Genomic DNA, 72089 nt, shown 5'->3' on the forward strand with positions numbered 1-72089 from the left:
TTAGTTTCTGATGTCTTAACAGATGCCATCATTTTGTACCTTCTTTTGGTCAATGTTTTCCATAAATTTCTTTCCGCACCGATTCTGCAGAGAACGTCTTCATTTTATCAGTACACTAATTTTCAGCATCCTTCCATAGCGCCACATCTCAAACGCTTCGATTCTTTTCCGTCCCAGTTTCCAACAGCCCATGATCCACTACCATATAATGATGCGCTCCAAACATGCATTCCCATAATTCTAAAATTATGACCAATGTTTGATGCTAGTAGACTTGTTTTGACTTGAAACACCCACTTTGACTCTGCTGGTCTGCTTTTCATGTCCTCTTTGCTTTGTCCGTCATATGATATTTTCTCATTTCTGATGCTCGCATTATTTTCGCCTTTCTTCGTCTTACTCTGAATCCATATTTTGTGCTCAGTATCTCCAGTAATTCTTCGTCGCTTTCACCAACGATAGAAATGTCGTCAGCGAATCTTATCATTGATATTCTTTCATCTTAAAATTTAATTCAACTCCTGAATCTATCTTTTATTTCCGACTTTGCTTCTTCGATGTAAAGATTGAACAGTAGTGGTCTTACACCCTTTCTAATCCGACCACTTCGTTCTCGGTCTACCGTTCTGAATGTTCCTTCTTTGTTCTTGTACTTATTGTATAACTCCCAACTTTCCTTATAGAAACTTGTAAGCGTGAGCTGTTCAGTTGATTGTGCCACAGTACTCGCCATCATCGGGATCCTGTGGATGATATCTTTCCGAAAGTTAGATGGTTTTCCTCATTTCCATATATGATTAAAAAAACACCTTAATAGTCATTTGGTTACCATTCCCCTCAATGATTTTCGAAATGCCCGAAGGTATGTTATCTCTGCTTTCGGCCTCATTTGATCTCACGTCTTTCAAAGCTCTGTACAACACTATTACTGAATCGCCTGTGTCTTCATTATCGACTTCTGTTTCTTCCCCAGTCATTTCAGCAGAAAGCTCCTCCTCCACGTACAGGCCTTCATTGTACTGTTCCTACCTGTCTGCTCACTCCTTTGCGTTTAACGGTGGAAATTCTCTTGTGATCTTAGTAAAGACGCCTTTATTTTTAATTTCAGTGAAGGTTGCTTTGAGCTTTCTATATGCTGAATCTGTTCTTCCTACGATAATTTCTTTTTCGATCTACACATATTTCTTGCAGCCTCTTTGCCTTCGATTCCCTGCACTTGCTTTTTACCTCCTTCTTGCATCGATCAACCGAAGTACCATAAACCGGGTATACTTCGACCGATTTTCTGATTCATTTGTGATCATCATCACTGTCTTTTTAACTTCTGTGTTACTTATAGTAGTGAACATAGGTGTTTTTATGAAGGAGTACCTACTAATTAGTACAATACATTTTATAAAACGTAGAGAAAGTAATGAGAAAAGTAGCATGGATTATAAATACACAGACTGATATACACTTCCTTCACAACTGTCCACTACCATTCTATTTGTGGTCAGTATTAAAAAAAAAAACAATGAATATTTGGCCACCCAGAAATAAATACACTGATCTAAATTCTTCTCAAGTGCTTTATTTAGCCTAATAAAAGGAAAAAAACTCAGTCCAGTACATAACAGTGTGATCCATGATCAAAATTGTAAATGTAATGGAAGGCACTAGGATGGAGTGCCACACACATTGCTCCATATTTAGTTGAGCATAATTCCTTCACTTTCATCTATCTTAAGCCTATATCTTCGTTTCAAAACATCCAGCGCAGTTAGGTTATCTGTTCTTCATTTATCGAGTCAGTATCTGACACTTGTGGCGAAACAGATTTCATCCTTTGTTTCCAGGTATATGCGACGTTATGTATTGCACCTGAATCACTGCCTGAACCATAACAGCTCGCAATTTCAGCAATATATGACTGACATTTGTTTTTCTTAGCCGTAGGTACATTAACTTTTACAAATGAGCCTTTGTCCATAAACCGTTAGTTAATGCTTGTATTCCTTAGTTCCACAATGTCATTGGCATCAATACCGTTTAATAAAATGTGTATCTCTAATCCTGAGGTAACAATGATTGCTGGCCAAAGTAACCCCGCAACAGAGAAATCATGACCTCAAAAATCGTAATTTACTGGCACATATATACATGTGCAGAAAAAGTAATTAGTGATCTGTTTTGAGAATTAATCGAGTAACATATATGTATAGTTGGAAACACGAATGGATGTCCAGGTAAATGATGTCGATGGATTTTCCATAACCAGATTTCAACATAATTTTTTAATATACAACTGTAAGTCGAAACAACTTCGCAAACTGTTGCGTAATTATATCGCATTATGGGGCGCGATGTAGCGTATATTGATATTACTTTACCATCAAACACTACCTACTGTACATCCAACCGAGACCCAGCAGAGAGCTTTAAGACTTTTGATGTTCGAGTAGTCAAAGTAACCGCGGAGGTTAAAGTATATTGTATTTAAGGTACTTATTCTGCTAACCAAGGCCATTTTTTTCCTTACAGTTACATAAAAAAGTGTTACTTTCAATGACACAAAGCAAATGATAGGAGAGCAACTGAATTTCAACAACACTGTTCCCTTATATTATGCTAGAAGCCAAAATGATGTCTCCTACCGAAAGATTGTAGAAAGTTCTGCTTAATACTTCAACCATTCTGACTGAGCGGAAATCATTTCCGGGGATTCACAAGGCTACAACCGCAGGATCACTGTTGTTACTGATATGTAGAGTATAAAAGACCTTCCATCTAATATATAAGGTGCAGAATAATTTGTCGCTCTAAAAAAATTCATAAAAGTAATATGTGTTGCTCACCAACGATAATCTTGAAGACATTCGTTTAAAGAGCTGGGAATTCTGACTACTGTTTCACGCTATTTTTATTCCCTCATAAATAATCCACTGCAGCTCAAAAGGAACGATGATCTAAACATTAATAATTACAGTATTAGGAGAATACCGATGTATATTTCATTCACTGCTCCATCTTAAGGTTGACTTCTGCCCTAAACGGGATGGGCAATGCTGGCAATAAGTTTTTTTTATCGCCAATGCAAATATAAAATGTGTGACAGACAGCAACGTTAAATTTGAAAATAAACTGAAAAATGTTCATCCTTAACAGCTCCTTCTTTTCCGTAGGAGAATTTATGATTACATAACATGTAAAAGATTGTTGGTAACAGTTGGTAATTTACAGCTGTGCAAAAAAAAAAAAAGCTTGTAAGTGGCTAGCAAGCAGCCACATTTTCATAGAACTGTAAAGTTACTCGTTCCACGTCATTAGAATGAATTGTACAAATGGTTCAGGGAACATATAACTAACAAAGTAAACACTAATAACTCGGGGAAGCCTAAACCATCTCACGTGATACTTGAATATGTTGTTCGCAATGCAGTGCTGCACAAAAGCGCTGTTAGTAAGCCAAATGCACCAAAATTTGATTGCGTCATATCTATAACGACACATCCGTCAGTCTTTGGAAGGCTATTCTGTTGTACTCTGATGTGTATGCTATATTTCTAAAATTCCACAGAGTGATCAGTTCCAAGGCACTGTTCGGTAAGAGCAGATTTGCTCGACTGTTGTAAGCGTATGTGACGTTTACGCTCACGTACATTGGTGCCTCACTGTTGTGATGGTCGGACCAATATATAACATGCCGTAACTCAAAGGAATACGATAGGCATCTGCGTTACGCAAACCAAGATCACCCTTCACGAAGGACCCTAGTCTTAGACAGTGCTCGAAAAACACATTTCGCGTCATGTATCCGCAGAATATGACCAGTTCCGTCGAAAATGTATCCTGAGTATAGAAAAATGGCTGTTTACTTTGGTGCCACCTCGTTATTAATATCAACACCCGATTAACAGTTGGCTGACAGCGCAACGGGAGTCGTATATGTCTTCCACTGTAACCATTTTGACGAAATTTGGCTTCGAGGTGGACTAACGCAGCTGACAAACTTTCAGGGTCTGAGATGAAGTGGGACCTGTGAACCAAGATACGAAGTACCACTCACGCTGAGTCGGACGGTGACAATTATCAGCTTCTGGATACAAATCAGTGTACGTTGTTTTTCTACAAACGGCATGTCCCAACCTACCATTAACCTCCCTCCTAACCAACACATCAAGGAAGGGAAGACAGCCATTCAATTCTACCTCCATTGCAAAGCGAGTATTAGGCCTAACTGAAATCAGATGTTTGAAAAGCTGTTTAAATTCTCAATTCCATGAGGCCATACAACAAAAGTATCGACTACCTATCTGAAAAAACACGGGGTTTCAAAACCGCCAGATCCGAGGTACGTTCCCCGAAAAAACTGCCAACAACAAGTTGGCAATAATGGGTGACAATGCCTATTGAAAATAAACTGAAAGTAGGATAAATTAGATTGTCAGTAGTGTTGGTTGCAGGATTCTAGTGCGAGTCGTTCACCAGATATCGTGTTTTGAAACTTTTCCACATAGACAATTGTTTCTCTCGTTCAACCTACGTAGTTGCTCGGTACAATTTTGTCATATTTTTTTATAGTGTGCTTGTCAGTCACTGTATAACAGTCCACGCAGTAGTTTTCAAGTGGGCGATGGGCTTCACCAATGCCGAAAAAGCCGACATGCTCAAGGTATATGGAAAATGTAGGAAGAATGCAGTTCGTTCTTGTACGGTGTATGCAGCAAGATATCACTATAGACGTCAGCAATCTCTATAATTATTTACCATCCTCTTCAACCACTTACATGAAAGTGGTAGTGTAACAACCAGAAAACGTCACAGAAGGAAACAAGTGCCGACAGAAGAGAGGGATATTAATGTCCTTGCTGCTGTTGCAGTGGATCCGCATGTTAGCGTCCTCGAAATCGCACGAGGAAGTAGCATAAGTCAGGCAAGTGTCCTATGCATTTGCCATAGGTTCCGTCCCTATCACAAATCGCTCCATCAAGAATTGCGTGGAGACGACTGTGTGAGTCGTATTAACTTCTGTACATTGGCGTTAAGACAGGATACTCCAGGTGTATGTGTTTAGTGATCAAGCCAAATTTACCGACCATAGCCAGGTAAACCACCGAAATATGCTCTGGTCTGTTGACAATCTCTGTTGGCTTCGTCAGTGGAGTCCAAACGTGTTGTGTGGGATAGTGAACCACCAGTTCATAAGCCCGTTTTTCATAGACGAAACACTGAACGCTGACAAGTATCGCAGCCTGCTAACAAAATATCTTCCACGGGTGATAGAAGATATTCCCCTGCAAACTAGGAGGAATCCGTGGTAGCAACATGATGGCTGTTTAGCCCATAGTGCACGAAGTTCTGCAGTATGTCTTCAGGAATCATTCCCAAATCGCAGCATTGGTTGCAGAGGACCTTATCTTGGCCAGACCGTTCCAAGATTTTAAGCGGTAGACTTTTTCTGTGGGAAAAGCTGAAAGAAGCTGCCTGCTTGGACATACCAACTACACCCAATGATATGCAACGACGTATTCATATTCAAATGGCTCTAAGCACTATAGAACTAAACATCTGAGGTCATTAGTCCCATAGACTTAGAATTACTTAAACCTAACTAACCTAAGGACATCACAAACATCCATGCCCGAGGCAGGATTCGAACCTGCGACTGTAGCAGCAGCGCGGTTCCGGACTGAAACGCCTAGAACCGCTTGGCTACAGCGGCCGGCAACGACGTACACTCCTGGAAATTGAAAGAAGCACACCGTGCATTCATTGTCCCAGGAAGGGGAAACTTTATTGACACATTCCTTGGGTCAGATACATCACATGATCACACTGACAGAACCACAGGCACATAAACACAGGCAACAGAGCATGCACAATGTCGGCACTAGTACAGTGTATATCCACCTTTCGCAGCAATGCAGGCTGCTATTCTCCCATGGAGACGATCGTAGAGATGCTGGATGTAGTCCTGTGGAACGGCTTGCCATGCCATTTCCACCTGGCGCCTCAGTTGGACCAGCGTTCGTGCTGGACGTGCAGACCGCGTGAGACGACGCTTCATCCAGTCCCAAACATGCTCAATGGGGGACAGATCCGGAGATCTTGCTGGCCAGGGTAGTTGACTTACACCTTCTAGAGCACGTTGGGTGGCACGGGATACATGCGGACGTGCATTGTCCTGTTGGAACAGCAAGTTCCCTTGCCGGTCTAGGAATGGTAGAACGATGGGTTCGATGACGGTTTGGATGTACCGTGCACTATTCAGTGTCCCCTCGACGATCACCAGTGGTGTACGGCCAGTGTAGGAGATCGCTCCCCACACCATGATGCCGGGTGTTGGCCCTGTGTGCCTCGGTCGTATGCAGTCCTGATTGTGGCGCTCACCTGCACGGCGCCAAACACGCATACGACCATCATTGGCACCAAGGCAGAAGCGACTCTCATCGCTGAAGACGACACGTCTCCATTCGTCCCTCCATTCACGCCTGTCGCGACACCACTGGAGGCGGGCTGCACGATGTTGGGGCGTGAGCGGAAGACGGCCTAACGGTGTGCGGGACCGTAGCCCAGCTTCATGGATACGGTTGCGAATGGTCCTTGCCGATACCCCAGGAGCAACAGTGTCCCTAATTTGCTGGGAAGTGGCGGTGCGGTCCTCTACGGCACTGCGTAGGATCCTACGGTCTTGGCGTGCATCCGTGCGTCGCTGCGGTCCGGTCCCAGGTCGACGGGCACGTGCACCTTCCGCCGACCACTGGCGACAACATCGATGTACTGTGGAGACCTCACGCCCCACGTGTTGAGCAATTCGGCGGTACGTCCACCCGGCCTCCCGCATGCCCACTATACGCCCTCGCTCAAAGTCCGTCAGCTGCACATACGGTTCACGTCCACGCTGTCGCGGCATGCTACCAGTGTTAAAGACTGCGATGGAGCTCCGTATGCCACGGCAAACTGGCTGACACTGACGGCGGCGGTGCACAAATGCTGCGCAGCTAGCGCCATTCGACGGCCAACACCGCGGTTCCTGGTGTGTCCGCTGTGCCGTGCGTGTGATCATTGCTTGTACAGCCCTCTCGCAGTGTCCGGAGCAAGTATGGTGGGTCTGACACACCGGTGTCAATGTGTTCTTTTTTCCATTTCCAGGAGTGTATTACTGCAGCCTACAGGGACAAATGGCTCTGAGCACTGTGGGACTTAACATCTTAGGTCATCAGTCCCCTAGAACTTAGAACTACTTAAACCTAACTAACCTAAGGACATCACACAACACCCAGCCATCACGAGGCAGAGAAAATCCCTGACCCCGCCGGGAATCGAACCCGGGAACCCGGGCGTGGGAAGCGAGAACGCTACCTACAGGGACATCTCCACTGAAATGTTAGCACGTGTGCAGCAGTCGTTCCTGACTGGATGCGCGTTTTGCCGCTGCTGGTGGCTATTTTGAACACAACCCGAGATGGTCAATTGCCTCGCAACTGACAAAACCCACATAACTAGTACATGCGCTTGTGTTGCTCTTTAGTGTGTGCAAAACCACACATCAATAGGACTTTCCATTTCCGAAATATATGCGGCACAATTTTTAGGTGATTCACCCTGTATAATGGAGTGATACACCTGACTTTTCAGGCTGCCTTGACGTATGCTCGATATTCGCAATTATTCTGGTATGGCGAGTGTGTCACACGTCGGAGTTTTATTTCAGTTGTAGCCTTGCAGTTTTGCTACTTCTCTCAGAAGTTACATTCCTCATGTGAAGGCGCTGTCTGTCTGTCTAATAGCAGTTGTAACGTTCTTGTCTTCAGGTTTGCTTTAAACATTACTCAATAATGAAGTTAAAATCTTCTACATCTACATCTACATCTATACTCCGCGAGCCACCTTACGGTGTGTGGCGGAGGGTACTTATTGTACCACTATCTGATCCCCCCTTCCCTGTTCCATTCACGAATTGTGCGTGGGAAGAACGACTGCTTGTAAGTCTCCGTATTTGCTCTAATTTCTCGGATCTTTTCGTTGTGATCATTACGCGAGATATATGTGGGCGGTAGTAATATGTTGCCCATCTCTTCCCGGAATGTGCCCTCTCGTAATTTCGATAATAAACCTCTCCGTATTGCGTAACGCCTTTCTTGAAGTGTCCGCCACTGGAGCTTGTTCAGCATCTCCGTAACGCTCTCGCGCTGACTAAATGTCCCCATGACGAATCGCGCTGCTTTTCGCTGGATCATGTCCTATAGAAGCATCCGACTATCATATCTGACCCACCTTTGATACTTAGCTTAACCCAGATTATTTCACATTCGCATTCGCTAATAACTTCACTGGATGTTATTGAATTCTTTACTGCTATAAATACTCCTCCACCATTGGCGTTTATCCTATCCTTGCGGTATATATTCCATTCTGTGTCTAGGATTTCGTTACTGTTCACTTCCGGTTTTAACCAACTTTCCGTTCCTAATACTATATGCGCACTATTTCCTTCAATAAGAGATACTAATTCAGGAACCTTGCCCTGGATACTCCTGCAGTTTACCAATATTACGTTAACTTTTCCTGTTTTTGGTCTCTGAGGACGGACGTTCTTTATCAACGATGATAATGTCCTCTCTGGTAAGCCGTCAGGTATTTTATCGTTTCGCCCAAGGGGGGGTCCCTCTAACCTAAAAAACCCCCGTGTGCACGCCACACGTACTCTGCTACCCTAGTAGCTGCTTCCGGTGTGTAGTGCACGCCTGACCTGTCTAGGGGGGCCCTACAGTTCTCCACCCAATAACGGAGGTCGATGAATTTGCAACCATTATAGTCGCAGAGTCGTCTGAGCCTCTGGTTTAGACCCTCCACACGGCTCCAAACCAGAGGACCGCGATCGACTCTGGGCACTATGCTGCAGATATTAAGCTCAGCTTGCACTCCGCGTGCGATGCTGGTTGTCTTCACCAAATCAGCCAGCCGCCGGAAGGAACCAAGGATGGCCTCAGAACCCAAGCGGCAGGCGTCATTCGTTCCGACATGTGCTACTATCTGCAGCCGGTCACACCCAGTGCGTTCAATAGCTGCCGGAAGGGCCTCCTCCACATTACGGACGAGACCCCCCGGCAAGCACACCGAGTGCACACTAGCATTCTTCCCCGACCTACCCGCTATTTTCCTGAGGGGCTCCATAACCCGCCTAACGTTGGAGCTCCCTATAACTAATAGGCCCGCCCTCTGTGACTGTCGGGACCTTGCCGGAGAATCGGCCACTGGCCCAACAGGCGAGGCATCCTGTGGTGGCTCGGAAACGATGTCATCACCACTAGGAAGCACCCCGTACCTGTTGGAAAGGGGTAAGGCAGCTGCCACGCGGCCAGATCCCACCTTCGCCTTTCGGCCAGGCACGCGCGAGCCCACCACTGTCCGCCATTCACCCTGGAGTGATGGCTGACCGGTAAGATGCTCACTGCCGGAAGACGCAGCGACATCAGGGGTTCCATGCGATTCCAAGGCCACCGAAGTAGGCATAGGTCTCACCACAGTTGCCCCAACGCCACTACGAGCCGACGCCTGCGCCTCGAGCTCGATGAGCCTAACAGACAAAGCCTCCACCTGCCCCCGAAGAGTGGCCAATTCTCCTTGCGTCCGCTCACAACAACCACAGTCCCTACACATGACTATGTTTACCCTACCCTATACGGTGACAAATTCCCAAGATAATCTTCTGATGAGCTACTCTGATAATCAAGAAACACTCACTGAAATACGAGACGCGAAAGTTATTAGGCCGCGTCATGTTTCTTCTAAAATGATCAACGTTTCGACCCCTCTGCTGGGATCTTCCTCAGGATCTTTTGGTGTCCACTACTGATACTCACAGTGTTCTACCAGAAGATTTTAACTTCAGTGACAACGGCTACGAAAGCCTGCAGACTTACATATTACTCAATAATGTTTCATTATTTTCAACGCTATATATATTTGTACAACATAGATTTAAAAAACGTCTGTAGCTAGCACCAAAAGACACAACTTGATACCAGTGAGAGCTACGAGGTGGATTCAAGTTCTAAGGCCTCCGATTTTTTTTCTCCGGACTGGAAAGAGATAGGAACATGAGCATTGTTTTAAAATGAGGCCGCGTTCATTCTCAATACGTCCCAGAGATGGCAGCACCGTACGGCACATGGAATTTTACCGCCAGCGACGAGAATGAGAACTGTTTTAAATACTTCAAATGGCGACGTTTTCCTTACTTGAACAGCGCGCAATCATTCGTTTTCTGAATTTGCGTGATGTGAAATCAACTGAAATTCATCGACAGTTGAAGGAGACATGTGCTGATGGAGTTATGTATGTGTCGAAAGTGCGTTCATGGGTGCGACAGTTTAACGAAGGCAGAACATCGTGTGACAACAAACCGAAACAACCTGGGCTCGCACAAGCCGGTCTGAAGACATGATCGAGAAAGTGGAGAGAATTGTTTTGGGGGATCACCGAATGACTGTTGAACAGATCGCTTCCAGAGTTAGCATTTCTGTGGGTTCTGTGCACACAATTCTGCATGACGACCTGAAAATGCGAATAGTGTCATCCAGGTGGGTGCCACGAATGCTGACAGACGACCACATGGCTGCCCGTGTGGCATGTTGCCAAGCAATGTTGACACGCAACGACTGCATGAATGAGACATTCTTTTCGACGGTTTTGACAATGGATGAGACGTGGATGCCATTTTTCAATCCAGAAACAAAGCGCCAGTCAGCTCAATGGAAGCACACAGATTCACCGCCACCAAAAAAATTTCGGGTAACCGCCAGTGCTGAAAAAATGATGGTGTCCATGTTCTGGGACAGCGAGGGCGTAATCCTTACCCATTGAATTCCAAAGGGCACTACGGTAACAGGTGCATCCTACGAAAATGTTTTGAAGAACAAATTCCTTCCTGCACTGCAACAAAAACGTCCGGGAAGGGCTGCGCGTGTGCTGTTTCACCAAGACAACGCACCCGCACATCGAGCTAACGTTACGCAACAGTTTCTTCGTGATAACAACTTTGAAGTGATTCCTCATGCTCCCTACTCGCCTGACCTAGCTCCTAGTGACTTTTGGCTTTTTCCAACAATGAAAGACACTCTCCGTGGCCGCACATTCACCAGCCGTGCTGCTATTGCCTCAGCGATTTTCCAGTGGTCAAAACAGACTCCTAAAGAAGCCTTCGCCGCTGCCATGGAATCATGGCGTCAGCGTTATGAAAAATGTGTACGTCTGCAGGGCGATTACGTCGAGAAACGCCAGTTTCATCGATTTTGGGTGAGTAGTTAATTAGAAAAAAATCGGAGGCCTTATAACTTGAATGCACCTCGTATATCATTAAGTATCTAGTAAATACCACTGTCAGAAAAATAATGCCAAAGGTTATTGAAATTGTAAACATAATTTTATTTTTTTACTTGTTTTTGTACTCGTAAACTCGGTACACATACCACGTGATGTCTGGAGGGGACGACAGTGTTGGTGGTTCTGTTGGTAAGAACCACCTACTGCTCAAAGGGATTGAAGTGGAGGTGGAAAAGAAGCCCACGACGAGCATATAGCCAGGATAAGCTCATCCAGTATTTTAGAATGAGTCAACCTTACATATAATTTCAAACCTTTACAAAAGCTTTCTCGCTGACACGCCACCCTTCCCTCCCACACAAAATGGTGAAGGCTAAAAGGTTTATAGCTTTCTAAATTATCGCTTTTCTTGCAGTAACAACGCCGCATCAGCCTCGATCTTTTAATTTATTACTTCTTAAAGAAACTTCATTCCAACATGTTTCGCAGACATTGTGCACATCACATATACCATTTGATGTAACTGAAAAATAGTATCATTATACGACATATAGTTCAGGAGAAATGACGTCATGAACATTGAGCTGCGTGAAAACGAATCTGCAGGGCGAAATTCGCTACAGATACAGGTAAAATATGTGAACAAATATTTGTGAAACGTGTTAGAGGTATGTGACATGTGCGCACGCGGGCGAAGCCACGGCAGAAATCTCGTTCTAAGCCTGGAATCAATCAGACTTGGTACACATGTTACTTACTGTCTGGAAAGAAATCAGCAATGTCCTAATGGTGTGGTGGTGATAACGTGGACAGTGAAGAGGGGAAGAGAATATGGGCAGAGAGATGAGAGGAAGATGGAAAGAGAGAACGGAAGGAGGAGATGTCAGAGAAAGAGGAGGTGATACGGAGATGGGCAGAGAAGAGGGAAGAGGAAATGGATAGCGAGAAAAGGGAGGAGAAGATGGACAGAGGAAGGAGGAAAAGGAAATAGAGAGATGGGACAGAAAGAGATGGACAGAGAGAAAGAGGAGGAGAGGATGGACATAGGGGAGGAGATGCAGAGGTAGGGGGAAAGAGGAGATGAGCAAATACCCATGCAACGCAAGTTGCTCAGTTTTATAACGTTTCGACAGAACCATAACCTATTCAACTGTATAGTGCGAAAGATAACTAACCATATCGTGCTGCTGTTTTACATTAAACATTTAAGCAAACAGTTTTTCTATAATTCCTTTTATGTCATGTAATACAGGTCAACTTGAGTAAATGAACTATTACCTAGTAAATATAGATAATGATGAAATACATATTAGGCATATATGATATACTTGTTTTCGGAATGCTTAACTGTATTCGCGCTAATAGTGATTCCCTCCTCACGTTTCAATGGATAACCAGCTCCTAAAACGATAACCAGATAATACTAAATGTACGTAGAGGCAGAATTTGCTAAATGTACTAGTTCTTACTTAAGCTTGGTGCACCGTTTTATATTTATTATTTTGATATCTACATAATGATGTATTTCTCCACAGATTCTGTTATTTCCTGTCAGATTTATGCAAAAGAAATGAGTGAAAATCAGATGTGTGACTGGATCTCTACTCTCACAGACAACGAGTTTGTTCATGACGTTTCTGTTGAATGTTTCCAGCAGGTTAAGGATTGCTTCCACAAATTTATCAGTCTCTTATTGACGTTGTGAGTTAGTAGTAGTTCAGACTTTTTACAGATCACCCAGAAGACTGAGTGACGGTGGTTTATGGTCTTAAGTGTGAGGCCTACTTGATGTACTTAACTCACGAAAGCGGAGTCATGACATCCAAGCTGTGTTCGTGGAATCCTTCATGCATGTTTCCGGTGCGGCTAAAAAATTGCTGGAGCACATCTTCCTCCAACCGAACCACTGTTGTGCACCTTCCGCACGAGCAACAAGCGTGAAAGAGGCGTAGAGATGGAACTCCTCTGTTTTCTAAAAGGAAAATTGATAGATTTACAAATGAAACAGTCCAAAAGGGTTACTGTTTTATATTTTAGGGGCATTCACTTTGATGAAAATTTCGTTGGCACTGAAAGACTACTACGGGTGTCCTGTCAGGACGGATGCTTGGGTTCTAGGGCAGCACATACACAATGAAAGTACCGCAGAATAGTTAATAGTAAAATACATTACTCAGCCCTGGAAACGGTTGTTACAGCTTCAGCAGCTGCGACATAGTGGCGAATATAAAGAGCGATCCAGGTACTGTCAAATGTTTTTTTATTCCGGTATTTGATCACAATATAAATTCCTTCGACGATGATCGGTTTCAGTCAGTAATGACCATATTCAGATCTACAATATAAAAAATATACACCTAGTGGCGAGTCTATCTTTCAAAACAATGCAGCATTTCATATCACGATATACTCTCATACAAATTTGCCTATACGCTTTATAGATGTGTTCTTCATTTACGAAAAAAATAAAAGAACATTAGACGAAATACATGTAGCATTTTTTTTCTTTCTTTATTGTGATTTTAATACCCGTATAAAAACAGGTAGGCTGGCAGCAGCACAATACGCCGTTCTTCAGCCCAAGATAATACAATGGTAAAACAGAGAAGACACATGAGTTGGAACAAAACGGCGGGGAAATAACAATAGACACATGAACAGAAAAAACATGAAGCCATTCAAATTCGATGACAATCCACACTACAAACTGTTGACACGACACACAAACACTGAAGATGTCGATGGTACTGGTGAACGATGGAGTGTGATGGTGAACACTGAACACTTAACACGACGACACACACGAGACACTAATGACGATGATCTCTGGTGCGCGAATGTCCACGTAGCGTGTGCGAGTCCGGGGACCTGCCAAGAGGGGAAGAAGGGTGAGGGACGTAGATAGGAGAACAAAGATGCCAATGGCTGAGGAGATGGGAGGAGGAGTAGAGGGACAGGGAAGGGGAATCCAGGGGGAGGAGTGGGGAGAAATGGAGGAGGGAGGGAAGGGGGAGAGAAGGGAGGGAAGGTGCCCAAAGGAGGAAACACAGGAAGAGGGAGAGAGGATCAAAGTTGGTAGGAGGGGTAGATGGAGAAGAGGAGGGTATCATCAGGGAGGAGGAGCTGGCGGAAGCCACCTAGGGAGAGGGTAAGGTTGTTGGAGAGACGGAGACCGGGTGGGACGTGGGAATACAGGCGTGGCAGCGGGCGGGGGTGGGAGAGGGTGGGGGAGAGAAGCGAATATGAGGAGGATCGAGTTTTCGGGAGGTGTACAGGATCCGTATCCGTTCAAGGGAAAGGAGGAGGTGGGGGAATGGAATGAGGTCGTAAAGGATCCGTGTGGGGGAGAGGAGACGGATGCGATAGGCGAGGTGGAGAGCATGGTGTTCAAGGATCTGAAGGGATTGGTAAAAGGTAGGGGAGGCGGAGATCCAGGGAGGATGGGCATAACAGAGGATAGGGCGGATGAGGGATTTATAGGTGTGGAGGATGGAGGAGGGGTCCAGACCCCACTTACGGCTGGAAAGGAGCTTGAGGAGACAGAGTTTGGAGTGTGCCTTGGCTTGGATTGTCCGGAGATGGGGGGTCCAGGAGAGGCGATGGTCGAGGGTGACGCCAAGGTACTTAAGGGTGGGGGTGAGTGCGATAGGACGGCCATAGATGGTGAGATAGAAATCAAGGAGGCGGAAGGAAGGGGTGTTTTGCCTACAGTGATTGCCTGGGTTTTGGAGGGATTGACCTTGAGCAACCACTGGTTGCACCAAGCAGTGAACCGGTCAAGATGGGAGTGGAGAAGGTGTTGGGAACGCTGCAGGGTGGGGGCGAGGGCAAGGAAGGCGGTGTCATCAGCAAACTGGAGAAGGTGGTCGGGGGTGACGGCGGCGACATGTCCGCCGTATACAAAAGGTACAGAAGGGGGGAGAGGACTGAACCTTGGGGCACACCGGCAGAGGGAAAAAAGGTGTAGGAATCCGTGTTATGGATGGTGACATAGGAAGGACGGTGGGAGAGAAAGGAGCCGATCAGACGGACATAGTTAATGGCAAGGGCGAAGGTTTGGAGCTTGAAGAGGAGACCGGAATGCCATACGTGGTCATAGGCACGACTGAAGTCCAGGGAGAGGTTCTGGCGGAGATGCCGGTGGATGCGTCAGGTGAGGATGGATTCCAGGATATTGCTGAAGACCGAGGTAAGGCTGATGTGACGGTAGGAGGAGATGCTGGACGGCGGTTTACTGGGTTTAAGGAACATCAGGATATGGGAGGTTTTCCACATGTTGGGGTAGTAGCCGGTGGACAGGACTACATTGTAGAGCCTGGCCAGGGTGGAGAGGAAAGAGACAGGAGCTTCACGAAGGTGGCAGTAGGTGACATGATCGTGGCCAGGAGCGGTGTTGTGTTTTGTGCGGAGTGTAGCAATGAGATCCTGTGTAGTGATAGGGGCATTGAGTTCCGTGTGTGCAATGTTGTGCAAGTACTGGAAACCAGGTGCGAGGGGAGGGATAGAGGTGTCAGTTCGATCACGGACATCCGGGAAGAGGGAGTAATCGAACTGGGGATCGTCGGGGATGGAAAAGACATTGGAAAGGTAGGAGGCAAAGAGATTGGCCTTACTAAGGGTGTCAGGGAAGGGGTGATCATCATGGAGAAGAGGCTAGTAGGGGGAGGGTTTAGTCCCAGTAAGGCGATGGAAGGATGACTAGAACTTGGACGAGTTTATAGGTAGGGTAGCATTTAAATGGTTGCATGTCTGTCGCCAGTCCTAGCGTTTCTTAGCCGCGAGCAAGTTTCGGATGTTGCACTTGAGTTGCGGGTGGCGTCGTAGTGTGTCCGGGTCACGCGTGTGGAGGAAGGCACGGTAGAGACGGCGGGATTCATGGAGGAGGAGGATGGCCTGTGGGGTAAGACAGGACGGTGGGGGTGGATGGCGACAGTAGGGACGTGGGCCTCTATGGCCTCAGACAAGGTCTGCTGGAGAAAGGAGGTAGCACGGGTAACATCGTCAGGGTGGTGGTAGGTGAAGGGGTGGCCTTCGACCTGGGTGGAGAGGGTATCCCGGTAGGCATTCCAGTCAGCACGGGAATAATCATGGATGTACTTTGTGGGAGGGTCATTACGAGGGTCAGGGCGGGGGCGACGACCGTCTGAAAGGGTGAGGAGGACACGGAGATGGTCGCTACCAGTAGGCTCCAGGAGATCCACCGTTATGTGGCCAAAGAGGTTAGGGGAGGAAAGGATAACATCGGGAGTGGAGTTGGATTCGGGACAGGTGGTGTGCTGGGGAATGGGGATGAGGTCGCCTTGAAGGGAGGAGAGGAAACGATGCCACCGCCATAACTGTGTGGCGGAACGACTATGGATGTTGAGGCCGTCGGCAATCACGTAGGAAGAGAAGGTACGATCAATGTGGGAGAGTAGCAACCTTTTAAATTTTAACGACTATTATAGAAACCAATTGTGATAAAAGAAAAGGTGAATAACCATATAAAGTTATTAAAAGGAAATATATAAAGATAATAGGTCTGGTACTTTCACGGTGAATTTACGGTCAAAATTGAAATAAACGTATTACACTGCCTATAGCAACCTATAAATTATCTATGCAAGATAAAATGTCTACTTGAAAAAAGAAAAGACAGATCAATGATCAGCGCCCTCTATTGGCTCGACCACCAGGATGTTACTTTGCTCGAAGCGATTGTAAGAACTTAACCACTAGAGGGCTTTTCATATATCGTGATGTGTCTCGCACAGAAAACGTTTATGCAACATACTGACAGTCAATAAATAAAATTATTTAGTCGGGCCATAGAATCTATGAATAGGTAGGATATATTCAGTTACAGGATTAGAGCAACGAATATATGGAAGCAAGGCAAATGCATACTGTTCTCGACATAAATCAGCACACAGGCTAGACATAAATAAACGAGGCATGAAGTGATTGTCCATCATCTCTGGCGGTAATCCCGAAGGATACCGCCCTTCGATTGTGCCTTTCCAGCTCTAATCGAAGCAATAGGTCTATTGTAGGTGCCAGCCACCCTGCAGCAGTCCAGCCAGCACTGGTTCCAGCCAGCAGCCAGCAACCAGCAGCGGTTCCAGCCAGCAGCCAGCAGCAGTTCCAGCCAGCAACCAGCAGCGGTTCCAGCCAGCAGCCAACAGCGGCCCTAGCCAGCAGCCAGCAGCAGTTCCAGCCAGCAGCCAGCAGCGGTTCCAGCCAGCAGCCAGCAGGGGTTCCAGCCAGTGGCCAGCAGCGGTCCCAGCCAGCAGCCAGCAGCAGTTCCAGCCAGCAGTGGTCCCAGCCAGCAGTGGTCCCAGCCAGCCAGCCACCACCAGCAGCAGCGGAAGAAGAAGAAGCAGCAGCAGCAGCAGCAGCAGAAGTGGTGTCCTCAACAGCCAGCCAGCCAGGTCGCCCTGCCCCGCCAGCAGCAGCAGAGTGGAGTTTCAGCCCCAGTCTCCTTCATCGTTCTCCATCCCTTTTACTCTGTGTTTCTTATCACCTTGCCCATCCCTTGTTTGCTTCTTTGTCCTGTCCTGTGTTTTTCCCCTTATCACCATGTCAACCCCCACCCCCACTACTACAGCCACCACCACTGCCATCATATACACATCTCCCTCCGCTGCTGCCACCACTATCACATGGTGTGCCCAATCCCCCCTCAGTCCATCCCCCCCACTCCTCACTCTCCTGTCTCCCTCACTTTTTGTTGTCCCATCCCTGGCTCCTCTGTGCCTCACCTCCTCTGATCCCTTCCCTCCCTCCCTCTGCTCCTTCCGCTTCTGCGGCCCCCGCAAGGGTGGTGGCCCCAATGGCCACTGCCCATGCTCAACTTTCCCCTTCACCCTCTTCATCGTCTTCATCATCGCCGTCGCCATCGCCTTCGCCCTCACCATCTCTGGCGCTGACTCCAGCACCGGGACCTGCCTCTCCACGCCACCTTCCAGTTGCTCCCGTCCCCCACACCTCCTCCACCGCCGTCAAACGACCCAGTGCCACCCCTGCCTCCTCTGCATCTAAAAAGGCTCCACCTCGTCCCCCTTCCCCTCTCCTGGATGCCATTGATGTCCCGCCGCCTGTCCCTGCCCCCTCCTCCTCCTCCTCCCCCTCCTCCTACCGCTACCTCCTCTCCCATCCTGATCCCTCCCTTCTTGAGGCCCGGAACCTCACCCTCTTCCTTTGCCAGCATTTTCCCGGTGCACCCATCTCTCTCCTCACTCCTCGCTGTGATTCAGTCCTCATCTCCTCCACCAGCCCTACCCTTCACACAGATCTCCTTTCCCGCATCCCTGTCACCCACTTTGGCCCCTATGCGTCCCTCACTCCTGCCCCTTCCCCGCCTCCCTCCCGTAAACCCCAACCCCCGCGTCGCCCGCCGACCCTCACACCGCCATGATCACTCAGCTTAGTCCGATGATCATGGAGGAGGAGGTGTTGGCGGAGCATAAGGCGCAGCCCCATCTGGAGGTGCGTGTGGTTCGCCGCATCCACAACTCAGCCAGCCCTACCCGCCTTATGCGGGTCTTTTCCAAACACGCCTCCTCCATAGACCGTCTCCTGAAGGAGGGTGACCTTGTCTTTCACCAACGCTACCAAGTTGACCCTTCCCGTTCCCCTCCTCAATCCCTCCACTGCCAGAGGTGCTTGCAGTATAATGCACACCCGACATCTGAGTGCCGCGAGGCCCCCACCTGCCCGCACTGTAGGCAAGCCCACTTCTTACAGCAGTGCCCCAATGTCCAGTCCCCACCTTCCTGTAACACCTGTGACCTCCCTCATCCTACCTACTCCCAGAAATGTAAGGCCTGACCCCCTCCTACAACGCCTGAACTCACCGTTCCTGTTCGCCCTCTGGACACTCCCACCCCTCCCGGCAATTCCCTTTGCCCACCCCCTACCACTGAGGGGAGATTCCTCACCATTGTCCTTCAGAATATTCACCCTTTCCAGCGCCCCCGCACCCTCCAACAGATATCCCTCGCCGCCCGTTCCGTTTTCCACCTAAAAATGTATACCACCTACTCTAACAACCAGACCCATTTCATCTTCTCCCGTCTTGACACCCTTGTATAAGCCCCCATCATGGCGTGACAGCACCGTATCCTTTTCAACAACATCCGCTCCCTTCCCGCCAACAAGACCCTCTTCCTGCCCACCCTTGCCACCCACCGTGTGGATGCCTTCCTCCTCAATGAAACCTTCCTCCAACCCCACCACACCATCCACACTTCGACCTACCTCCTTCACCGCTCCGATAATCCCCTCCTGATTGCGTGTGGCGGAGTTACCATTGATCACCACCGCCAGATCCCAGTTCGGCTCCAACCTCTCCTTCCCGACCCCACCGAACACCTGATCCTTAGTCTCTTCTTCCCCAGCCTTACCATCACCTGCGCCACCATCTATGTCCGCCCTAACGCCCCTATTCCCTTCGAATTCCTCTCCCACATTGACCGTACCTTCTCCTCCTACGTGATCGCTGCTGACCTCAACATCCATAGCCGTTCCACCGCACAGTTATGGCGGTGGCATCGGTTCCTCTCCTCCCTTCAAGGCGACCTCATCCCCATTCCCCAGCACACCCGTCCTGAATCCAACTCTACTCCTGATGTTATCCTTTCCTCCCCTAACCTCCTTGGCCACATAACAGTGGATCTCCTGGAGCCTATTGGTAGCGACCATCTCCCTGTCCTTCTCACCCTTTCAGACAGTCGTTGCCCCCGCCCTGACCCTCGTAATGACCCTCCCCCAAACTACATCCATGACTATTCCCGTGCCAAATGGAATGCCTACCGGGATACCCTCTCCACCCAGGTCAAAGGCCACCCCTTCACCTACCACCACCCTGACGATGTTACCCATGCTGCCTCCTTTTTTCAGCAGACCTTGTATGAGGCCGTAGAGGCCCACGTCCCTACTGTCGCCATCCACCCCCACCGTCCTACCTTACCCTCACAGGCCATCCTCCTCCTCCATGAATCCCGCCGTCTCTACCGTGCCTTCCTCCACACGCATGACCCGGACACACTACGTCGCCACCGGCAACTCCAGTGACACATTCGAAACTTGCTCGCGGCTAAGAAATGCCGGGACTGGCGACAGACATGCACCCGTTTAAATGCTACCCTACCTATAAACTCGTCCAAGTTCTGGTCAGCCTTCCGTCGCCTTACCGGAACTAAACCCTCCCCCTACTATCCTCCTCTCCATGATGATTACCACTTCCCTGACACTCTCAGTAAGGCCAATCACTTTGCCTCCTACCTTCCCAATGTCTTTTCCATATCCGATGATCCCCAGTTCGATTACTCTATCTTCCCGGATGTCCATGATCGAACTGTACCTCTGTCCCTCCCCTCGCACCTGGTTCCCAGTACTTGGACAACATTGCACACACGGAACTCAATGCCCCTATCACTACATAGGATCTTATTGCTACAGTCCACACAAAACATAACACCGCTCCTGGTCATGATTGTGTCTCCTACCGTCACCTTCGTGAAGCTCCTGTCTCTTTCCTCTCCACCCTGGCCAGGCTCTACATTGTAGTCCTGTCCACCGGTTACTACCCCGTCCTGTGGAAAACCTCCCATATCCTGATGTTCCTTAAACCTGGTAAACTGCTGTCCTCTATCTACTCCTACCAGCCCATCAGCCTTACCTCGGTCTTCAGCAAGGTCCTGGAATCTGTCCTCCCCTGATGCATCCACCAGCAAATCCGCTAGCACTGCCTCCTTCCCATAATCCAGTGTGGCTTTTGGCCGTCCTTCTCTTCCGATGACCTTCTCCTTCACCTCACTCATCTCCTTTCTTAACAGCTGAATTCCCGTCGCTCCGCAATCTTCCTCTCCCTGGACCTCGAACGTGCTTATGAACGCGTATGGCATTCCGGTCTCCTCTTCAAGCTGCAAACCTTCGCCCTTGCCATTAACTACATCTGTCTGATTGGCTCCTTTCTCTCCCACCGTCCTTCCTATGTCACCATCCATAACACGGATTCCTACACCTTTTTTCCCTCCGCCAGTGTGCCCCAATGCTCCGTCCTCTCCCCCCTTCTGTACGTTTTGTATACAGCGGACATGCCGGCGCCGTCATCCCCCGTCTACCTCTCCAGTTAGCCGATGACACCGCCTTCCTTGCCCTTGCCCCCAACCTGCAGCGTTCCCAACACCTTCTACAATCCCATCTTGACCGGTTCACTGCTTCGTGCTACCAGTGTTTGCTCAAGGTCAATCCCTCCAAAACCCTGGCGATCATTGTAGGCAAAACCACCCCTTCCTCCCGCCACCTCGAATTCTTTCTAACCATCCATGGCCATCTTATCACCCTCACCCCCACCCTTAAGTACCTTGGCGTCAACCTGGACCGTCGCCTCTCCTGGACCCCCCATCTCCAGACAATTCAAGCCTAGGCACGCTCCCGACTCTTTCTCCTCAGGCTGCTTTCCGGCCGTACGTGGGGTCTGGACCCCTCCACCATCCTCCACACCTATAAATCCCTCATCCGTCCTATCCTTTGTTATGCCCATCCTGCCTGGATCTCCGACCCCCCTACCTTTCACCAATCCCTTCAGATCCTTGAACACCATGCTCTCCACCTCGCCTATCGCATCCGTCTCCCCTCTCCCACACGGATCCTTTACGACCTCATTCCATTCCCCCACCTCCTCCTTTTCCTTGAACGGATACGGATCCTGTACACCTCCCGAAAACTCGATCCTCCTCATATTCGCTTCTCTCCCCCACCCTCTCCCACCCCCGCCTGCTGCCACGCCTGTATTCCCACGTCCCACCTGGTCTCCGTCTCTCCAACCACCTTACCCTCTCCCTAGGTGGCTTCCGCCAGCTCCTCTTCCCTGATGATGTCCTCCTCCCCTCCGTCTACCCCTCCTATCAACTTTGATCCTCCCCTTCTACTTCCTGTGTCTTTTTCTTTGGGCACCCTCCCTCCCCTCTCTTTCTTTCCCCCACCCCCCATTGCCCCACCCCTCTTCCCCTGGGATTCGTCACCCCCTTCCTCCCTCCCCCTCTCTCCCCTGTCTGTGGCATCTCTGCTCTCCCCTCTCCCTCTCCCACCCCCCCTCCTCCTCTGTTGGCAGGTCCCCGGACTCGTACACGCTCAGTAGACATTCGCACGCCAGAGATAATCGTCATCAGTGTCTCGTGTGTGTGCCTTCGTTTTGTGTTTAGTGATCTTTCGGCGTCACGCCACCACTGTTCACTTGTGCCGTCGCAGTCGTCCGTGTTTTGTCCGCAGTGTCATCGGGTTTTAGTGTTTTTTCTCGTCCAGCGTGAACGGCTTCATGTTTAGGGTTTTTCGTGTCTTCGGTTTTTGCCCGCCATTTTTATTGTCTTATCTGTACCACCTTTATGTCATTTTTATTGTACCACTAGCGGCTGAAGAGCAGCGTACTATGCTGCTGACAGCCCACCTTTGTATAAGGTGCTTAAAATAACAATAAAGAAAAAAAGTGATTGTCATAGTACATTATTCATAAATGAAAGTAGGTGTTGGGCACCATTGTGGAGTCATACTTTTTAGCCATGTAGGTCTCTAACAAGTAGAGAGCGCGAGCCTTTTCTGCGCTGTGTAGAATACGTATACAATTGTCAATATTCCCTATAGTGTGGCCAGTTTCTTGAAAATGCATTCTCAATGCAGTTTTGTTATGTGCCTGCAAGTGATCCCTGAATCTTATTCTAAAAGAACGGCCGGTTTGACCGATATACTAGGGACTGATGACCTTAGGAGTTAAGTCCCATAAGATTTCACACACATTTGAACATTTTTTTGACCGATATACAATTTGTCACAACTGCTACAAATGGTCTTGCAATTCCCAGAAACATCAAATTTATCAGAATTATTACTCTAGCTATGTTTTACACGGAGTTGGAGAATTTTGTTAAGTTGAAAACCAAATCTAACCTTAGATTTCCAGAAACACTCATCTATATGTTGGGACATGTCTCCGTAAAATTTTATTGCAATAGTTCTCAGTTTTTCTTTAATACTTCTTTTTTCTGGGTGACTGTGGGTCTGCCTACTACTTACTTTCTGGTTTTCTATCCTACTGTACTGGGGCATAACATCATTAGCAGAAAAGCCGTTGGCTAGTGAAATTTGCTTTAATATACTAAGTTCTTGGCGTATTTCATTGTCTACCAATGGTAACCGAAAGAGTCGGTGCTGGCCGGTGTGGCCAAGCGGTTCTAGGCCCTTCAGTCTGGAACCGCGCGACCGCTACGGTCGCAGGTTCGAATCCTGCCTCGAGCATGGATGTGTGTGATGACCTTAGGTTGGTTAGGTGTAAGTAGTTCTAAGTTATAGGGGGCTGATGAACTCAGATGTTAAGTCCCATAGTGCTCAGAGCCATCTGAACCATTTCAAAGAGTCGGTGGATCGTAGCGGCCCATTTACATCGTGGCGGATGGCATGAACTGGCATCGATAACAGTATCTGTATATGTAGGCTTTCTGAAAATCTAAAATTTATGTCTGTTATCAACCTTCTTAATAGTAAGGTCTAAATAGTTAATGGAGCCCGCTTGTTCTATTTCTGTAGTAAAAGCTTTTTTTTTTTTTTTTTGTGCATGCTGTCTGTGGCTTGAGCAAATGCGGTAACCTCATTCTCGTCACCCTCTGACAGTAGCAGGGTATCATCAACATAACGTTTGTAATTCATAGTCTTGTCTATGAAGCATATAGGCAAACATATTTCTGGTAGCTACTGCACTTCAGTAGGTTTTGTACAGTAACGCCAGTTGCAAAACGACTGTGTGGACGATGTGGCCTGTTCCACACCATATTATAGTTTTACGTTACGATGACTTGTTGAGTGTATTTATATGTTTTGACGATGCCATTACGGCTTTATCATATTAGGGCGTGGTGTAGAACAGGTACGCTTTACCTTATTTCATCTGCCCATTTCCCAGTTTGTATGAGAGTATATCGCGATATGAAATGCTGTATTGTTTTGAAAGATAAATTGCCAACTAGGTGTATATTTTTTATATTGTAGGTCTGAAGATGATCATTACTGACTGAAACTGATCATCGTCGTAGGAATTTATATTGTAATCAAAGACTGGAATAAAAAAAAAAAATTGGTTGTTACAGCAATTGTAGAGTACAGGTTTAGCCCATTTGTTCTGCGCTGATTACCGTTCCATGAACACAAACTAAACAGTATTCTCCGAACTAAAGTCTGAAGAAAACTACTCTTCTGTCTTGAACTACTCGAAGAACAGTTAGAGACTAAGAGCGCTCACTTAAATGTCTAGGCGCGCAATCTCTGACCATATGTGATAATACTATGCACTGTCCTGTTTCTACTGAAGACTATAATCACTGTCGATCTATCGGCCACAGTTCCTGTCTCACTCGTCCAAGACTCTAATACCGAGGAACGTTGTGCAGGAACTGCCTAGCAAGACTTGGCCTGGCTTACAACTTGCAGCTGAACAAAGTCTGCTCGTGCACAATTGCTTAAGCGCGCGTCTTTCTTCCTGGTGGTGCTGCCGTTCTAGGGAGCGTGATTCTCGCGGGCAGCGAGACTGGTTTGCGTTCAGCGATGTTACTTGAGCGGACGAACGCCCACCATACATCAGGTCCAACTGTCGAAAATTCTTCTTGTATGGTATCTCAGTAGACAACATACTGTAATACGAGTGGCATAAGAACTATCCAAGAGCACAAAAAAGCTCTGATTAGATACATGACACTCTAAAATGTTATTTTTACTTAAAAAAATGCTATGTAAGCGAATAAAACGTCCCTTGTACATGTTCACTAAAACCGTTTTGTGAGTCGTGATTTGAATGTACTTTACTTGTTGAGTTGGTAATTAAATTTCTACTTCCGTAGTCATCTTCGGTAGTAGCCACATCAGAGGCAGACACACTCCAAAGCAAATAACCAGTCTTTACATCCACAAAAACGAAATGCTAAGCTTCATGCGTGTCAAAGTAGACCCTGCAGTCAAAATGTGAAAAAAGGCCTTTAATTTTTCTCACATTGTACGAACAAAAGAAAAAATTTCCCCATTGCACACCTTTAGTGACATCAGTAGCTCGGGACATTGTGTTTGGTATTAAAAAATCAGCTGACGCAAAACACTTGGCATGTACCTGGAGGCAAATTGAGCAAACATGCTATTTAGAATTAGAGCCAATATCTAATTGTAGTGCGGAAGCAGCTGAAATTTTTCAGTGAGTGGAAACACCCAACATCTCAGTAATAAGTGAACTGAATTACTTAACGCGTACACTTCTAGCAGCTGTTGCCACAGCAGGTGACGTCCAACACGCGCTATGCTGGTTTTCATGAGGGGAACCATTTTTAAGGCGCATTACAACACCTTTACGCTGCCGAACACTGTGGGTGGTCTAAACCTAACGGAGGCAAGGCAAAAATGGATATCAGTGCTGATCAGCTGCACGGGCAAAAGTATGAGACACATGTTGTGTATGCACGTGGGAGAGGTGGGATACAGAGAGGTGCGGCAACAGTCGTCCTAGGAAAGCCGGTCAGGAGCAGAAATGATCAGCGAACAAGTTAACACAACAAACAAAAAATTTACTTGTATTTTTCCAAGTCTAAAAAGACTCATTACGAATAACGCAGCAAGAAACGAGTCCAGCTATCACATTGTCCATAAGGAAGAGGCTTCCTGCAATACACCACGAACGACGATGTAGGAGCTGGGACTAGGTAGCGACGAGGTTCCAAGTGCAAGTCGGATGCGTCACTGCCGCCGGCTGTCCTATATCGCAGCGGCAGAAGGTGCTCATGCTACAGAAATGCTGTAGGCGTGGCTCAGTGGGTGCACAAGATAGTGTCCGCCAGTGCGACTGCTATCGGGGCGTCAGACGGAAACTTGCGATTTCATTAACAACCGTAGAACGCCAGTGGGATGGTATCGATACATGGTACCTCAAAACGGAAACCATTGTAGTATAGAGATGGGAAACAAGGATACCAAGAGTCTTAAAATATGTGCCATGTTTTTTTCGAATTCAGCTAAGTAGATGAGAACCTCAATCCTCAGCACACCTTAACAATCAGAGAGAGAGAGAGAGAGAGAGAGAGAGAGAGAGAGAGAGAGAGAAGAATCATCTAGAGGAAATACGTCCTCAAATAAAATGGAATATCATCTGGAGCAATCTACACAGTAAAGCTCTTGCATCTAATATTAAAGATATATGATACATAATTATCAGCGAAATAATAGAAACTGACGAAAAATTAAACAAAACCCATCTCAACACATTTTTCCTGCATGAATCATGTGGTCTCGTCGATACATTAATTCACAGGTCACCCTGCGGAAGGGCATCTAAGACCTGATCTTACATCTGAAGGATGTAGATAACAAAACTCGAAAGTGTATCGAGCTAATAGGAATGATGATACGCACATTTCAAAAACAACACAGCAATTAGCAATTTATCTGGCACTTGGCTACTTACATGATTCACAACTGACTGGCGCTTTTCTACGATTATTACTCATGCGTATAATTAGAACATCAAACAATAATAACTACGTAAAATTACTTGGCAACATGCTGAAAGTATTGATCACACCACGATAAATAGAAGAAGGGCAAAAATTGTGGCAGTGGAGTAACCTTTCCCAGTCCCTGCTCATTATTAATAACTTGAGCTCATTATCTTATATATCCCATTTTTACTATTAGGTAATTTATTATAAGTTTAGAAATATGGAATGCTTTACAATGAAGAAAGAGAAGGCAGCAAGAATGGTCGGTTAAGGCCGAAGTATTTCAAAGTGACGATGTATCGTTCTTATAATGGAACAAATCCCAGATACAGTACAAGGTAAAATTGATTTTTTGTTATTAATACCACATGCAAAAATTTGTAAAGTTATTAATAACAGTTTTATAAAACAATTAGCAGAAGGAAACAAACAGAGGTGTAATATACTCGTACGTCACAAAAATCGACGACTAGGTGTAAGCAGTATTTCAATTTGGACATCTTCTGTTCCATAAAGAACGTCGGAAAGAATAAATTCAACTTCGGCATAAAAAAAGGACAAGTCGTGGATACTGAAGTTCAAAGAAATTCAAGTGCGAGCTGGCCTATAACATGATCATCAATAAAACAAACAATCCGATATTACGGCGTCATCTTGAGGCAATTTTTACACGACAAATGCTGCGTTTGGTGCTTAGGAATTGCATCACCAGCACATGTTTTTATTTACTGCCCGAGCAAGAGGAATGTGTATATATTTAAGAAAATGTAACAGAAACGGAAAGAAGTCGAGTGAAAAATAAATTTTTTATTTAATAAACCCAAAAAATTATTACCGAATACCAAACCTTTATTGTCCTAATGAAATCCTACCGAGCGAGGTGGGGCAGTGGTTAGACACTGGACTCGCATTCGGAAGGGCGACGGTTCAATCCCGCGTCCGGCCATCTTGATTTAGGTTTTCCGTGATTTCCCTAAATCGCTTCAGGCAAATGCCGGGATGGCTCCTTTGAAACGGCACGGCCGATTTCATTCCCCATCCTTCCCTCACCCGAGCTTGCGCTCCGTCTCTAATGACCTCGTTGTCGACGGGACGTTAAACACTAATCTCCTCCTCCTCCCTAATGAAATCCTGGTAGTTATTCATAAAATAATAGCTATTAACCTTTGCAAGCACATTCTTAGCAATTTCAGTAACGTCTACTGAGGGGGAGGGGGGGGGGAAGGGAGATACATTGTGACTACCATGAAAAATTAAAAAAAATACAATTTACTAATGCTTCAAAATTTTAAACATGGATGGAGCAGCAACTTTTGAAAATGTTCACGGTAAATGATAACAGCCAAACAGTTGCATGATAAAGATTTATTGAAATCCTTGACCACGGTTTCGGCATATCTAAATATACCTTCATCAGAAGCAAAAATACACTAAAATCACATCCTGCAGTGGAGATACATACAACAATCGTGCCAAAGGCGTCGTAAGAAGTTGAAATATCACCTCCATTTGACGCCTTTGGCACGATTGTTGTATGTATCTCCACTGCAGGATGTGATTTTAGTGTATTTTTGCTTCTGATGAAGGTATATTTAGATACGCCGAAACCGTGGTCAAGGATTTCAATAAATTTTCATCCTGCAACAGTTTGGCCGTTACCATTAATGCTTTTTAAAGAGTTAGTGACATGTGGAAAGGGTTCTGACTCTGAAAATATTGAATATGACACGCACTTGTGAAAAGTCAGATCTACTAATGAGAGTTAAATACAAAGGTTAAGTTTAACTGACAAATTCAAAAAGTTTGTAGAATCTGGTAGAAAAGTTCGTCAGAATAAAAAAAAATATTTTTTAAAAATTTTAAAGTATAGAGCACCTGGTTAGATTACAACATTTTCAAAAGGAGGGCACAAAGCACACAGCCCCCCCCCCCCGCCCCACTCTTGGTAGTGCGAGTATTATAGCTGATAATAACTAGTTATTCATGGAAATACGATGTATTCCTCTGATTTTTTAGCTTTTGCTCCCATTTATGGATCACACAGTACATTTCAGGGCACCCGTTTCGGCATGCTGAGGAGTTGTTAATGGAATCTGTTCTGTTTTCTACAGCTAATTAAGAACTTCGAAGAGGACGTAATCGAATGTCTTGTACCACAGTTCAGTATTCAGACGAACACTCGTAGCAGTAAAATACCCTGGCGGAAGTGGAATGTGTTGTACTATGAACACTTCCAAACTGATGGCCTGTCGGATGGTTTGAATAATCCTTATACGAGCTTATTTTCACTTCAGAAAAATTCATTCCCACAGGTGAAGAATGATGTGAGTATATGATGACGTTTGGGTATGTCTAACGTAACAAGAACTTTTCGCGTGGAGATCGCAACAAAGGATTCGCAGAGGACGTACACGAGCTGCTCATCGCCAACTTTCGGGTTCTGAGAAAACTCTAATCATTGGCGTGAGGTATATAGGAGCATCATGCAAACAGATTGCACAGTACAATGACTGTGGAACAAATGGCAGAAGGAGTGGGCATGGGTCCTGCCTGAAAGACTGCACCAAGAAGAAGATCGTAGGACTGTCAGAATGGCACAGACGACATGGCGAACGACAGCAGCGGAAATCCAGGCAGAAATCGTGGGCGAAGTGTAACCACTAACCGTTGAGAACAGATTACTGGAACTAGCCTTCAGATCATAATCATTTTTTGGATGATGTGATCCACGAGTATCATTTACCGCTGCTAAAGTACCACAGATAATAGAGTATTGCCTGGAGTAGAACTGAATGACGTTCTGTGACGTTCAGTGACGTATTTCACTTCTGTCGTAGTCAGATCGACGCCAAATGTCCTTGGATGAAATAGATTAATTTAGATTTGATTCAAGTTTCGTCCCATAGACCCAAAAAAGAGATGTTGTGTAAGGTGTCAGGCAAAACCAACACCTTCCATGAAAACCCTGACATGATAAGCAAATCCAGTAGTATGTCACATAGCTCCGAATAAATCGTGACATTAAATTAACCAAAGTAATACGAGTAACGAGTGAGCAAATGGAATACCACAGACTAACACAAGAATACCTAAATGCATGTCATACCTTCCCACCGTGAAACCATGTTAAGCTGGAAGGCCTTATGATAAGGGACGGACACCCACGTTGCTAGCTAACCGCTAGGACCACCCCCCAGCCCATGTTAAAAGCTAGAGCCCTCCAGAAGAACAGTATAGATCTTTATTGTTGTTGTTGTGGTCTTCAGTCCTGAGACTGGTTTGATGCAGCTCTCCATGCTACAGTAAAGCTGCATGCCCTCGGGAAAAATTACGGCCGTAGTTTCCCCTTGCTTTCAGCCGTTCGCAGTACCAGCACAGCAAGGCCGTTTTGGTTATTGTTACAAGGCCAGATCAGTCAATCATCCAGACTGTTGCCCTTGCAACTACTGAAAAGGCTGCTGCCCCTCTTCAGGAACCACACGTTTGTCTGGCCTCTCAACAGCCCCTCCGTTAAGCTTGTACCTACGGTACAGCTCTCTGTATCGCTGAGGCATGCAAGCCTCCCCCCCAACGGCAAGGTTCATGGTTCATGGGGGGGTATAGATCTTACGATAACACAAAAAGGGCCACCCCAGCAGCAAGTTTTAGCGTGAGACTTTTTCGCGTCTTGTTACATCAGGACCACCCCCCAGCCCATGTTAAAAGATAAAGTCCTCCAGAAGAACAGTATAGATCTTACGATAACACTATAAGGACCACACCAGCTGCATGTTTTAGCGTGAGACTTTTTCGCGTCTCTGTTATGTTGCAAACTTTAAAAACATTGCCCCACCACCAAAAGTATAATGTTTCTCATTGGATAGACAGAATTTTTGTTGAGGGAGCTTAAGGTTAACATTGAGACCCTGATTGGTCAGATGAAAACACAGTCAGATAGTTTTTTTTAAACCAACTTCGGTAAATTGTAGTAAGGAGAAGTTAGGAGAGAGTTGCTTCCGAGACGGCGAGGTGAGAAGTCTCGTCTGTTACACCCCCTTTTTGCGTAATACTAGTGTCGATCGTCAATTAAAGCTCATGGTGTTCACATTTGCCACTTGAAGTAAAAATCTGAAACGCAATTATTTTTCTGTTATATAGTTATTGAGAAGCCACATCAGCCACTGTAATTTACGACAAGTTAGATAAGTAATTAAAGATAATTGAGGGTCACTGTAGACCATTTTGATAGTTTTCTCTTTTGTGAAACTTAATTTAAACCTAGATTATAGATGTGATATGGCATAGGTCATCCTTCGACCCATTTTAGAACTTGGAAACCCATTCAGGGAATATTCGTTCACATTTTTGTTGAACGCAGTTGGTTTTTATCATTCTGTATTGAAACATTTTCTTTTATCAATAGTGCAATTTATAAACAATGTTTTGTGAGTAGAATAAAATTTCCAATGGTAAACTTAACTGCTTTTTCGACGTTATTTTACCACCTAACTAAAAATTGGAAAGCCTTGAACCCCTTCCACTAAATTTAGTTACAATTAAGATTCTTTTACAGGGAGTGCAGTGGAGCTGACGCTGAAATCATTAAGTATTTGGTTATATCATCGCTAGTCTCACTGAACTCTTCTGAACTCTACATGTGATGTGTGGTCTGGCGTCTCCTTACCAGCAACAGGTCCCAGGTTCAAACTAGTCAATTTCGTAAAAAACACGCTCAGAGCGTTGTTGCGCGAAAGTGGTAGGGAGACACGATATAGAACAAACAGACACCACGCAGAATGTTAGAAAATGGCGACCCTGCCAGGATTTGTTTCTTCCTTCTTATCTTCTCGTGATAAGATCTTTACTTCTCTGTTCAAGGTGCTGCAATTGTCCTGGGTCGGTGCGTCATTCTCTTTGGCATGGACACTTAGCTGTCAATTCGAACGTTTATCGGGGTTTGGTGGTCTTACCTCCACCTCTTCGGTTGTGGTTGGTAGGAGAGCCAACACCGTGTTACTAGAGGAAACCGAAAGGCACGCGTATAAGCTCACGCAGGCTGGCGTGAGGTCTGGAACACGACAAGGAAATTAGAATTTAGAAAAAACGGACGTGGCTGGTGGAATACTTAACTTTAATCCATTAATGGTGAACGTCGCTCTTGACGGTACATGATTCACAGTATCGATTGTAACTGGTAATGGCACCTTGCTAGGTCGTAGCAAATGACGTAGCTGAAGGCTATGCTAACTATCGTCTCGGCAAATGAGAGCGTATTTTATCAGTGAACCATCGCTAGCAAAGTCGGTTGTACAACTGGGGCAGGCGCTAGGAAGTCTCTCGAGACCTGCCGTGTGGCGGTGCTCGGTCTGCAATCACTGATAGTGGCGACACGCGGGTGAGACGACGTATACTAACGGACCGCGGCCGATTAAAAGGCTACCACCTAGCAAGTGTGGTGTCTGGCGGTGACACCACATCTTCTATCTGTATTCTATTTTCTTGTTCAGCTTGTTGATAGTGGTTTCTTTGTTGATAATTTGTCGGTCTATTGGTTCTCCAGTACCTGTTCCGGTTGTCGTTATTCCCTCTGTAATAGTTGTTGCCGTTCCTGGGTGAATTATAGTTACTGCCATATTCTCTTCTAAATCCATAACCGGTTCTTTGTTGAAATCTATTGTCGTTTCTTGGTACGAAGTTGGCACATGGTTCGTAATTATTGTTTCTTCGTACTGTGTCTTGTGGATTCCACTGCTTTTTGCTTTCGTTTTCACGTGCGTTTCGTCTTTTTCTTGCGTCATCTTCCGAAAATATGAACTCTAGTTCCCTTAGAATACCTTTAAATGCTTCGACGTCATTGCCTCCGCGACCTACTAATGATTGCTGATATTTCAGTGGTAGCTTCATTGCCCATAATTTAATCAACTCTCCGTCACTGTATGGTACATCTAAGCATTGATTTTTCTTTGCCATTAATTCGAAAAATTTCACGGGACTCTTCTCTCCTGAATTTTCAAAAAATGGGTTCTGTAATAATTCGTACTTCACTCTGTTCTGTGCTTCGCTGGACCAATATCGTGAGAGAAACTTCTCTCTGAAATCTTCGTACGATCGTCATGTCGCTGCAACATTCTGCATGGTTTCTGCGACTGTTCCTGACATGTGTGCACATATAAAGTCTAACTTGTGTGCTAGCGTCCAGTGTTCTGGTAATTCTACTCGGAATTGATCAATAAAATTCGTGGATGTAATAAGTTTCCTTCTCGAAAGTGTTGAAATTTTCTGACTGTGAGGAAATGATCGTTGTCGTACTTCGTCATAATTCCATATGAAATTCGCGATTCTTCGCCACTTTTGTTTCTGATTATTTCTCCCGTCGTTCTTTCCGGTTGTGGTAGATCCATTGGATATTGTCCACTGTAACTTTCGCCTACCCTTGCTTAGTATCGTTGGAGTGGTACGCAATAATTTTCTTCCATCGATTTTGAACGTGTAGCTGAATGCATTGCACTGTACTCTTCGCGACCTGGCTTTCCATTGTCAGGTATTGGTTCGGTATCTTGTCTGGCTAACCTTGCTGCTTCATTGCACGATCCAAACTGTCTTGAAACATACATTTGTGGTTCCGCATGTGTTTGTGATGACGTTTGTTCATCAAGAATTTCGAAACATGTTTGTTGCTGTGCAGGCTGTCTGATTTCACGTATGTTACTTTCCGCCTGTGATTGGAATCGCAAATGCGTAATATCTTCGTTAATTGCTTGTTTTTCTGGTGCTGTTACAGATACGGATGTGGTTGCAGACTCTGTGCTTGTTCGATCCTGTTCACTACCTTATTCAATGGTTTGCAACAACTCTGTTCGCAATTTCTGTAATTGTCGCTTCGTTTGCGCTTCTATTTTGACTATGCGATTATCATATCTTTTCAGCGCTGCTTTTGTGATACGTTTGTGTAACACACTGTTTTCAACAACTTCACCCGCTGTACCTGCTGCTTGTCTAGTAATTTCGTTTATCTGTTTCTCTAGTTTCTTGACGTCTCCCTGGGTGTTGTTACGTAATGTTTTGATCTCGTCCTGAATGTCATTACGCAATGTTTATACGTCCACTTGTACCTTGTCAATGTCTGTTCTCAATTGATTGTGACCTGTTATTAAGTTTCCTATCACTTCTCGAGATTCTTTTGCCTCGTCTTCAATATGACTTAGGTGTAACTGAATTTTTTTTGTTTTGTTCTTTAATCGCACGCATTTGTCTCGTGGTTTCTGCATTCTGAATTTGAATTTGGTTCGCTATGTCTTTATTTTGCCTTGTCATGGTTTCCGTAATTTGTTCTAATAATTCTGCCAGATTGGTGTGTCCTATTGCGTTTTCTTCCGACGGCCTACGCTCTGTGTTTTCGCCCAAGTGTTGGTTCGCAACCGATTGCATTGAACTGTGCTGTGACACGTTTCTGCTCGCATTCCTTGTACTCTGTGGTGAGGGAGCTCTGATTACTTGTACTGTGGGTTCTACGTATTCAAGACGCAAGTTAGAATCCTCATCGACTGTCTCAAGAATCAAGTAAGAGGCAGAGAAAAAGCAGGAAGAACAGAAGTTGAAGATTCGCAAGACTGAGACCAAGAAAGAAGATGGGTGAAGAATAGACGACATACCTTCCCAAATCCCTATCCTATTGTAAACTAGTCGTCTGCGAAGTATTACAACGAAAAACGGCCGCTTTCAGCGAACATAACGATGACTTTCACGCATACAAAGTCAGTAAACCACGAGATTCTGCACTCACAGCTCCATTCCATTATGGGACCTCCAAAACAGCAACACACACTTGCAAAGCCAACAAGGAACGACAAACGAAGCTGTGCATCAAATACTTGCCCACATCCATCTCGCTCAAGTCCATCACCTTCGTGCAAAAAACATTCGCCAACCTCATGCTTAAACATTCATAGGATTGTGTAAATGTGTGAAATCAAATTATGTGATGTAGGAATTGTGCAAAAGAAACGTGTGAAAAACTAAATAAGTTAAGCACACCAGACAGCTAATAAACTACAAAATAGCAGTCAGACTTAAGTAAAAAATAGACTATCGATAAAAATAAGTAATTAGCTCTGAAATGGACAATATATAAAGAACAAAAGTAAGGCATAATAAACACTAAAACGATATGCCACTTATTGTCTCCTCATAAAAATAAAAGAATAACTATATTTTACTTATTTTCTCCTTATAAAAACAAAGAATAAAAGATTATCTTGTTAGATGTTTTCCCTTTTTTTTAAACATTTGTACCATTTGTTAGGATAATATCTCAATACTTGTGTATGTATCTTTCTTTGTCAAAACAATTCTTGGAAATAATTCTTATTTGTTAGTGTAACAATGCTGAAATGAGTGTCTAGAAACAAAAACATTTTACTTGTACATGATATTTAGAAAATGTGTTAGGAATAGATTTTACTTAATTACTACATTTATAAAAACAATATTTCTAAGAAAATCGATGTGAAAGACTCCTCACTTTCGATAACAAACTTCTTAAAAAACAAACTTCACAATTAAATAAAGAAAGAAAATAATTAAAAAATAATAATTATAATAGAATAAAAATATTCTTCCCTTGTCAATATAAACATATTTTTGATAATAAAGTGGAAGAATATAAAAATATAAATTAGTAATACAAACTAGCATAGAACCAGAATAATGTGGCTGAACAGTAGGCAACAAAATTTAGATAACAGAATAATTTTTGACTGGCTTCGACAACGATTCAATCATTGCCTAACCTCAGTGCAAAAATTAAGTTCGAAAGGTGGTGATATGTAAGGTGTCAGGCAAATCCAACACCTTCCATGAAAACCCTGACATGATAAGCAAATCCAGTGGTATGTCACATAGCTCCGAATAAATCGTGACATTAAATTAACCAAAGTAATACGAGTAACGAGTGAGCAAATGGAATACCACAGACTAACACAAGAATACCTAAATGCATGTCATACCTTCCCACCGTGAGACAGACGCAGTTCCGAGGGGAGAAACGAGAACAGAAGCCGAGAGCAAAACCATGTTAAGCTGGAAGGCCTTATGATAAGGGACGGACACCCACGTCCCTAGCTAACCGCTAGGACCACCCCCCAGCCCATGTTAAAAGCTAGAGCCCTCCAGAAGAACAGTATAGATCTTACGATAACACTATAAGGACCACACCAGCTACAAGTTTTAGTGTGAGACTTTTTCGCGTCTCTGTTATGTTGCAAACTTTAAAAACATTGCCCCACCACCAAAAGTATAACGTTTCTCATTGGATAGATAGAATTTTTGTAGGCAGAGCTTAAGGATAACATTGAGACCCTGATTGGTCAGATGAAAACACAGTCAGATAGTTTTTTTTAAACCAACTTCGGTAAATTGTAGTAAGGAGAAGTTAGGAGAGAGTTGCTTCCGAGACGGCGAGGTGAGCGGAGCTGTGCTGTCCGCCGCCCCGTGACGAACACCAACAAGGTAATGAACGCACGTGATGTCGCATAACAGCGCATAAAACTTTACTCAGAACTGCAGAAGTCTCGTCTGTTACACCCCCTTTTTGCGTAATACTAGTGTCGATCGTCAATTAAAGCTCATGGTGTTCACATTTGCCACTTGAAGTAAAAATCTGAAACGCAATGATTTTTCTGTTATATAGTTACTGAGAAGCCACATCAGCCACTGTAATTTACGACAAGTTAGATAAGTAATTAAAGATAATTGAGGGTCACTGTAGACCATTTTGATAGTTTTCTCTTTTGTGAAACTTAATTTAAGCCTAGATTATAGATGTGATATGGCATAGGTCATCCTTCGACCTATTTTAGAACTTGGAAACCCGTTCAGGGAATATTCGTTCACATTTTTGTTGAACGCAGTTGGTTTTTATCATTCTGTATTGAAAGATTTCCTTTTATCAATAGTGCAATTTATAAACAATGTTTTGTGAGTAGAATAAAATTTTCAATGGTAAACTTAACTGCTTTTTCGACGTTATTTTACCACCTAACTAAAAATCGGAAAGCCTTGAACCCCTTCCACTAAATTTAGTTACAATTAAGATTCTTTTACAGGGAGTGCAGTGGAGCTGACGCTGAAATCATTAAGTATTTGGTTATATCATCGCTAGTCTCACTGAACTCTTCTGAACTCTACATGTCATGTGTAGTCTGGCGTCTCCTTACCAGCAACAGGTCCCAGGTTCAAACTAGTCAATTTCGTAAAAAACACGCTCAGAGCGTCGTTGCGCGACAGTGGTAGGGAGACACGATATAGAACAAACAGACACCACGCAGAATGTTGGAGTGGTTGTAGGACGTAACAGACCTATTTAAAGATGATATTAATGAGCTATTCTCGAAACTCATACCTCCACTACTCCTGGATCAATGGTGTGGGGAACTATTGGGCATGGAAACAGGACTGATATGGTAAATGTTGAACAGAGGCTCAATTCCCGTCAGTGTGTAACAAGAATGGTAAACCCTGTTGTCGTACCCTTCACGATCAGGGTACCAAATGGCGTATTCGAGCAGGAAAAATCAAGATACCACAGTGCAGTCCACAACACAAATACCTGGAAGAACGCACAGGTCCGTGACTGGCTTGCCCGGACACGTGATTTGTCTTAGAGTGTGCTTGGGATGTGATGGGAAGACGTATACTTCCACGACATATACACTGTAATGGAACTGCTCAGTACACCTCTTTTTTCATAATGTATTGTAACACCCAATATGCAACTAATTGTAGACCACAATACTTATAACAGTTTTCTGAAACGCATTAATTTTAGTTTTTTGAACAACAGGGTAGCAAAGCATTATTCTGTTAACATTCAAACACGAAGATTTATACACAATGTATTAAACAAAATTATTTCTCATATCCCAATTTCATTTGAAATCTTAATTACATTACAAATTATAATCATTATTGCTATTTTTGTATTCTGAAAACGATAATAAACATAAATGATAAATGGTAGATTTAGACTCCCTGAATGTAATGTCAATTATTACTGTAAAATCGCTGTTTTGCGACTTTCATTTGTATATCTCTGTTTTAGTCCACATGATGGATGTGTAACTATTTTTGGAGGGTGTTATTTGTCCTCGGTGTTAAAATGGCGAGAGAGTAACGTTTTGTATATGTATTATAGAAACTAGCAGATATTGAATAAATTTGTTTTGAATAGAATATACAATCCTGCAACGTTCGAAACCCTGGAACCTGGAGACCTTCCTGTATCCAAGCAGCGCAGAATCATCCACTAAAACTACTGTACCATGAACAAGAATGAGCTTGATCTGCAATTACCGGTCAAGAAACAAAACATTTTTATCAAAGTTACTGACGATAATCAACTGTTTTACTCACACTCAGTTTAAAGTTTAACACAGCTGAAGATTTCCTGATTCCAATATGAACGCAGCTGGTGCTTGCTTTGGAATAATCTTCCTCATTAATAACAAGTTTTGCACATTTTTCAAAACTGTTTAATGAGGATGAGGGGTCAGAACTTTCATGACAATATTTTCGATTTTCGCCATTGTAATGGTTCAAATGGCTCTGAGCGCTATGGGACTTAATATTTGTGGTCATCAGTCCCCTAGAACTTAGAACTACTTAAATAGAACTAACCTAAGGACATCACACACATCCATGCCGAGGCAGGATTCGAACCTGCGACCGTAGCGGTCGCGCAGTTCCAGACTGAAGAGCCTAGAACCGCTCGGCCACCAGCGGCCGGAGCCATTGTAATAAATTTCCTTTAATTTCTTAAAGAGTTATTTGATGTCCTGTTCTTGATCCATCCGCAGATAGAGAGAAATAGGATTAACAGATACGATGACACTAGCTTCTCTTCAACAAAAATGTGTGTGTCTCATATCTCTTGCAGTGTTCTGGAAAATTTCGTTATGTGTAACGGTTAAGATCACTGCAGACACCAGACTGAGTAGGGAGAACTGAGTGGGTATTCGCTTGTATGTAATCTGAAACTGGAACGAGTGCTATGTTCCTCTTTAAGGGTAGCACGCCGCGGAAGAGTAGCTTTGTCGTAAAACAGTGGTGCGTGAGAGCTCGTTAAACCACTGCTGCGAGGCAGAGATCGGCTGAGGTTATTTCCCCGTGGACTTGCGAACAAGTACATTTTCGTACGCACGGCGGCGGCGGCGGCGCTGTTATGACGGGTGGGCAGGCTCGTGGAAAAGACTGACAGAGATTGCCGGAAACGGCAGCAGGAGAACAGGAGCATAGAAGAGCACAGCTCCGAGGGCCTAACGAGCCGGCCGAGATAATCAGCGCCTCGTGAGACACCGTCCTCCGAAATTAGGGGGGAACAAACTCCCGGGGCGCGAGCCGTGCCCAAACCAGATGTTCCTTGGGCAGGTCAATTAACAGCCCAGAGAGATTAGCTTCTCACGCGGGCCGGACCGAGACGAATGCTGTGCGGGCTGCGCCGCAGACGTTAACGGACGCACTCGCTGCAGTCGTTCGCTCTTCGTAATATGGACCGGAATAGCGGGTCACAGAACTCGACGCTGCAGAAATGCTCTACAAAATCCGAGGGAATCACACCCCGTAAACAATTAGGCCGCATTTCTATGATTATCACTTGCTGTTCGAATCGCGGACAGAAGCTAGATGTGCTGTCTGTGTTATGACCAGACGAAACTACAGGCGGCCGGTCATAAAATGCAGGTTATATGATTTCTCTGGGAGATGGCTCTTTGGAACTTAAAGGTATGAAATAGTAGTTCACTTTATTACAAGACTGAATAAAAAGGTTTACTAAACTTGATACAGATCTATGCTGCAGGACTGCTTGTGAAAGGCCCCCTAAACCCGCTGGGCAGAACAGGTAATTAGGATTGTGGAAAGGGGCAAATAAGTTTGGGGTTAGTTTCACCTTCTAATTGTAATTTATTGTAATTTAATAACACATTTACAACCAAAGCGGCACATAGCCGAACCTTTACCAAGAGCAACTCTTTATGGCTGAAGTCCTCCAAACAAGAAATCTTAAAATCAACAAGATAAAAATGCAGTTAAAATAGCAAATAAGATAATTAAAAAAAACCTATATCACAGCTAGGTGGAAAGCCTCAAGGCAAAGTAGATAGAACAAACATATGCAAGGTGCAATACAAATGGCTGAAGGCCACAATTAAATTTCAAAATTTTAAAATATATTACCATTATCTTTTATAGGCAGAATGCCGCAATGTTTAAGCTTGAAAGATAATACTAAGAATAAAGTTGCAAGGCTGAAAGCTCACAATAATTCTCCAAAATCCTTAAAAAAATATAACCATAAGTCTTAAATTTTAAATAGCTGAAAGCCGATAATTAAACATCGGTGGGAAAGACAATAAAGACAACGGCCCTCAGAAGCCTCCAGGAAAGTCGGTCTGCCCTCGTTCAAGTAGGTGAGGCAGGTGGTGAGCCCTACTACACTTGATCCGTCGGAATCCAACCAGGGGACAGCCACGGACCGACCTACACAACAACTTGCTTTCCGAAAATTCAAACTCAAAAGGTTACGAACGGGATAATCCACAATGATGTATGTACTAGCTGTCAAAATTACACACCATGTTGGACAGCGACAACAGGTGAGGAAAGGACGCTGCCTGAAATTACGTTAGTGGCCAGGGCAGGTAACCCGAACACTAACGGCCACAAGGCAGAAAATTCCGCTGGTGCGCTCGAATTATAGTCAACCAATAGAGTTACCTGCACCGCATGGCGTCTAAATTTCAGCAATAGAAACACTTGGTGTTGCTTACAGGAAAACCTCCCCAACAGCGAACCACCGAAATGAACCACACAACATGAATGGACGTGGCTTGGGTAGTTGAAACCACTGCTCAACTTTGACGTTCTGGGTCGGTGAACCACGAAGCTCGTAGCCATCGGACAGCTCCACACACGCTCCGACACTGCGCAGGGACCGCCAGCGGACGCAGCCGACTGAACCGAGCAGAGATACTTGCCTGGTTCCCAGCAACCGACTGACTCCGATCAGAAAGCCCACAACATCTAAAATAGTCGTCAGTGGAAATAACACCAACTGCACACACAACCTGACAAACACTTGCACGAAGACCTGAACGATACCCAACAGTAACTAAACATTCACGAAGACAAATTGGGAGTCGGCGCCCACACACGCAGCCCACTCATGAACGACCGACGATCCAAAACGCGTCGTCCGGTAGGATGACCGACCGACGATCCACCAAGGCCGTGGCCCGGCTCAAGTGATGCGTGGCGGCAATGGTCGGGCGAGCCATGTAGACGCAGACCTCACTGCTGCTCCAACCCGACTGCACTAGTGCCGCATTGAAACTCCCCGACCGGTAGGTCCGCACTGCGCTCCAGACGCGTTCCAACTCACTGGCCGCTTGAACTCGCGACCCGAACTCGCTTACGACAGACAACGACCGGGGAGAAATAGCAGTCGAGCAAAGATACTACGAGAGGGAATATGTTGATATGTGGTGCTAACGCCGCTCACAGTCAGGCAAAGCAGCAACTCAGTGACACCAGTAATTCAAATTAACGTAGTGAGGTAGAGGCCCGTAAAAAACAGGGTGTAAAATACATGATGGCGAGAACACAAGCCACGCACTGCTCAGCTTGGCAATTTAAAAACTTTCATCAACTATTAAAGCACCACGTTATGCACTATTTAACAAACGTCTTGAAGTACAATGTTGAGCACTTATAAAATTACATGTCCCTCTGAGACTTCACGGAGGCTGGTCGAACTCGATGATGTAGACTGCTTCAGCTGAGGTAGAGAGCTGGACAGAGCGTTTCCATGCTCAGCTCTATATTGACCTCCATGTCTCTCTTCTTCGTCGTTGCGGATTGCAGCGGGAAATCGCTAATGTCTGGGGTATCGATATGCGTCTGCGGACTGTGATTCTGTACCGCGTTCTTTGGAAGATACTACAGCCCGTATTCCTCTCATGTCACACAAAGTGATGCTTTAGCAAGTTTCACCGTCTGGAATCTGACATATTTGTCATGTGGTTTTCCATTGTCTCCAGTTTACATAAAAACGGCCACCCTCTGACGTGTGCCGCCTTCTAGATAGTACACGCCACCAAATGAGAAATATTCATTTAATTCAGCTGTAGGTCATCCCACAGCAGGATACAGCATGAATTTATTAATATCTTCACTCTCTTCCCCCACACTGAATACCCACCGATCTCCTACACATACCAGAAACTTGATACCAGTCACCCAGACTTACGAAATCCTCCCAAAATTATATAGTGTGGATAGGCTCAGCTTACAGCGAAAATCTGTGAATGAGAATGTTTCCTGTTGACTGTAATTAGGAAACTTGGATTCGAAAGTGATTTATCACTGATGATGCCTCATCAAAGCAATTGAACACAGACGTAGTTCAAAGGCCAAGATCCTCACCTACCATTGAAAAGGAAGATGACATCGATACCACATCCTACACAGGATACCAGTTCTTTATATGAAAACACACTCTGCAAAGTCTGCCACAGCAATCTGCGTACCGGAAACAGCTTCCGGACGTAACCTTCTGTAAGTGGAATTTACACTTACAGAAAGGTAAGTCTGGACGCTGTTTCGTCCCTGAGTTAATCCTCATTCCATACTGCATTTGTAGCAACACCCCTTCCCCCCCAAAAAAAACTTACATCTATAAACTCACCACATTCCAAAACAACCACCACATCGGCCCAGAAATTAAATTCACCTTCCAGTTTTAGCAAAATACTTCTCCTTCCTCTTCCCTCCGCTTTCCTTCCTTCATTTTCCTCCTTCCATTAATAAATACGTGGATGGGAGACCTTCTTTCCCCCTATTCCGTATCACACTTTCTATACTCTCCCTCGAACAACGCTACTCACCTATTGCTCGCTTACTGTAATTGCAGAAAAGTGAAATCCTTCAGCTTTATATAGAGTAACGTTAATTCACCATATTCAAGATAAATACGTAAATAAAAAATTTAAAATAATATATCTTGGTTTAAATCGTTAATGTAGAACTATCTGTTTAATAATTTTAAAAACGTGTAGATATTTTAGGTTTTTTGCTTTGTACATTTCCTTAATGCTCTCGGCTGAAAAGCAGCAACATGAGGCTGCAAGCCCTCTCTCGCCCTAACGGAGAGTGAAATAAAATTCAAAAGTGCAAATGTGCATCGTAGAACATTGCCACTCCGGGTGAATGTACAATGAACAAAATAGTACGAACACCAGCCCAACATGGAGTAGACCTCCTTTCTCCTCGTAACAAACTCCTGAGGATCGGTGCAATGTACTCTTGCCAGAATCGAATTGGAACACTGGCATAAAAGCATCGATGAGAATATTTTATTTAACACATTTGTTCTTGAACCTTTGATAGTCATCTGCAATTGCACTCTTATGAACTATTATTGGAAAAGACATAATTAAAAAATATTATTTACAAGAAAGCCTATTTCTCTCAAAATCAGAACACTACATTCCATTCTTGAATTCGACTTTATTATTTAAGGTGTCTTTTTTATTTAAGGTGTCTTTAAGTTCCCTAGCACTTTTTTAATTGTAATTTGTGACATTGGTTGTTTTTGAATGGAATTAGTTTCAGTATTAGTTGTTTTGCCTACTTCGACTGTTATAGATCCTGCAATAAAATCAGGTACTTTTATCACTACAATTGGTGCATCTTTTACATTTCATTGTTATTACGAACGTTGATACAACGATACTTATTACATAATAAGTGAGCTACTATATCTGCGAGCGTTCTTCATTGGAATCGTCACCGTGTGTATCAATCCATAATATAAAAAGGTGAAACAACCCCTTGGAAGTCAAATCAAATTTAACTTTCACGGTGTAACGTTATTCATTGTCACTTTCATCTGGTAAGTACTTTATGCAGTCTTCTGGACGGTTAGGCAACAGGTTCTGGTGAAATACTCTATCCTGTTGATGTATAAAAGACATTAACCACTGTATCTTCGGCCTTTCCTGCGGATAGTCGTATAGTTTTTGCGCAGCTGCATGAATGGAATCGGCCTCCATGTGGATATGACCAGGTTCAAGGGACTTATGATAACAACGTTCAGCTTAGTAATAAAGTGTTGATCCACGTGAAGTATACTCATAACCGTGACTGAGAAATTAATATTCCTGCTTTGGCATCTTCAAGAGTCACTAAACATGTTGATTTCAACGGCTTCTTGTGGTAATGATAGTATATGCTTGCGAATACAAAAAAGCTAATTTCCTCCGTGGCCAACAGTATGTTCTGTCGTTCCCATTAAAGTTGTGATTGGTTATTCTTACATACAAAATTTGCAACTTTATTAGCCGATTATGTAACGTATCTCAAATTAATGAAAAACTGTCACTGACACTGTTCTTACATTAAGTCACACTTATGTCGGTACAGACAGTTTTGCAGACGCTTTACTAAGTCATTGCATCAGTATTAAGTCTTTGGTTACCTCTCACCAATAGCGTTCGTTGGCGGTTTGCAAGCCATGTGGCTTCTTTGTTCACCATTACATTAAAGTGCTATGACTGGTCTGGTTCCGGTCATAATCTGCAGAGCTGCTGATGAAATCACCTTCGTTTGATGCAAAGTCACGTTGTTGAACAGTAATTACTACGTACAAGATGTCTTGTAAGATCAGGCCAATTTATAATCGGTGCTGAAGTAAAGTTTTCCGTGTGAGGCTAGCTGGTTTTGTGTACTAGACCCCTCCAGGCATTAGTATTTGACCACGTGTTTCCACACGGTGGAAAATCTCCGAAGAGGTTGCGAATTCGTAATTGCTTTGAAGCTGGTTACTGCAACGTTTATAACTTTATTTCATTCCGTGCTGTCTTAATTTGTGCGGCGTTAAATGCTCATGGAATGAAATAAAGTTATAAACGTTGCAGTAACCAGCTTCAAAGCAATTACGAATTCGCAACCTCTTCGGAGATTTTCCACCGTGTGGAAACACGTGATCAAATACTAATGCCTGGAGGGGTCTAGTACACATTACTTCTTGCACTCATGATTGTGGATTGCGCTCCCGACGAGGTTGTCTTGTTTGTAAGGAACGATTTTGACCGCATTATCACTGCAAGGTAGTAAACTGTGTCAGTTGTCTTTAACCGATGAAAACGTGTTGCGAGCTTGTTGCTTTATTTAAATGTGGCACACTAGTGAGCTGTCATCTTGTCTTGCTACGGAGCTCAAATATACAATTCACAGTCACTGTAATAACTCGCGTCACTGTAATAAATCGCCACTGAACTACACAACCGGCTCTGAGAATTATAAATAATAATTAGTAGAAGTTCTATGCATGCTAGATAGATTTGAGGAACTGAACAAGGTACGACAACGTGTGATGTACTACTCGATGCTGATACGCGACTTATGATTGCTCTGTAACACTGATCTGCAACGATAGTACGTCTGACAGGAAGCTAACGATTTAGTGAATGAGCTTTCCGCCAGTCAATTATTTTTCCATTTTGAATTTATACTTACACAGCCGGGAAGATTGCCTCACAGCACTGTTGGACACTATAAGCTGAAACCTAACACAAATATTCAATGATTTCAGGAGGAAATTGTGTTGCATTACTTATTGAACACCACTCTTATTACAGTAGGGGAATGCATATATGCTAATGTTTGTATAAATGTGTTCAGAAGCTGCGAATAATAATAATGAGTCTCTCAGTATTCTGGGGTAGCTAACAGTACCAGGTATCAAGATTAGCAGCAATAACGCACGGCTAAGAACTTCAGAAAAAGAAAACTGGCGTCCTACGGATCGGAGCGTGGAACGTCAGATCCCTTAACCGGGAAGGTGGATTAGAAAATTTAGAAAGGGAAATGGATAGGTTAAAGTTAGATATAGTCGGAATTAGCGAAGTTCGGTGGCAGGAGGAACAAGACTTTTGGTCAGGTGAATACAGGGTTATAAACACAAAATCAAATAGGGGTAATGCAGGAGTAGGATTAATAATGAATAAAAAAATAGGTTTGCGGGTAAACTACTACAAACAGCATAGTGAACGCATTATTGTGGCCAAGATAGACATGAAGCCCACGCCTACTACAGTAGTACAAGTTTATATGCCAACTAGCTCTGCAGATGATGAAGAAATTGAAGAAATATATGATGAGATAAAAGAAATTATTCAGGTAGTGAAGGGAGACGAAAATTTAATAGTCATGGGTGACTGGAATTCGAGAGTAGGAAAAGGGAGAGAAGGAAACATAGTGGGTGAATATGGATTGGAGGAAAGAAATGAAAGAGGAAGTCGCCTGGTAGAGTTTTGCACAGAGCATAACTTAATCATAGCTAACACTTGGTTCAAGATTCATGAAAGAAGGTTGTATACATGGAAGAATCCTGGAGATACTAGAAGATAGATTATATAATGGTAAGACAGAGATTTAGGAACCAGGTTTTAAATTGTAAGACATTTCCAGGGGCAGATGTGGACTCTGACCACATGGGCCTTCACCCACAAGTGAACGCTACAGTCAGAATTTATCTTACAACGTCTACGACAAGACAAAGACAAACTCCCGAGCGGAAAAAGGTAGGAACCCTCACTAGCAATGATAATCTCAGAAACTGGTATAGTACGGTAAGCTAAGATCTCCCTAGTTTCAAAGGATTCCAAACCTGGTCTACCTGCATTGTTACAAGCAACGAAAGTAACAGTTAGCCATCCGTTACCCAAACTAGAGGAAGAAGAAGATTTCATTAAAGAAAAATTTAACCTTGCACCACAAAATAAAGTAGGTCCATTAATGAGAACGAATTGAGAAGTTTTACCAACTCCTCTAATTTCATTCTTCTTACCCTTCGCAGAAGATGTCGAAGCACGTAGAGTGCCGTCCACATTGACAAGTGATTTGTAAATAAGCATGATGTCCTTAGGTTAGTTAGGTTTAAGTAGTTCTAAGTCTAGGGAACTGATGACCTCAGATATTAAGTCCTACAGTGCTCAGAGTCATTTGAACCATTTTTGCATTTAGTGCATTTTAGATTAAGAGAAGCGAATTTTTTAGTGTCTTGAATGTGGACTATGGCACTTGTATTTCTACAACTTCAGCGACACAGTAATGAGTGCAAAGGCTATTATTTTACACATTTATTAAACATTGTGAAAGGGAAGAACTGAATTTTTGCTTTGGGTTTCTTTGCTTCAAGTTTCAGATAACGACACTCCAGGCTAACGAAGGTCACTCGTTGCAAATCAAAGAATTTGAGCGGAACCTACCATTAGATGAACACGCAGTGCGACCCTCCGATCGCAAGAGGATCCTCTTGGGTCGTCTATGAGATCATTGAGGTTTGTTATATGACGGTTAGAAAAAAATATCTTTTCTATTAGTATTGATGATCATTTTCTGTCTTGCCTTTGAGATGGACGCTCAGCTATTGTTTCGTCTTGGTGATGCTGCAATTGAAATTGCAAGATTGGTGAAACTACAGTTGCAACTCCTTTCAGTAGAAGTTGTAAGCTTGCTGCGTGTTCGGAATGCATGGACTACTATCAGAGGTAGTGATTAATAAACATTAATACTTCATTGATATTCATAATAGAAATATGTAATCTATAGCTACATCACACTCCGCAAGGTACTTAACGATGTGTGGCGGAACATGAAGCTAGTAACGCTATCTGACTTGAATATACATGGAGCATGGATTGGACGTGGCTCGAACAACTTTAGGTCCAGGGTAACACTGGAAGATGGATCCACCAGTATCACGTTCGGGTATTGTTCAGAGGTGATATCACACGCATTATGTTCATAACAACGTCCAAAGGCGGATACACCCACTTTATGCCGGGAATACCATTTGAAGCTAACCAACAAACATACAAAATAGCGCAATTGGGCTACGTGTTGATACTGGTTACACTGTCTTTGCATACATGACGGGCATGTATCGCTTAGCGTTGTTCCACTCGATTCCAACAAAATTTTATTGCCGCACTTCATTACTAGTTTTCTGTGCAACGAAGTTTTTGTTAGTCAAGTGATGAACTTGCAAGAAGCTGTTATTCACTGGAAGAGTAGAATGCTCGTGTACCGGTGCCATACGACGTGGCGAAATTAAGGAATAATGGCACAAGTCTCTAACTTGCCACAAATTGCGTGTGGAGTCAAAAAGGAATAAATATTACATGAACTACTGATGTGACGAATGTAATTGACAAACAGTTCAGAAAAACGTTCTACTACCAGTGCACATGGCGACATATCGTCTTAGAACAATTCGTCTTTATGTGAAGTTGTACTTATTTTCAGATGCAGAAAATTAAAAAGAAAAGAAACCAAAATAAATACATCCTATCATCACAAAACTGAAAGAGAAATGTTAAACATTATTACAGTTCACACATAGAAAGTTCGAATTGCAGAATGAATACCAAAGTGGAGTGTCCCAAAGACACATTCGTCTACGCATGCTACCACTGCAAGAGAGGCGTCATCTGGGCACGGGAGAGTCGTTTTTAAGCTGTAGAGGGGATGGGATAGAGAGTAACCATAACGCTACTGACCAACCTAATGGCATGAATACGAAAACCAGCATGCTCTGTCGATGTGGACCAACCTCTCCGCTCTATTACTACACCTCCTCAAGTTGGCAGAACGACTACAGCATGCTGCAGGTTCCGACTATCTGCAAAATGTTTCAAATTCAAATCAAATCAATCACACAATCATGCATTCTCACTTTTATACACAGGGAAAAAATGAAGCTCCCAGAAGAAACTCGGGTGTGAAAGTAACTTTGCAGACATACACACCACAGTTAAGTAAGTATTATTTAGGATTGTATTTCTCTGTGACAGCTGAATGGCCACAAGAGAGCATTAAGGATGTTCATGTTTAGTGTTGTTAGCAGGCCTGGTAGCACATACACTGAAGAGCCTAAAAATTGGTACAACTGCCTAATATCGTGTAGGGTCCCCGCGAGCACACAGATGTTCCGCAAGACGAGTGGCATGGACTCGACTAATGTCTGAATTAGTGCTGGAGGGAACTGGCACCACGAGTTTTGCTGGGCTGTCCATAAATCCATAAGAGGATGAGGGCGTGGAGAGCTTTTCTGAACAGCACGTTGCAAAGGCACCCCAGATATGCTCAATAAAGTTCATGTATCGGCAGTTTGGTGGCCAGCGGGGAGTGTGCCGGGAACCACTCTGTAGCAATTCTGGATGTATGGGAAGTCCCATTCTTTAGCTGGAATTGCCAAGTCCTTCAGAATGCACAATGGACATGAATGGATGCACGTAATCAGACAGGATGTTTATGTATGTGTCACCTGTCAGAGTCGTATCAGGTGTCTCATATCACTCCATCTGCACATGCCCCACACCATTAAAGAGCCTCCACCAGCTTGAACAGTCCCCAGCTGACATGCAGGATCCATGGATTCATGAGGTTGTCTCCATACTCTTACACGTTCATTCGCTCAATACAATTTGAAACGAGACTCGTCCAACCAGGCAACATGTTTCCAGTCATCAACAGTCCAACACCAGTGTTGGCAGGCCCAGGCGAGGCGTAAAGCTTTGTGTCGTGCAGTCATCAAGAGTACACAAGTGGGCCTTCAGCTCCAAAAGCCCATATAAATAATATTCGGTGAATGGTTCGCACGCTGACACTTGTTGATTGCCCAGTATTGAAATCTGCAGCCATTTGCGGAAGTTTTGCACTTCCTGTCACGTTGAACGATTCTCCTCAGTCGTCGTTGGTCCTGTTCTTGCAGGATCTTTTTCCGGCTGCAGCGATGTCGGAAATTTTATGTTTTACCGGATTCCTGATATTTACGGTACACTGATGGAATGGTCGTACGGTAAAATCTCCTCTTCATCGCTACCTCGGAGATGCTGTGACCCATCGCCCGTGTGCCGAATATAACACCAGGTTCAAACTCACTTAAATCTTGATAACTTGCCACTGTAACTGCCGCCTGCTTCACGTCTGCTGTGCAGCGAGCTATCTTAATTAAAGTATTAACTGTATTCTTCTTACTTGTCACTTCTTCTTGCGTCTGTTTTTGCTTTTAGGAAGCTTTAATTGTCGAGTGCTAGCAATATTGTTCCACAGATTTCGTGTTTGTTTTGAATACAGTCAGAGAGAGTCCCTTTAGTCAGCTACAGTGCCAGTAGTGCTAGTGTTTGTTTTGAATACAGTCCAGAGACAGGTAGTGCTATTTTCATTGTTCTCTACAAGAAGTGGCTAACAATCACAGTTTAGTCAACAATCAGCCGCCTTTAGTGAATTAGCAATCTGGTTAAAAGTTGATTAACTCTCTACAGTAAACTGATTCCTTAGGATGGATAGGACGTGTGACTGCTGTGTACGGACGCAGGAGGAGGTGGCCACTGTTCGCAAACAGCTGAGCGTGTTGATGGCCGCGATCAGCCGTCTTCAGGCTGCTGCCTCGGGGTGTAGCGGCAGTGGGGAGTCTGGTGCGTCGCATGGTACACCCCAGGTGTTACATGCTTCACCCACTGTCCCTGCTGTCGAGACATCTTCGCGGGTACCGGGCGCGGTTTGGCCACCCTCTCCCCAAGGGGAGTGGCGGGTTCAGCGGCGTTCGCGGCGCACGAGGCGGAGGGTAAATGTGGAGGCTGGCCGTGTGGCATCGCCCGCTCTGCCTGTGAGTGGACATGTGGCTGCTCCTTCAGCAAGGTCCGAGCAGGCACACGGGGGGGAGGGGTTTATTAGTTATTGGGAGCTCCAACGTTAGGCGGGTGATGGATCCCCTTAGGGAAATAGCGGAAAGGTCGGGGAAGAAGGCCAGTGTTCACTCTGTCTGCTTGCCGGGGGGTCTCATCCGAGATGTGGAGGAGGCCCTGCCGGCGGCGATAGAGAGCACTGGGTGCACCCAACTGCAAATTGTTGCTCATGTCGGCACCAATGACTCCTGGCGTCTGGGTTCAGAGGTCATCCTCAGTTCGTACAGGCGGTTGGCGGAATTGGTGAAGGCGGAAAGCCTCGCTCGCGGGGTGGAATCAGAGCTAACTATTTGTAGTATCGTTCCCAGAACCGATCGTGGTCCTCTGGTTTGTAGCCGAGTGGAAGGCTTAAACCAGAGGCTCAGACGACTCTGCGGAGATCTGGAGTGCAAATTTCTCGACCTCCGCTATCGGGTGGAGAAATGTAGGATCCCCCTGAATAGATTAGGCGTGCACTACACCCTGGAAGCGGCTACAAGGGTAGCGGAGTACGTGTGGAGTGCACATGGGGGGTTTTTAGGTTAGAGAATTCCCTCCCTAGGCCCGACAAGACGCCTCCTGAGACGCGGCAAGGTAGGAGTAGGCAAAATGCAACAGGGAATAACAATATTAATGTGCTAATAGTAAACTGCAGGAGCGTCTATAGAAAGGTCGCAGAACTGCTCTCATTGATAAACGGTCACAACGCCCATATAGTACTAGGGACAGAAAGTTGGCTGAAACCAGACGTAAATAGTAATGAAATCCTAAACTCAGATTGGAATGTATGCCGCAGAGACAGGCTGGACAGTGAAGGGGGAGGCGTGTTTATAGCGATAAGAAGTGCAATAGTGTCGAAGGAAATTGACGGAGATCCGAAATGTGAAATGATTTGGGTGAAGGTCACGGTTAAAGCAGGCTCAGACATGGTAATTGGATGTCTCTATAGGCCCCCTGGCTCAGCAGCTGTTGTGGCTGAGCACCTGAAGGATAATTTGGAAAATATTTCGAGTAGATTTCCCCACCATGTTATAGTTCTGGGTGGAGATTTTAATTTGCCGGATATAGACTGGGAGACTAAAACGTTCATAACTGGTGGCAGGGACAAAGAATCCAGTGAAATTTTTTTAAGTGCTTTATCTGAAAACTACCTTGAGCAGTTAAACAGAGAACCGACTCGTGGCGATAACATATTAGACCTTCTGGTGACAAACAGACCCGAACTATTTGAAACAGTTAACGCAGAACAGGGAATCAGCGATCATAAAGCGGTTACGGCATCGATGATTTCAGCCGTAAATAGAAATATTAAAAAAAGGTAGGGAGATTTTTCTGTTTAGCAAAAGTGACAAAAAGCAGATTACAGAGTACCTGACAGCTCAACACAACAGTTTTGTCTGAAGTACAGATAGTGTTGAGGATCAATGGACAAAGTTCAAAACCATCGTACAATATGCGTTAGATGAGTATGTGTCAAGCAAGATCGTAAGAGATGTAAAAGAGCCACCGTGGTACAACAACCGAGTTAGAAAACTGCTGCGGAAGCAAAGGGAACTTCACAGCAAACATAAACATAGCCAAAGCCTCGCAGACAAAAAAAAATTACGCGGAAATGTAGTGTGAGGAGGGCTAGGCGAGAGGCGTTCAATGAATTCGAAAGTAAACTTCTATGTACTGACTTGGCAGAAAATCCTAAGAAATTTTGGTCTTATGTCAAAACAGTAGGTGGATCAAAACAAAATGCCCAGACACTCTGTGACCAAAATGGTACTGAAACAGAGGATGACAGACTAAAGGCCGAAATACTAAATGTGTAAGTAGGCTGTTTATGTTTTCTTTATGTAAGTAGGCTGTTTATGTTTTCTTTATGTAAGTAGGCTGTTTATGTTTTCTTATTGGCAACGCTACGTAACGTTGCCAATAAGAAAACATAAACAGCCTACTTACATAAAGAAAACATAAACAGCCTACTTACATAAAAAAAACATAAACATCCTACTTACAAATGTCTTTTTCCAAATCTGTTTCACAGATGAAGACTGCACTGTAGTTCCTTCTCTAGATTGTCGTACATATGACAAAATGGTAGATATCGAAATAAACGACAGAGGGATAGAGAAACAATTAAAATTCCTCAAAAGAGGAAAGGCCGCTGGACCTGATGGGATACCAGTTCGATTTTACACAGAGTACGCGAAGGAACTTGCCCCCCTTCTTGCAGCGGTGTACCGTAGGTCTCTAGAAGAGCGTAGCGTTCCAAAGGATTGGAAAAGGGCACAGGTCATCCCCGTTTTCAAGAAGGGACGTCGAACAGATGTGCTGAACTATAGACCTATATCTCTAACGTCGATCAGTTGTAGAATTTTGGAACACGTATTATGTTCGAGTATAATGACTTTTCTGGAGACTAGAAATCTACTCTGTAGGAATCAGCATGGGTTTCGAAAAAGACGGTCGTGTGAAACCCAGCTCGCGCTATTCGTCCACGAGACTCAGAGGGCCATAGACACGGGTTCACAGGTGGATGCCGTCTTTCTTGACTTCCGCAAGGCGTTCGATAAAGTTCCCCACAGTCGTTTAATGAACAAAGTAAGAGCATATGGACTATCATACCAATTGTGTGATTGGATTGAGGAGTTCCTAGATGACAGAACGCAGCATGTCATTCTCAATGGAGAGAAGTCTTCCGAAGTAAGAATGATTTCAGGTGTGCCGCAGGGGAGTGTCATAGGACAGTTGCTATTCACAATATACATAAATGACCTTGTGGATGACATCGGAAGTTCACTGAGGCTTTTTGCAGATGATGCTGTGGTGTATCGAGAGGTTGTAACAATGGAAAATTGTACTGAAATGCAGGAGGATTTGCAGCGAATTGACGCATGGTGCAGGGAATGGCAAATCAATCTCAATGTAGACAAGTGTAATGTGCTGCGAATACACAGAAAGATAGATCCCTTATCATTTAGCTGCAAAATAGCAGGTCAGCAACTGGAAGCAGTTAATTCCATAAATTATCTGGGAGTACGCATTAGGAGTGATTTAAAATGGAATGATCATATAAAGTTGATCGTCGGTAAAGCAGATGCCAGACTGAGATTCATTGGAAGAATCCTAAGGAAATGCAATCCGAAAACAAAGGAAGCAGGTTACAGTACGCTTGTTCGCCCACTGCTTGAATACTGTTCAGCAGTGTGGGATCCGTACCAGATAGGGTTGATAGAAGAGATAGAGAAGATCCAACGGAGAGCAGCGCGCTTCGTTACAGGATCATTTAGTAACCGCGAAAGCGTTACGGAGATGATAGATAAACTCCAGTGGAAGACTCTGCAGGAGAGACGCTCAGTAGCTCGGTACGGGCTTTTGTTGAAGTTTCGAGAACATACCTTCACCGAAGAGTCAAGCAGTATATTGCTCCCTCCTACGTAATCTCACGAAGAGGCCATGAGGATAAAATCAGAGAGATTAGAGCCCACACAGAAGCATACCGACAATCCTTCTTTCCACGAACAGTACGAGACTGGAATAGAAGAGAGAACCGATAGAGGTACTCAGGGTACCCTCCGCCATACACCGTCAGGTGGCTTGCGGAGTATGGATGTAGATGTAGATGTAGATGTAGCAGCAGTAACTGATCTAACAACTGCGCCAGACACTTGTTGTCTTGTATAGACGTTGCCGACTGCAGCGTGGTATTCTGTTTGATTATATATCTCTGTATTTGAATACGCATGCCTATATCAGTTTCTTTGGTGCTTCAGTGCATTTGCAGCTTTAACAGCATCAGATATTGAGTGATCGATGTGAAGAACACAGAGATGCTGCATACTAGTGTAAGACAGCGTAATTAGCACCTTATAGAGTTTAAAAGAGGCTTCATTGTGGGTCTACATTTGATCGGTTGGTCAAAACATGCAATATCCAGATTTGAGGGTCTTTAAGAAGACCAGTGACGCAGTTGATCACGTGAACAGTGCGTGGTATGCTCATGATGGATGCACGTAACTTTTAGGCGTCTGGGACGGGCACAAAATGTTAGATTGGCGGAAACGAACTAGGAAGGAGTAAACTGCCAAGATTTTGACGCAGTTTAATGGTAGGACCTTTGCGATTGGCAGAGAGAGTTTCCACAAAACAAGAGGAAGGCTCCTGTTAGCCAGAAAAAGCTGTGACATGGAGCATGAAAGGACCAAGGAGGGGGACAGTTTTGCTATGCGAAAGACAACACCCAAAATTTTGGGGAGTCTCCTCTGAACTGTCGTCAAGTGCAGAGTGGGCACATAACACTCTGTATGATGCAGAGGAGAAATTTGTGTGAACACTGCATTAACTGCTGCTGACATCCAGCTAGATATTAGCTGTAGCGTCGTTGAGCTCCAACAGTGGAGAAACGAACCAGCCACTTAATTAATTGTTCTTGCGAGAACTGAGAGGGCATTGCAATATGCATGCTGCTCCATCCATGCACGTGTATATCGCCATATTTCAAGACTGGGGATGAGTGCATGTTTCGTCATCTAACGAGAAACGTAGGAGAGTTTCTGCTGATAAAATCAGCAAAGGTTTTGATTAGTTTTTATATGAATTTCAGAGGACGAGAGCAGCCATCCAGACAACAGCTCATCGCACCTAAGGTAAATACCGTGAGCTGAGGCGTAAACTTGTCAGTTCACTAGCTTGCGTCCACTGTTAACTCGAGCAACCTTGAGTAATCGTTTGCTCATCTTGTCACAAAAACTAATCATCCTCCGTAGACTTGTCATCCTAAATAGTACTGAACTTAGAACCGAAATTGGATGATTTGTCATAATACTGGCCAACTTCATGACATAGTAGTAAGATTAATTTTGTAAAGAAACTTCTGGTTAATATTTGATATTATTGTATTTAGAGTTATTTCTCGATTACTCAGGACGAGATGCGCTATCTTGACAACTGTTCTAACATTCTCACATCACAAACTGTGTAAATTCGTGTACTTCTTTGATAAAAATTCAGCATTAAAACCAATTTGCTTACAGCTTAAACTCCGTTTTGCTCTGTCATAGAATAAAGGTCCACTTCTTACCCCATTCATTTATTCTATGGACGCTAAAGGACTCAAAGAGTGTTTTTGCTGACATCTGACGAAAGAGAAAAGGAGTGAAGTGTCAGACCTTTTATACGACAACATAAACAACTGCATTTGCAGTGTTGCGTGTCTGGAAAGAATCGACTGCTGACAAAAGGGGCAGCACTACGTTCGAGGAAAAATTGCCGATTTGCACTGCCACAGATGTCCATCGTGGCCGAGTATCATACAGATAAGTGGGCGCACACTGCTAAATTTCAATTCGATCAATAGCATAACATCGCATACCTTCTCAACACCTTATGTTTCATTCCGTTTCTTCCTCCATCTCTGGCTGCTTCATTTTTCTTTATTGTCTGTGTAATTCAAACAAAAAAGCAGCCAATAAACAATGTAACATAACACCATGCTTCTATACCAATTATTTGCTCCACAACACTAACAACATCGCCGACGTTAGTGTTTTCACTTAATCTACACAGATTAGCAAATTTTTACGTATCACGTAGAGAACGACACGTCTATAATTACTTCCTTTAACACTCCACACAACAAAGGTTAAATAATGAATAGGTGCTTAATGATAATTCTGTTACAGTATCCAGCAAGAGTGTAATTACAATGCAAGGTGAAAGGATATCAATGATAACTCAGTGAAGGCGAAGAAGAATTACAGAATGTACGGAATGAAATGAACAGTCTAATGAGTACAGAATATGGATTTAGAGGAAATCGAAGAAAGACATCACCAGGTGGGGATTTGTTGATGATAGTGGGCTCTGTCCCATAGACGTCAAAATCAGGGAGAAAACCGCATGGTTCTGCATAAGAACAAGATAAAATGGAAGAACAAGGGAAATTTAGGGAGTTTCAGTTAGGGATAAGAAGTCAGTCAAAAGAAGGAGGGATAGAATTGTGGCAAGAATAATGGGAGGCAGAAAATACTGGAAGAAGAACGTTCAGACTCCTGCCTCATGTCATGGAACGGGTAACTATGAGGTATTTTAAACCAACGAGGGGATTATTCCACTTTCTCATTGGCCATGGACCATATCCGGCATATTTATGCCGGTCTGGGAGAAGGGCTACACCGGCGTGTGACTGGAGCACAGGAGGGAACCCCAGCGCATGTGGTTTTCGAATGCGATGTGTGCGACGATGTGGCAGCAGCGTTAAGGCACCAGTTACCCAATCACGACACTTTTAACTTTTTGTAACAAAAGGGTACATTTCAAGTCCTAAATAACCTGACCAAGGAGGTATCACGCAAATTTCTTAAGGAACAATTGAGGGAGAATCGCGAAATTTAGAAAACCATGAGATGTACACCTGGTCACACTAATCCCATACCGCCGTTACAGTCGGGATTTGACACGCTCTGGACTATGACGAGGGGTGTGTCAAACACTGGACTTGATAAACGCACCGAATTTGAAGTAGGATAGGGTAGTATAGTAGAAATTAGTTGTAGTGTAGTATTAGATAACTGAAAACTGCAGCGAAATGTAAAGACTTGTGTGCCAGCCCAGTGCCAGGGGCACACCAACTAGGATTATCTCGGTGGGCATGGTCAACTCATAGAAAGTTTGTGTTACACTGGCACAGCTTGTAACGCTGCAGGTAGTGTAGCGGTTGGTTAGTGTAGAATACTGTTAATGCGTAGTCAGTAGTTAAAACTAAGAGTGTAGATTGCCCATAGCAGATTAATCACTAACGAATTACTTGTAGATTGTAGAACAGCAGCAATAATTAGTCAATCATTGTAACATCAGTGCCGCTAGGGATTAGCCGCTGCAGTCATGGACTGTGCGGCTGGTCCCGGCGGAGGTTCGAGTCCTTCCTCGGGCATGGGTGTGTGTGTTTGTCCTTAGGATAATTTAGGTTAAGTAGTGTGTAAGCTTAGGGACTGATGACCTTAGGAGTTAAGTCCCATAAGATTTCACACACGTTTAAACATCTGTAACATCAATACGAAGCACTAACTACATAAGGTAGTGGTTTATCTTGTATAACAACAAAGAATTTTTTTAAAGAGAAAGAACCGGGAACTCGTACAGATCGTAACTTATTTATTAGTCTGTTCCAAAGTGCTCCGCTCAAGGAGAGCGAGGACTTAAGCATTTGGTAGTGAAACTAGTGGAGACCGGGTTCTGACTGTATAAGCTTTCATTGTGTTGTTTTCCTAACCAAGACTTGTATGCCAAGTACTTGCGTTTAGCTGTGACCTTATTTTCGTGTTAGTAACTCGTTACAATGTTCGTTACTAGTTTGTGACGATCAACGAAGACCATTTGTGTTGAACTCATCGTGTTGTTCGATATAGAAGGTGAACTATATGCTCACGTGTTTCTTGTAGAAGTATTCTAAGTACAGGATACTTCAGAAAGGTTACCAAATCCTTGTCGTATTTGCATTTACTATCTAGTTTCCTACTGAAAGTAGGATGGATATTTTCAGATACTTCACGTGGTGCTTTTATCGATCTTTGTGCTATATTGCCCTGAACATTTATGTCCCATTGTGATTTGGATTCTCGCCCAGCCCGAGTATTGATATGGAGAACACGTTAGAGATACTCGGGCTACATACCCCAGCCGGCACTCGCTCCAATACACGGCGCCGCCGCGGCAAGCGTTTGAAGTGGAACCGTTTGCTGCCGCGAGACGGCCTGTAAATACCGCGGCCCGACACTAGCCACGCAGTCACTCGCTAGTCTCTCAAGCCCTTAGTTGTGCACTATTAAACAGCAGAGTTTTGACCTTGCCTGTACTTTGTTCGTGATTTAGATTGCTGCCTGGACTGTGTAACGGAACATATTAAAGGCTTTACTGTACCGAAGTATGCGATACCCTCCAAATTCAACCAGTTTAACGAGTATTTATGATTATAGCAAAGTTATTGTGTATGTTAACAATGATTGCATAACATGTCTGCATAAACAGTCAACCCATTAAATTATACTGAATAACTGACCCACACATAAGTTTATATCACTTGATCACTGATACAGCAAATGTCATCATGTAAAAACACTAAGTTCATCTTAAATAATTAATATGAAGTACGAAAAATAGTCGACAACTTAGGTATTTTGGATCTCCTTAAATAAAAATCACCCAGTGAAACCTATTTGTTCACTAGGAGCGGTTTCACTCAGTATTCACGAAATCAATCCTGTTTTAGACGAAAACCAATGTAATTCTTAATAATTCATGTTAATTACTTATTTATGCAAATTAGAGAAGTCAATTGACAAACTTCTAAAAAACGGCCTTTTTGTAACAAAGAATTATTCTGTCAAGTCAACAAATCTGTCTGTCATTTTAATAACATGTTAAATTATGGCACTCGATGCAAATTAATAACTTTTCTGCACAAATTATGATAACAGATGTACATGTGACTTATAAACTATATCTCTTTTTAGTAGTTCTTTGACAATGTTATAAATACAAGCAGCAAGAACGGTCGGAAGGCAGTCGGAATGTCACTTTGGTACAGTGTGTTTGTGTGTTATTGTTTGAGGTGGATAAACAATGCAAAGAACATGTAAAGGAAGTTGTGTTGTGTCATGGTCTTTGGTGGACAGTGGAATTAAGATGGCCACCAGAGTAATAAATATTTGAAGTTTACATATTTGTTGGTTTCGCTCGTTCTTTATCATCAAAAGCACATAAAAAACACGGGACCTCATGGTTTTAACCCTAGACAACCAGATTTAGAGCCAGCATCAGCATCGAGAGACAGCAGTGATCCAGCAAGTAGCAGCGATTACTACAACACAATGCATTTTAATGGCGCCAACCTAACATCAAGTGCTAACAAGCTCCGTAAATGGGAGTGAAATAGTGCGATTATAGCAATTAGCAATATCTACGACCAGGCGACCATTACAACTGTTGTATACGCTTAAGACAACTTTGCTATGTTCTGCTCTTGTTTTTAGTTGGCCAATCACTTCGTAAACTTTGCCGTCACTGAGCTCAGGAACTGGCGGTTTGTTCCACCCGCTTCTGCATTACAGCCAATGCGAACGACCGTAAAATGTGATATACCGACGGAGAGCGGGATACAAAATAAACCATGTATACCACGTCTTACATGATTGCGTGGCATCTCCACGTCAGTCACTGAAGTCATTCAACACTGTTCGCGTTCTTGTATTCCCTAGCAGGCGTAGTAAACAGCACTAAAACATGAACAGCTCTAACGCATTCACGTGGCTTACTACCTGTCACATAGAACTGCGATTATAATCATTTATATACCTGCCGACGGTGTGTGTGTGTATGAAGTTACAGTAACAGCTGCCCATGTCTTATGGGTTTCACTTTTCATGGCAGGCAGTGGATATAGGCATGTGACTACAGTTGAAATACAAATCACAGATATAGTGTATGTGAACAGGTTTAAATATCTTAAAATGACGGATACCTTAAGATTTTCAGGATTTAATAACCAGTTACCTCATGAACTGCAAAATGCTAATTATTTTCACTTGAGAAAGGATTAGAATGCCTTATCAGTCAACGCGATATGTTTACCTAAAGTCAAAGCCGTATATTTATCGAAGATAATCTTCCGTTGCGTGTGTTGCGTGTGGAAATTGATAATGTGAGAAAGTTATCTTAAGAAAGAACTGAAAAACGGCTGTCGTGTAATAGTTCCCAATTATTTCTTCGTTTATCAAAATGCATAACTCGACAACAAGAAGTACAATGATTTAACATTTGGATAAGAAATGGCTTAAAGCAAATGAAAAAACCTTCAAATTCTGGAAATACTCAAAGTAACAGCTGCAGCCTCATACAGAAACACAGAAAAGAAGCATAAGCCTAATTTTTATATTTGGGAATACATTTTAAGCTTACTTAATACGAATTTGTCTCTGCTATGCGAGAGTACAATCAGGTCGCGGGTCTCCTCATAATAAATTTAGACTTCATTTGAATCTGAATGCCAAACTATTGCCCTATAACTATTCCCAATTAGGTGGATTTTAAAAACAAGTATTACTCCTGCATTCCTAATTTGTTTTTCTCACTGTAACCGTATTCCATTGCCGGCCGCGGTGGTCTAGCGGTTCTGGCGCTGCAGTTCGGAACCGCGCGACTGCTACGGTCGCAGGTTCGAATCCTGCCTCGGGCATGGGTGTGTGTGATGTCCTTAGGTTAGTTAGGTTTAAGTAGTTCTAAGTTCTACGGGACTTCTGAACTAAGATGTTGAGTCCCATAGTGCTCAGAGCAATTTTTTTGAACCGTATTCCATTGAGTTAAATGTTACATCTGAAAGTCTTTTGATCTGTGATTATGTATGTGCGAAAGGCACGTCCTAGAGAGAGAGGCCAACAGAAGACTGGCAGCACAAGAACATTTTACTGGGAACCGTATCCAGTATCTTTCCTCCATAATCGTTTGGCTATTCGTAGTCAGAGCAACACAGTGAGGCAGATCTTGGGATGCAATATCAGTTCTAGCGTCCATTTACGGTCCCAGTTTGTCTCACTTGGGCACTGTGGAGCAGCTGTATTTTACTCGAATTTCCTTGGATGTCAGTGTATTTTGGGGCATTTCATTGTAATATGTTGCGTGTGAAAATTTGTGTTTCATGCGTGTGAAGATTTTTTACGTGTGTAAGGTTGTTTATTTGTATTAGATCTGAGCTAGTGATTGTTGGCTGAGAAGTAGATTTTGTAGCTACACTGTTTAAAATGGACGGTGATAGTAGAGTATCTTCTTGAGAGCGTAGAAAAGTCACCAGCAAGGAGGATTTAACAGATTGGTAGAATTCGTGTCGGAGCCTTTTGAAGGAAAAGAGTCCTGAAACACAGGAAACTCCACCGACGACTGAGCAGCATTGCTTACGAAACGGATTCGAACGTAGCGCAGAGGTCTAAGGCGCTGCAGTCATGGACTGTGTGGTTGGTCCCGGCGGAGGTTCGAGTCCTCCCTCGGGCATGGGTGTGTGTGTTTGTCCTTAGGATAATTTAGGTTAAGTAGTGTGTAAGCTTAGGGACTGATGACCTTAGCAGTTAAGTCCCATAAGATTTCACACACATTTGAACGTTTTTGACAAGGAAGGAAGTCAGCCGTGCCCTTTCAAAGGAACCATCTCGGAATTTGCCTGGAGCGATTTAGGGAAATCACGGAAAACCTAAATCAGGATGGCCGGACGCTGGATTGAACCGTCGTCCTCCCGGATGCGAGTCCATGTGCTAACCAATGCGCCACCTCGCTCGGTGATGAGAGGGGTGAGAAAGCGGAAGTAGAATAAAAGCAGAAGCATAGAGGAAAGAAGTTCAACAGAAAAAAGACACTTTTGAAAAGAATGACAGAGTTAGACAGGAACTTGGTTCCCTAAATGAGATCGATGGACGGGAGAACTGTCGCAGAGTCTAAATATGAGGAAAGTTACACGGCCAGGATGTTCCAGGTGGAATCGAGACTGAAAGAGGCAGAGGAAAATAACACCTCACTTTCACAAAGGGTGCAGACGATAGAAGACATTAATAGAATACTGCCTCAAAAGATGCTAACTCTGAAAGAGCGAACAGTATCGGGAGCGACAGAAGCGGTACAGTTGGAACAAACCGAAGAGTTTGTCTCGATCAAACGTGATCTTGAACAATTAAAGGAAATATCTGAGAGACCCCGAGCCGCGGTGCAACGAACAGCAGTAGCAGAGAGTAGGGAGAGAAACATTAATGAGCAGAGTATTTGCGAGAGTTCGCTGTAAGATAGCTTATTTTTGTCGCTGCCAGATATGGCCGTTCCTCGAGAACTTAGTGCAGCGACCTCGTCCGTCACTGGTAACGGACAAAACTTTGATGAGAAATACTTCTCATTGTTTTTTTAGGAGTACTTCTCATTGTAGCACGATCGACCTGATATTTTCTATCCGTATACTGATGGAAAAAAGTTGGGAGTATAACAAAAGGGTGATAATGGTTTTTATAGACATAGAAAAGGCATATGACTCAGTTGACAGGGAAAGACTCTGGGAAGAACTGAAGAAGATAGATATAGAAGATGGATACATTAATGTTATAAAGACAATGTACAGAGGCCACAATTGTAGAATTAGAACACCATTGGGGAACTCTGAATACTTCGAAATAAGACAAGGACTTGAGCAAGGAAGTATTCTATCTCCTGCGCTTTTTAATGTTGTGATGGAGGGAATGAATAGGGCAGTTAAAGATATAGTAAAAGAAAAAGACAAAAAGATGATTTTTGCAGATGATATGGTAATATGGGGTGATAAAGAGGTAGATGTACAGTTACAGCTTGATGCGTGGAAGGAAATAATGAAAAGGTATGGATTAAAAATAAATAAAGATAAGAGTGAAGTAATGGTATTTGGAAGGGAGAAAGGAATCAACGGAAATATTACCTTGAATGGAGAACCCCTCAAAGTGGTAGAAAGTTTCACTTATTTAGGGAGTGAAACATCTAGGGATGGAAGAATAACTAACGAAATTAATAGGAGGTTTCAGAAGGGAGGCAATTTCTAACAAACAATAAAACATCTGATTTGGAACAATGAAGCTTCAGAAAGAGCAAAACTCCTTATGTATAAGAATTATTACATCCCTATTGTCACCTATGGTGGAGAAACATGGACAATGACAGAAAGGGACTGGAGCAGACTGCAAGCAGGGGAAATGAAATTTCTCAGAGCAGTTAAGGGAAAAACAAGAATGGACAGAGTAAGGAACGTAGAGATTAGAAAGGACCTCAAACAAAAAAGTATGAGAGAAGAAATTGAAAGAAAGAGATTAAGATGGTATGGGCATGTTAAGAGGATCCATGGGCAGAGACTCCCCAAAATTATGGAAGAACTAAAGATGGATGGGAAAAGACCTAGAGGGCGCCTAAGAACACGGTGGAAAATGGGAGTGAGAATATCTGTTTAAAGGAGAGGTGTGACCTGGCAGCAAGTGGAGGAAGAAAAGTAGTGGGAGGACCGAGCCAAATGGAGAGGACTCGTCAGCACCCAGACCGGGCAGTAGCTGGAGCGGGATTCGGATATAGATAGACTTCTCATTGTGAAAATTTCTTATACTGTAGGCGGCGACCATGAACGGCACATTTAGAGACAATTTACCAAAGTTCTGGCCAATACAGAGAAAGTTAGAATTTATTAATAACCACATGAATGGTGATGCAACTGCTAAGGTACTGCCAATGATAAGAAAGTGTGCAACGTTCGAAGAATTTGACGAAATCGTATTGGTCTGCCGCAGAGCAAAAAGGGGTGTGCTTGACCATCACAAGGGCTCCGATACTCACTGCAGCACGATTCGAACCATATGCAACATACTTCGATGAGATTATGAAATCACATCCTTGACCACTCATATAATAAAGTGAGCTGATCCGGTTATTTATAAACACAGTGCCGACAGAGCATAAGAGCCCACATTTGCTTTCCGATGAATGATCTGGAGGCATTCAAACTAATTTTAATTGATCTAGATGAGTGTGTGCAAGAAAAGAAGAGTGCAAGAGTTGCAACGAAAAGAAGGCACTGTAAGAATTCGTGGGAATATGAGTGCACCAATGGAAATTTAGGAGAGAGAAGCAATGGAAATCGGCCTCAGACTCAGCAAGGAAATTGGGCTAATCAAGACACAGACATTTTGAGGAAGCAGCAGGACAGAGTAACGGAGTACCAGAGCAGCCAAGAGAACGAGAAAACGAGCTGTGGAGATTATATCATTGCGGAATCCAGTTCCAGACGGCAATTAACAAGACTGACAAAAACGGGTCGTTTTATACAGTAGGATTTTCATTACTTTTTTATTTACTTTTAACTATAAGTTTTTGTATGACGCGTTTTGTGTGTTTATTTCTAGTGCCTTGTGGTCAATAATGTTTTGTATAAGAGTGTTTCTTTTAGGGGTTGATAGGGTTAAATTATAATAAGTTGTGCGTACTTCGCTGTAGTTTGAGAATTGTGTGTATATTACGAGCAGAAAATATTGCATTTTACAGTCAGATTGGTAAGAATCCTCAATGGCATGATTGTAGTACATAATTTACGAATGATTTAGATAAAGATATACAGAGAACCATCGGTAAGCCCTGACGAGATGTTTTTATGTTTTTCTCTTTCTGTAGCTTGAAGAAGTCCGCATTAGATACACCAAAATTTAATGTGTCATTCGTCAAATGATATAACTTTTTTTAATGCTGTGCCTCCTTTTTAATGCCGGCCGCGGTGGTGTAGCGGATCTAGGCGCGCAGTCCGGAACCGCGCGACTGCTACGGTCGCAGGTTCGAATCCTGCCTCGGGCATAGATGTGTGTGATGTCCTTAGGTTAGTTAGGTTTAACTAGTTCTAAGTTCTAGGGGACTGATGACCACAGATGTTAAGTCCCATAGTGCTCAGAGCCATTTGAACCATTTTTGAACCTCCTTTTTAATGTTGTGCCTCATTTTTCCATTGTCGTCTGATCCATGTGTGAAGTGTCAAACATTTCATATTTTGAGATGTCGGACTCAGTTTTTACAGAGAGAAACCTTTTGTCTGTGCCACTTGCTTGAGAGTTTAGGAGGCTGCAGCATTATGTATTTACGACATGAGAGGTGATTTAATGTCAAAGATGCAGAGACTTTTTTTATCTTCTACATGGCTATGGTAACCATTGCAGATATTTTTGAGAGATCTGGCCTGACGCCGGCTGCCAATAATCACCTGGGGTACGGGTCGATGTGATACGATGATTTGTCAGTCGCCAGCTTTAGCCTTGGGCGAGCTTTGGTGTTCGTGTAAGTCACAACTCTACTTCCCTACAGCTCATTTTGTTAGTAAGTGCTGTACAATTTGGTTTCCGCCACCCTTGCTGAAAATATTGTAAAGAGAATACATCTCATTAAAACTGATCGCGTGAACAGACTTATAAATTTTGGGGGAATAAGCTTTGCTTTCACAGAATGAAATTTTCATTCTGCAACGGACTGTGCACTGATATGAGACTTCCTGGCAGATTAAAAACTATATGCGAAAGGCAAATGTCCCGAATTCGAGTCTCGCTCCGGCACACAGTTTTAATCTGCCAGGAAGTTTCATATCAGCGCACACTCCGCTGCAGAGTGAAAATCTCATTCTGGAAACATCCCCTAGGCTGTGGCTAAGTCATGTCTCGCAATATTCTTTATTCCAGGAGTGCTATCTTGCAAGTTTCCAGTAGAACTTCTGTCAAGTTTGGAACGTATGAGACGAGGTAGTGGCTGAAGCAGAGCTGTGAGGTCCTCAGTCGTGCTTGGGTTTCTCAGTCGGCAGAGTACTCACCCGCGAAAAATGAAGTTCCCGATTCCGAGTCACAGTAAATCACACAGTTTTAATCTGCCAGGAGGTTTAAAGTTTTCCGTTAAAACAGTCTAATTATTTCTTTGCACTAGACATTTGTTCTGCAAACCGTGTTTTTCTTTGCTTTAAGTTACATTAAAACTAACAATACATCACTGTTAAAACCATTGTTTGATTATATCTGCTGTGGTTCTACTTTCACTGGCATGTATTAAATACCCACAGAAGCAGGTGTGTGCTACGAACGACGTGTGGCATTATGATGATTTGTACAAATACTTTATTTGCTAATTGTAGTGAACGAGTGTTACAAGACCGGGTGTGCCGCTGGGCAGAAGGGCAGGGAGATGCCGACAACATATACAGGGTGTAAATTTTAAGTTGAAAAACCAGAATAACTCAAAAATAAGCTTCACATGAAAAAATGTGTAGAGTCCAAAGTTGATTATTTTCGAGGGGGACATCCGCTTGGTGCTAAAATTAGCCCGCCACCCCAGCCCCCTGGGGGTGGGGCGGGAGGCAACTTTAAAATTTCAAATGGGAATCCCCATTTTTTATTCCAGAATCAGATTTTACTTAAAAAAACTACGTACTTGTTGTCTTAAACATTGTTTTGATTCTTGGTAGTTGGCACTGTAATTCAAGAAAATCAATGTTCTCATTTTTGCGTGGAAAATGGTTACGGATAAATAAAAAGTAGGATGTTTGGTTAGTTAGTTAGCTAGTCAGATGATTTGTTTGGTAATTAAAAGCTGTGTGGCCTCATGAGTACGAAACAAACAAAACTTATCCGAATCTGTGGAAAAAATTAATACAGTATTTGGGTCAACATTTGTAAAATTAATTCCTCTCTCTCAAACCCCACCCTATGGGGGGAGAGGGAGAGTTTTAGGTTTACCGAATCAAAATTTACGAACTAAATAAGTATTTTTTATTTATCAGTAACCATTTTCCACGCAAAAATGAGAACATGGATTTTCTTGAATTACAGCGCCAACTACCAAGAATCAAAACAAATGTTAAAGACAAAATGTGCGCAGTTTTTTAATGTAGGATCTGATTCTGTAATAAAAAAAGGGGTTCCCATTTGAAATTTTTAAGTTGTCTCCCGCCCCACCCACATGGGGCTGGGGTGGCGGGCTAATTTTAGCACCAGCTGATGTCCCCCTCGAAAATAATCAACTTTGGATTCTACACATTTTTTCGTGTGTAGCTTATTTTTCGAGTTATTCTGGTTTGTCAACTTAAAATTTACACCGTGTATGATGAGATTACGCTGAGACAAACCGCCCGACCGCCCGACCGCTCCTCGCACTAACAAGGACTCTCTTGAGTGCACGACCGCAAAAGGACAATGATGTTGGCGGCATTTGACGTCCCACGTACAGTCTGCCACGCAACAATAACACTGGCTGCTAATGGCAACAGGGGGCAGGACTGGAGGTATCCAATGGTGAGCACAGTAGGAGGCTATGGAGCGTAGTTGACGAGTAACAGACAGTGCTGCAGTGCTAGTGGTGTTGATACAAAGCAGAGCAATGGCAACGATAAATAAAGCAAACATTGCATTGTATCTCCAACAACAATTGCCAAAGTTGACATTTCGTCAGAAAGGAACCCAAAGAATTTCGCAGAGTGAGAAAGAAGTGGCAGATGAAATATTAGCTTTCCTGCAAGATGAATCAATGGAACGCGTGGTGTTGAATATGCTGGACCGTGTGGACAATACGCTGATGACGACACATGCTTAACAAGCCATGTCGTTCGTCATCGTCTTCGAAACGGAAGCCACAAATCCCATCTTCCGTGAAACGTAGTAAAGGACAATCGTTGCCCAAGGATCGGCTACTAAACATAATTAAGTACGTGTAAGATCATCAGCAGCGTAATAAAAAACAATTATGAACAGCTTTCGATTAAGTCCGGAGCAATATGAGCATGTAGTTCGTAGGAAAAACTAACGGTATTCAAAGAAGAACAAGGCGTACTTGTTACAAAACTAGTGTCTGCAAGTTTCGAGGATACTCTATACAGTCACAGCATATGCATGATATTGGCCTACTAGTTATGCACATCAAGCTTCGCGCGACTCAGATTACAGTGTTTACAAGGGAAGCAGTGGATGGCTGCATAACTTCAAACAGTGGCACAAAACTGGAAGACGTAATATGAAGCAATTTCAAACAAATGGTCAACTTGACGATGCACAGCAAACTGCGGAATGGGCCAGAAAATTTGTAGATAAGATAAACGAACTTATCCTATCGTTCAGTAAGGAATTTATTTTCAACTCCGACCAGTAGAGAGTTGAAGATGAAATGCATATAAAAGGAACCCTTGAAATTAGATGTACCAAGAGAGTTGTATCAAGATCAACGAACATCAATGTTTTACGGTATTCGTATGCAGCTATACTAACTGTTAATCTGGATGGTAAATTAGTGGAAAGTTATTTATTGCGCTGCGAGAATTTGGAGAGGCTCTGCTCCCTACGATTCTTTCTTGTGTGCGTGATCTTGCTAGAACAGTGGGGAATTTTACCTCACAGAAAATAAGAGTTGGAAAATGGGCGTAAGAGAACAACTATTGTATGAGAACTGCTTTTGACCAATACCTGGTCAGCATAACCTGGTTTTGCTTGATTTATGGTCTGTGTATAAAAATCATACTTCTTTAGAGCAAACTATCCCTCCTGAAAAGTGTAGCATTGCAGTTCATTCCACTTGGAATCACTGGACAAATTCAGCCTCTGCATGTTTGTTTTTTCCGAGCCTATGAAGCAAATAATCGTACTATCTGCAGCTATATCTTCACAATATGTTCCATGATAGGCTGTTTCGTATTGGGTCGCATGCCATGAAATTCCATCATTTCTCATCGCTCCTTTACACCAATATGATTCTACAGGCATTCTTTAAGAATGGATGCCTAGCTAAACGTCCTGCACGGTTTGTAACTCCCAAGGAGTTCGCCTTCGATCCTGATTGTGCCAATCTTTGTGATTACTCTGGCGTCCCAGTTTTCATTCTCAACTGTAGTTTCTTCTGCACTTACTTATTACAACAGTACTACAAGCAATAATTGGAAAATAGACATTAGTGTATATTTATGCTATCTGAATCGTCTCAATAAAATTAAAGTGAAATGTCGTTGGAAATAAGGACTTTACACATAAAACCAATAAACACATCTCCATCCAAAAATATAATCAAAGTAACGAGACCAGCGCGGGAAATTGGGGGTTTTTGCTTATGGACAAACTAAATATACGATACATACACACACCACAATCCCACATTCCGCTACACTTACAATATCGACAGGACTCGGTCACTTCCCTTCACCTACATAGTTCAACCGGATTTGTCGACACCACAAAATGAAAACCAACTACTCGAAAAATTATAATCACGCCGCAACTATCGATCCACAAAACCAACACCTAAAACAACAAAAACTGGAATCGGACACTTCCCTTGACTTATATAAGTCAACAGCAGCTACGACGACACATTGGAGTCGGACACTTTCCATGATCTATATAGCTCAAATACTACTGACGATACCAAAAAAACTGAAAACGAGTACTTCCCCTAAGATACATAAATCAACCACAAGAGCCGATACCAAAACATCAAGCACTAACACATGCAGTAAATAAAAATGACCCAACAACACACAAAAACCCCACCGAACATCACGCACGCACGCACGCGTGGGCACACACACACACACACACACACACACACACACACACACACACAAACCATTGTGCAGGTGGCAAGATACATAAATACAGAAACTAACTACAACTAGAGTTTTTTCCCAAATGACAGTACTCAATAGTCGTAATTTCTTTCAAAGAAGTACGTTCTAGCAGTAAATTAACATTAGTTTATGTGGAGAAACAGTTATACTTACAAGTACTTACACAAACCTGAAAATCATGGGCAATTGCCATGAATGGCAACTCAGTTGCCTTCGTTTCCCGTGGCACGTAATGTTCCTCCAGAAATAGCAGATTTTTAAAATACCATAAATTTGGTGTGTATACCTAAGCGATTTATTTATTTCGCTAGTAGATAGTATAAAAACAGGCAGCGATTTGTATCGCTAGTAAATGCTATAAAAACAACGTGCTGCGATTTACTTAGATCGCTAGTAAATACAATATCATTATAACAGACAAATCTAAGGAAAATAAATACTTACATCATCTGTTCCTGATCCGGTTTTCATACTCTCTCTTCCCTTTTTGTTTTCCACATTGAACATGTTTCTCGTATTGGAAAACTTTATCTGGCATTCCTTTGGGGCCGGCCGGGATGGCCGAGCGGTTCTAGGCGCTACAGTCTGGAACCGCGCGACCGCAACGGTCGCAGCGTCGAATGCTGCCTCGGGCATGGATGTGTGCGATGTCCTTAGGTTAGTTAGGTTTAAGTAGTTCTAAGTTCTAGGGGACTGATGACCTCAGAAGTTAAGCCCCATAGTGCTCAGAGCAATTTGAACCATTCCTTTGGGTTCTGTATCAGCGGCCGAACACTTTTCACTTTCTGGAACACTCTACTTAGAACTTCCGACCGGGAATGTTTATTGTGATAGTTCTTGCATTTCACATTGTATAAGCACTGCTCTTCCTTGAACGCGTCTATTAACACACAATTCATCGCGTGTCCAGGCAGCCGTACTTCTCCTTTAAAGTTCTGATACTACTGAATGGAGAGAGGACCTGCCAGTGAATTAGATGCCGTTCTTCCATCTCAACGTTCAAACGCAACTTCAGAATATCTGACATGCTAAACGTTGCTCTGCACGTTCGGAAAGTCTCCCCAACGTGCTTTTTCCACGCTGTGACGTCAGAAACTCGGCACCGAGGCCCACAAGAAAGAGAGGCCGCGGCGCGTACGTTACGAAGGTAGTCTGAACTCTCTCGCTCAGCTCAGCAGACAAAATGCGTTTCTAAACCTGTTAACTCGCAGCTGGGCGTGTAAGTACTAACGCGAATTGCTTCTTCCACTGGAATCTGCTATTATGAAGTCTTACTGATTAACAGTACTGCAGCAAAATTTAATTTAAGATCAATACTCGATATAAATGATTTAACGGTTTCTTTATAGCATTTAGTCTCTTCTGATTAACAGTACTCGTTACACGCTGGTAGTGGTGCCTTATGCAACTGATAATCATTTTAGCACGATTTCATTTTATTGTACGCCAGTACAGCCGTAACAAATTACAAGTAGTCCCAAGGACTACCCATCATTATAGGACTAATAACAGTATGGTTCCATAATAGTGGATTCCAGTAGAAGATTTAGTTTTCGTTTTATACGGACACGCCTAGTTACGAGTTAACAGGTGTAGAAACGTAGTTTGTTCGCTGATTTGAGCGAGCCAGCGAGCGCAGGACTAGCTTCGTGACGTTCGCGCCGCGGCCTGTCTTTCTCGTAGGCTTCGCTCGGCAAGCTCAACATTCAACGTTCGAGTGCACGGACCGTGTGCCGACGGCTTAAGGAACATCGTGCCAAATATTTTACCCAATTGTTAGACCGTCAAAATCCCGAGCTGGTTGGAGGACCCTGCCCAGAATGCTCCAAACGTTGCAATTCGGGAGATATCCGGCGACCTTTCTAGCCGAGGTAGGGTTTGGCAAGCACGAAGTCAAACGGTAGAAAGTCTCGCCGTGTGCGGGCGGGAATTATATTGCTGAAATATAAGACCAGAATGGGTTGCCAAGACGGCAACGAAACGAGGCGTAGAATACTATCGACGTACTGCCGTGCTGTGAGAGTGCGTGGTTGACAACCAAAGGAGTCGCACTATGAAATGAAACGGCCTGCTGAAATGTAAGCCCAAGATGTCTTGCCATGAAGGGCAACGAAATGCGGTGTAGAATATCATCGACTTACCGCTGTGCTTATGGGTTTCGCGGATGGTAACCAAAGATGTTCTGAAATGAAAAGAATTAGCACCTCAGGCCATCACTCCTTGTTGTCGGGCCATATGGCGAGCGGAAGTCAGGTTGGTATCCTACCGCTTTCCGGGGCGTCTGCAGACTTTTCTTCCATGGTCATCGGGGCACAGTTCGAAGCGGGACTCTTCACTGACCACAATTCTACTCCA

This window comes from Schistocerca cancellata, chromosome 7 (genome assembly GCF_023864275.1).
Source record: "Schistocerca cancellata isolate TAMUIC-IGC-003103 chromosome 7, iqSchCanc2.1, whole genome shotgun sequence".
Lineage (NCBI taxonomy): Eukaryota > Metazoa > Arthropoda > Insecta > Orthoptera > Acrididae > Schistocerca > Schistocerca cancellata.